The sequence below is a fragment of the Nicotiana tabacum genome, chromosome 12 (genome assembly GCF_000715075.1).
Source record: "Nicotiana tabacum cultivar K326 chromosome 12, ASM71507v2, whole genome shotgun sequence".
Classification (NCBI taxonomy): Eukaryota; Viridiplantae; Streptophyta; class Magnoliopsida; order Solanales; family Solanaceae; genus Nicotiana; species Nicotiana tabacum.
In genome coordinates, this window is record NC_134091.1 from 12,367,803 (window position 1) to 12,439,891 (window position 72,089).

Below are 72,089 nucleotides of genomic sequence, written 5' to 3' on the forward strand. Positions count from 1 at the left end.
TGCGAATAAACACTATATTTTCCTTTAAACAAGGACATTTTGGAGTTCTGAAAAAGCAAAATTAACAAGACGCTGAATGATACAGCTCCTGAATAGAGACATACTCTATTCGACACTAAATATGACGATGCAATGCCCGTCCGAGCCAATTCCTAATGGGGATGCTATGGTTTGGTAAGAGAATTAAATGAGAGACTAGAGCAAGCTATGGAAGTGATCCAACAACAACAGAATAGCATACATTGTCTTCCTGGATGAGTTTTTGTTTCTCTAGGGAGGCAACTAGAGATTGGTAAACTAAGCAATGAATTTATATTCTAACTAGTTCCCCCGTCCCTAACTACTAGTCAATTTCCATTGCAACTTTTGTGAATACCCTAGAGCATGTTGAAAAGCTATAATGGAATTGGATTAAGATGTAACTGGATGTAATTACACAATTAACATGTTTGTTTGATTAAACAATTACTTAGTTAATAGAGAATTAGGTGTAATTGAGAGGGAGTAATCAATGACATCTCAATAAATTTAGTGGCCTAAATCTAATTGTTTTATAAAAGGCCTTATAATTTTTCTTTAATTATAATTTACATATATACACACACATATGTAAAAAAGTTAGTGTAACTTGTTGTTTACAGTATAATATTCTTAAATAACATAAAGCCTTTAACTTCACATAATAATATAGGGGGAGGAGTTGCTCGACCCAGTCTGAGATGTGAGCAACCAAATGAGGAGGATGGCTATTGGCTGCAAAAGAGGAAAGTGAGAATCGAAATTCAGAACCAAACAAACGCAAAAAGAAACAAGGCACTCACGAGTATAGTTCCAAGCTTCAAGAAAGTCGTTGACATTGGCCACGACGTCCTCGGTTCTGACCAAGAAGAAGTTAAGCCAGAACTGACAATTGGCTTTGTCGTCCATCTTTACCACAAACATTTGCCTCCTCGGTGGCGAAGGTTCAGCATCGTTCCCCTATAGAAGCTAGTGGCGAATAGATGTACTAAGTGCCACAATGTTAGCTCGACCCCGTCCAGCTCCGCAAACTTAGTCATCATCTTGATCAACTTGTAGACGTACGGTGCAAGCTGAGCAGGGCAAATGCTTTAGTGATGACAAAATTCTTCCACCAATGGAAGGGGAGGGAAAGAATAGCCGATGAGGAATGGATAGGCATAAAGAGCGCAATGCCCAAGGCGATGAACCTGTACCACGTCCCCGTCATCCAGTATCAGTTCGACATGGTTTGGAAGGCCGAATTTGGCCTTGACTTCCGCCAATTTCTTAGGCGTCATCGTCGATTTAAAGACTCCAGGTGCGGCTTCAGGTACTTTGGTGGCGTCGTGATGGCACTTAGTCTCTAAGACTAAGTAAGCCGATTTTAATTATAATTCAAGCTATTTTTTGTTTTTTAAAATAGAAACTAGCAGCGGAATAAATATGAATATAACAACCTCCCGAGATTGGTAGTACTGAGTCACAAACTCTAACTGAATACATGAAATTATCTCGAGGATCGAATATACAATACTGATCGAATAAGAAATTAACAGTACAATAAAATGGAAAGACTCCAAGGGACTGCGATGGCCAAATAGCTCTACCTTGAATCCTTACGATCCCGCTTTACTCTGCCCAAGTCCGATATCTCCAATACCTGGCTCTGCACAAAAATATGCAGAAGTGTAGTGTGAGTACACCACGGTCCGTACCCAGTAAGTATCAAGACTGGCCTCAGTGGAGTAGTGACGAGGTACAGTCAAGATACTCACTAGTCTAATAACCTGCGCAATATGAGATATAAAATAACAAAAAACAAATAGCAGTAATAGCAACATCAATCAACTAGTGATTTAAACAGCAAAGCAACAGGAACACCATAAATATTACTCAAACGAATAATAAACACAGGTACAACCAATTAATCAAGTCCCTTCAATATACATCTTTTACCTATAAGTTTTTCAATAAAAGTCTCTAGAATATAATCCTTTTCAATAAATATATTTCGAATATACTTTCTTCAAACAAATATCCTTTCATTAAAATTCTTTCACATAAATATCTTTCGAGTATAATTCTTTCAAGTAAATATCTTTCTAATATAATTATTTCAAATATATATAATTCTTTCAAGTAAATATTCTTCTAATATAATTCTTTCAAATAAATATCTTTCTATTCGAGTATAATTCTTTCAAGTAAATATCTTTCTAATATAATTCTTTCAAATAAATATCTTTCTAATATATATAATTCTTTCAAGTAAATATTCTTCTAATATAATTCTTTCAAATAAATATCTTTCTAATATATATAATTCTTTCAAATAAAAGTCACCATGTGACACCTCATTTAACTTTCCTGGCGTGAGAAATATATTCAACATATCACATCAAATGGCACGACAATACCTTCGTGCACTTGTCTCATTCTCACCTAATGTATATATGTAGATCAAATCAATTGGCACGGCAACACCCTTCGTGCATTTAAATCTTTCTCATCGTGCATACATATAACAGTACCAACTAGGTGGGAGAAATGTCAATAACAATAAAAGAAATTAAGTGGAGGCACACAGGAAGCAACAACGACTACAAGTCATATAGAAAATGTAGGTACGCGATAACATCTCAAGATAAAGGTATGAATGTATACACAACAAAACGATATCACAATGTAATGTATGTTTCTCGTCCTCGCCTGCACGGAAACACCCTTCGTGCCATGAATATATGATAATATAAAAATAATTATACGACATCACCCTTCGTGCTTTTACTCTCGTCCTCACCTGATAATATAAATGAAGTAGTACGACATCACCCTTCGTGCTTTACACTCTCAATGGCACGGCATCACCCTTTGTGCTTTACACTCTCAAATAGCACGAAATCATCCTTCGTGCTTTACACTCTCAAATGGCACGACATCACCCTTCGTGCTTTACACTTTCAAATGGCACGGCATCACCCTTCGTGCTTTACACTCTCAAATGGCACTGCATCACCCTTCGTGTTTTACACTCTCAAATGGCATGGCATCACCCTTCGTGCTTTACACTCTCAAATGGCACGGCATCACCCATCGTGCTTTACACTCTCAAATGGCACGACATCAGCCTTCGTGCTTTACACTCTTCCTTACCAAGTACATGTATATCATTAACACTCTTCCTTACCAAGTACATGTATATCATTAACAAGCAGGGTATGAAGCATAAATAACATCAAGGAGAGTGTTTAAACCAAAACACGATACAACAATTCATATCACAAATTTTTACTGACCACAACCAAATTTTAAATATGTAGCCGAATCAATAAATTTATCAACAAATAGCTCAAGGCTCCACACAACATATAATAAACCTCAAAACAATCAACAGAGGTAAAAAAATACTCAGTATAGGGCAACGCCTTCATTAATCCAAATTCTTGATAATTATATTAACTCCTCAATTTAAACTTATTTAATAAATATTTGCAGATAAGGATTCCGTCATGAATTTAATTCCAAGAAAAATATCAAATCAACAAACACATGGAATTCACATAAAATCCAAGTGATAATAACACCAAATTATTATATAAAATACACACTTGACAATTAAGGAACGAGGCGTGATAATTCAAGGATTCACTAATGCTAATAATTATCTAATTTAATACATAAGAATGCTTAAAACTTTAAATCAATAAAATTTACACATATAAGCCCGGGTACTTATCGTCACCTCGCGTACACGGCTTTTCACATTTCACAAATGGCACATAAGACTCGATGCATAAGGGGTAATTCTCCCACTCGAGGTTAAGTAAGACACTTACCTTATTGAAATTATGCCGATATTCCAAAATCGCCTTCTTGCTTGAATTGACCTCCGAACAGCTCAAATCTATCCAAATTAATTGTACCACTTCATTAAAATTCATCGAAAATAATTCCTAATAATAAAATACCAACTTAAAATTTTATTGTAAAAAGTCAGTGCGGGGCCCACCCCTCGGAACCCGATAATTTTTTTACGAAATCCGAATACCCATTCCGATACGAGTTCAACCATACCAAAATTATCAAATTATGATAAAGGATCGCCCTTCAAATCTTAAATTAAAGTCTAGAGGATTTCTACCATTTTCAACCCAATTCACTAATTTAGTGATAAAAATAATAATAGATTCATGTAATTTAACCAAACTCAAGTTAGGAATTCTTACCCCCCAACGTTTTCCTTGAAAAACTCTCGAAAAATCGCCTCACCCAAGCTTCCTTGGTCCAAAAATGAAAGAATGAGACGAATTTGGACTTTATTCTGCTGCCCAGGGATTTTTTCTTCGCGTTCGCGACCCTTCCATCGCGTTCGCGATGAACAAATTCTCCAACAACCATTTTAAAACTCTTCTCAGACGGCCTCTAGTATAATGGTCATAACGTTTTGTACAAAACTCTAAATGATAAATGGTTTAACTTTCTGAAAACTAGACTTAACTTTCACTTATTGCTTATCTCCCCATTCCTTATAAATTGCGAGATATAAGCTTTCAAAGTCAGCCATGTGCAACAGAAATTTCCAAACTCTTCCCAGATAGCCTGTAGTGTATCCACCATAACCTTTGGTACACAACTCAAAATAATAAATGGTTTACCTTTCTGAAAACTAGACATAAATATCTACAACTTTCATTTTTGGATCATCTCTAAATTCCTTATATATTGCGAGATATGAGCCTCCAAAGTCAGACCATTGCAACAGAGATTTCCTTCTTCGCGAACGCGAGAATCCCTTCGCAAACGCGAAGAACAAGATCCCAGAAGCCAAATCCTTCTTCGCGAACGCGAGAGGCTCCTCGCGAATGCGAAGAACAACACCAGATATCCGAAAATCGGCATCCAAAGTAGCCCAAAATGATCCGAAACACACCCAAGGCCCTCGGGACCTCAACCAAACATACCAACGCGTCCCATAACATCATACCAACGCGTAGAACCTTCAAATCACTTTCAACAACACCAAAAATATGAATTACACACGGATTCAAGCCTAATGAACTTAGAAATTTCCGAATTCCACAAACGACGCCGAAACCTCCCAAACCATGTCCGAATGACCTCAAATTTTGCACACAAGTCAGAAATGGCATAACGAAGCTATTCCAATTTCCAGAATCGGATTTCGAGCCAGATATCAAAAAGTCAACTCCCCGGTCAAACTTCCCAAAAATTCATCTTTCGCCATTTCAAGCCTAATTCCACTACAGACCTTCAAATAATTTTCCGGACACGCTCCTAAGTCCATAATCACCATACGGAGCTATTGACATCATCAAAATTCCATTCCGAAGCCGTTTGCTCAAAAGTCAACTCTGAGGTCAACTCTTTACATTTAAGCTTCTAAATAAGAATTGTTCTTTAATTTAATTCTTAATTTTCAGTAATTCAAACTCTACCACACCCGCGAGTCATAATACATTGCGAAGCTGCTCTAGACCTTAAGTCACTGAACGAGGAGTTAATTTTTAAAACGACAAGTCGGGTCGTTAGAGGGAGAGAATGAAAAATGGTATAGGTCAATAAAATAGAAAAAAGATATCCGGAGAAGAAGAAAGGATGAGAGAAATTTGGTGCTTCGAAGCGTTATAGGATTTAAACTTCAAAACCAGGTCCAAGGGTCCCTATTTACAGAAGTCATGGCACTAAAACCAAAAATGGTTCATCATGATTGGCACCGGAATTGAAGTGGTAGATCTAATTAAAGGTCACACACAAAATGAAGCTACACATCGGGAATGTGCGTCATTATGACTCATGATGTCAAGATTCCATCCTAACCCTTGGACAGGGTAAATCCAGCAAATCACCCAGGAAATTCGAAGCATTTGAAATGTGCGGCTCACAGAAGGCCACGTTGCCCGTTCGTCGCAACAACCACGACCCATACAGTTCGCTTGATAAGCTTAACTACCAATAACATAATCCGCTCATCGAACTCGCCCGCGAAGTCGACCATAATAAGCTGAGGGACTAACTGTATGAGTCAAAATTTATCTCTAGAATGCTTAAGTCATGATAGTATTAGTGAGACATTCACATGCCGCCATATGTCGAAGTGCTTAAATCGAAGGTTGCGGTCGAAGAGTCAGCAATGATTAAGGTCTAGGATTCATCAAAGATCGAGGTCGAACACCCTTGGCAGAGTTATAACGGCTAGTTATAAGATAAGACACTAAAGAGAATATCCTAGTGGATATTCTCTGCACTTGTACTATTAGGGTTTCTAGGAACATGTTCCCTATAAATAGAAAGAGACACAATGAGAGAAAAGATGGGATATTCATTTGTAAAGAACACATTTATTTTCTCTTAATATCACCACTATGGTGAGAGGTTAGGCATGGCCTCAACCTATATATTAAAACCACAAAAAGGGAAGATTCGATACAAGAAGGGTTGATAAAACTAAGCTAATTGTCCCCTTAGTTAAAAGTAGAGGAGAACAAAACAGAGAAATACATAGCTAAAGATCCAAATTAAAAGCTTGTGAAGGAAAAAAAAAACTCTTTCTCAATAGGACAAACCAAAATTGGGAAGGCTAAGCATTGAATGACTTTTTGGTAGTCCTAATTCGGAAGTTGACCAGCTGGTCATTCTTCAAAGCAGCTCTCACCTTCATAGGTAAAGTGTTAGCTTCCATGAAGAAAGTAGAATATTTCCTATGTATGCTCCAATTAGCTAGCAAGTCGGCAGTGCAATTGGCTTCCCTGTAGCAGTGTGAGAACTTAATGTGACCTTCCTGCCTCATCTCATGGATATGTTCAATTAAATGGGCAATCTGCCAAGGTGTTCCAGCCTGATTGTTTATTGCATTGATTAGGATTAGAGAGTCAGATTCAATTTCGACCTATTCATATCCATTGTCAATACACTAATTTATGCCTACTAGAATAGCCCTTGCTTCCGCCATATTGTTAGTACAGGAGCCAAAGAAAGTTGAGTAAGCCATAATGAGGTCTCCATATTGATTTCTTAAGCATCCTCCTCCACTTGCTAAACCTTTGCTACATCCATCAATATTGAGCTTTAGACAACCATCAGGTGGTTTAATCCATTTAACAGGAATAACCTTTAGTAAAGGCTTGCATATTTCCACAACATAGACTAAATGTTTCCACTCAGTAAAGATAGGCAAGGATGAGAACTTGACAGTAATCAGAATGCAAATCATATTCTGGATCTGGGCTACAAGTTTTTTGACAGAAAGTTTTCCATCTCCATATCTGATAGCACATCTTTGTTTCTAAATTTTCCAGCATATCAATCATGGGATGTAGTGTAGTAAAAAAGAGTGAGTAATACAGGGTGCCAACCCCCGGTTACACTTCTTTCAGTAATACATGGTGTCAGCCCCTGGTTACACTTCTTTCTATAATACAGGGTACCAATCCCTAGTTACACTCCTTTCTGTAATACAGGGTGCCAACCCCTGGTTACACTCTTTTCAGTAATACATGGTGACAACCCCTGATTACACTCCTTTCTGTAAATACAGTGTACCAACCCCTGGTTACACTCATTTCGATAATACAGGGTACCGACCCTAGTTACATTCCTTTCGCTAATACAGGGTACCAACCCCTGGTTATACTCCTTTCGGTAATATAGAGTACCAACCCTTAGTTACATTCCTTTCGGTAATACAGGGTACCTACCCCTGGTTACATTCCTTCCTAGTGATATAGGGTCCCCGACCCCTGGTTATCTTCCCTCTTTATAATACAGGGTGCCAACCCCTGGTTACGTTCCCTTTCAGTAATACAAGGTACCATCCTCTAATTCCATTTTCTTTGGTAACATAAGTTACTTCCCCTCGTGGTTGCATATCCCCACATAGTTAGTTTATACTACTCATGATGTCTTCATTTCAACCAAATCAGATACTTTATATCTTTCTCTAGCACACAAAATTTTCCTAGTGCCAAACTGGGGCAGAAAAATTTTGTTCATTTTGTTCGTCTTTGATGGCTTTGCAGGCCCCGACGTATATCACAAGTGACGATTAAAGCTTATTGTTTTATTTTCTCGAATTCTGATACAGAAAGCAAGCAATCGAGAATGAGCCATGATTTTTTCCTCAAAGAGCAGCAAGATCCAATCTAAGGTCAACACAAGCGAGCAGGTTAAGAATCAAGATTTGACTCCACAAGACACATAAATTAGGAATTTTATAACTCTTAGTTTGCAGACATATGTAGTTCTCTTCTCTTTTCCTTTTGATATAAGCAGCAAGTAACAGTAACAACAACAACAATAACAACAACAACGACAACAACAACAACAGTCTTAAATATAGTGTCTGATAGTCCCAGCTACCAAATTTTCCCAGAACTACACTGACCTGATTCCTCTAAACAAGGTTATGTAGGCAACCTCGGAAGCAGGGTTTGGTCACCATTCTTTTTTAAAAAAATGCTTTCATTGGAGTGATATGTGAGCAAAAATTAGCCATGACATTCACTTTTCTTTGCACGAAAACTCTTCATGTTCTCGAGCAAAGAGGGGCAGCTGTGAATACCTAATTTTTATACTATTTTAACACCTCCTAAAGTCATTAGTGTTTTGTTACTTTAATTATTTTTCCCAATTTTTGTGTCTTTGATTGAATATTTCCTATCATAAAAATACCAAAAATAGTTCTTTCTTTGTTTGTGCATTTTAGGAATTAACTAACTATTCAATTGGTGAATTAATCTAGTTAATTGATCATTTGAATAAGTTACTTAATTAATTTATTTGTTTGTATAAATTTAGTTAAATAAGCATGATTAAGAAAGTAATTAGGCCAAATTTGAAAGAGAAATTGGCCAAAAGTGCAAGATAAGGGGCTGCCCTTGAAAGGGTCTGAAACGACGTAGTTTTGCCTCAAAACTACGTCGTTTCATTAAGTGACCCAAGATCAAATCTCACCCATTGATCACCCATTAATCTAATGGTCCATATTTGATCTCTCAAGAGGTATTTAAAGCCTCAAAAATGTGAAAAATTCCCTCATTTCCCCCATAACTCTTTCTCTCTTCTCTCTCTTTCTCTCTCTCTCTCTCTCTCTCTCTCTCTCTCTCTCTCTCTCTCTCTCTCTCTCTCTTCTCTACGCCGCCGCCGAAAATCATCCACCGGCAGCGGACCACCTCCAAACACCTCCAAATTAACACCATGTAATCTCCACAATCTCCTCTTCCCATATCTCCAAACCAATTCCTTCAAAAAACCCTCAAAACTCCTTAAAATTTAGATCTAGGAAACTTTAGCCGCCACTTTTTGGCCCAAATTCTTGAAGCTCCGGCCAACACCACCCTAAAACACATACATTAATGGATAGAGCTCCACGAGACCTATCTTTTCCTACCCATTTCACCCCCAAAATGCCCGTTGTCGTCGGCCCGCTGCCCACTGCCCGCCGCCGCTCACACTGCCTCACCACCACCAAAATGCCCCGAGCCCCTATTTTAGCTATTGTTTTACTCAAAGACACTTGTTTCTTTTGGCGAGATGCTGAAACTCATTTCGTTCTTAGCATCTACCCAAAAGAAACATGCGTTTCGGAGTCGGTCAATCACCTCTTGGCATCCCTGGAGTTTTTTCGTGGCTCGCCCAGTTTCAAGCATACTCGTTAGGTGTAATCGTCATCACTTTAATTAATTTCTGATTTTTTATATTAGTAGATTAGTTTCTGATTTTTGATTTTTCTGTTTTGGTTGTTTCTTGTTAATTAGAGTTTCAAGTTAGGTTTATTTAATTGGTTATCTCTATTTAGTTTAGCAGTTTGTTAGATTGATATTGATTTAAACATGATCTTTAGTGTATTATTTAAATCGTTCACTTAGTTTGTCGATTATTTAGTTGTTGTTAGTCGTTGTCCGATTGTTAACGATGCTCGTTCTGGTTTGAGCATTTAGTTTGTGAATTTAGTTGTTTGTTTAGTAATTAGTTTGCAAAAATCGAATTCATTCCAATCAAGTTGGTTTGAATACTTAGTTCGATTATATTTTTAGTTTCGTTCATACTTTGTCCGTCCATAGTTATTTAAATTTGATTTGTGTTGAGCAAGTAGTTTGGTGTTGATGGTTAAAATCTAGTTTATTTATCACCAAATAGGGTAATAGTAGCTTACCTTTTACTAGTAGGGTGACTGAAATGATATTTTTTCTCCTTGCTTCTGACATAGCAGATTTTTAGGCTGTCCATTCATATTTTGGACAGATTTTGAACAGTGTTTAGCACACAAAGTCAGTCTTTTGGACAGATTTTTGGGGAACTAAAATCTGTCCTAAAAAGTGACTTTATTTGCCTATTAAGGGGGCTGCTGTTTCCTCATCTGAGGACACTGGATCACACATTTGTTGGATAATCTTTACACCCTAAAAATACAACTTGGAGAGTAAAAAAATCAGCAACTAAAGCACCCTTTAGTAAGCTAAAATGGTGAGCTTTGTGAGTAAATTTTAGAGTGCAAACTTTTAGAAAAGTATAAGTCTTCTTTAGAGCTGGTTCTGGGTTTCTTCTAAGGTTTTCGGGCTGTTTAAACACGAAACTGTTGTTGTTTTCTATTGTGTTTGCTGTTGTTTTCTTTTTCCTGCCGAGCTTTATTTCTCCACTGCTGTATTTATTTTTTGCAATCCAGGTATTTTCTTAAACTTTGCAATGCAAATTTTTATATTCAATGGATAAGAGTATGGCTCTTTTTCAGCTCTATGGATACGCTTGATGTGCTTTACTGGAATAAATGAATGTTTAACATGTTATTCATATTTCAGCATATACATCTGTAATTTTTGGTTGATCTTCCATTTTTCTTTACCTGTGTAGCTCAAATAACATTATGTTAAGTGTATCTAGTTAAGGAAAAAAAACATCTTTTAGAATTATTATGTAGAGTTTAGTTTCCTTTTGCCTTGATTTTATGTATTTGTGGTTTTGTCATTTTAATTTTTCTTTTAGTGCTAAAAATAAATGATAGTAATACTTCTCTTCTTGGTTAGGTTGAAATGAAGTTGGGGAATAGTATGTGATGAGTGTGCGGGAGAGAGGAGAGAACCAGTGAAAGAATTTCTTAAATGTGTTATTGCTATTTTGAACTTCTATTTGGTTGAGCTTGATGCATATATTTTTTCTCAGTTATATGTCTAGAAGTCCATGATCATTAATGCATTATTTTTAGCTACATGTCCTAGTTGGGTTTACATTAATTTTAAGAATATTTTAGGCCACTATCACCTTTGGTTTAAATTTGCTCGCCATTTTTTTTAACATCAAGGCTACTGGAAAATTTGAATTTGTCAAGTTTAAAGTAGTAAACAAGTTTTGACTCAGTCTTTTAAACACTAGGTTTCTTTATTAAATAAATAGTTTTAACAAATAAATTAATTTAAAAGCTAGGCAATTAGTAGGCGCATTTTTAACTTCACGGAATTGCTTGCGTAGCGTGAAGTTTAACATTCAATAAATTAATTCAATAACCTCACACCATAACCATTAGTTTTAGTTAATTCTTTGCTAAAATCGTGGATTCGCTTGCATAGCGCGATAGTTAACTTTTAAAAAATTTCAAAAAAAAAATAATTTTCTCAAATGTAGTAATTTTTCCCAAAGTCATATCGTGCTAATAATCCTTTTCATGACTACGCATTCGCTTGCATAGTGTGGTTACGATATATTGTTATTCTTTATCAATTCTAATAAAGCAAGTATTAAAAGCGGATAGGTAAAACATGAAAATCATATAAATCATAGTTTGTCCAAATTAATTCAAGCCAAGTTTTAAGTCAATAAAGCGACCGTGCTAGAACCACGGGACTCGGGGAATGCCTTACACCTTCTTCCTGGTCAACAGAATTCCGTACCTGAACTTTATTTTCACAGACCAATAATAATAGAGTCAAACCTTCTTTTGACTAGGGATTCAAATAAAAGGTGACTTGGAACACCCAAAAAAAAAAATCAATTCCAAGTGGCGACTCTAAACAATAAAATAATCCATACCCAAGTTTGTCACTTTAATTGAAAAAACTCTTTAACTCATAATCAACACACATATTATTTTGCGGGTAGAAAGGGGGTGTAACATGACAAGTATAAATTGCTTGCAAAAAGCACTACTCAATGAATTGGCCAAACATAAATTGTTACTTTGTAAAAATATTTTTTTAAAAAGCACTTTTGAACAAACGTACTTTTAAAAATAATAGGTTTTGGCAGCTTGGCCAAACGGGCTCTAATAGAATGTAATTTTCCCCTAAATTTACTTTCCTTGGTGGATGTGGGAAAGTATGAGGAAAGAGGGTAACATTTCCATGGGGCGTTTGTAACGACCCGACTTGTCGTTTTGTGAATTGGCATCCCGTTCAACGGTTTAAGACACCGAGCAATTTCGTAATATGTATTATGACTTGCATGTGCGGTCGAGTTTGATTTTCGTAAGATTCGTAATTTAATTGAAAGAACAATCCTTATTTTTGAAGCTTAAATGAAAAGAGTTAGTCGGAGTTTGACTTTTGAGCAAACGACTCTGGAATGAAATTTTGATGATGTCAATAGCTTTGTATGGTAATTTCGAATTTAGGTGTATGTACGGATTTGAATTTGAAAGTCTGTAGGACAATTCGGCGAAAAATTGGAAAATGAAGTTATTGAAATATTCATAAATTCGACCGTAAGTCAAATTTTTAATAATGAGGTTGGATTTTGATTCCCGAAATTGAAACAGCTCCATTATGATATTTATGACTCGTGTGCAAAATTTGAAGTTATTCCGGATTGATTTGATACGTTTCGGCGCAAATTATAAAAGTTGGAAGATTTGAAAACTCATAATTCGATTCGAGGCGCGATTCAAAATTTCGACGTTGTTTAATGTAGTTTGAGGCCTCAACTAAGTTCGTATTGTATTTTGGAATGTGTTGGTATATTTGGTTATGGTCCTGAGGTCCTCGGTCGATTTCGGAAAGTTAACGGATTGGATTTCGGACAATGGGAGCTGATGGAAATTTCTGTTAGCTAAAGCTGGGCAGCAACTGGTGTGATCGCTTCTGTGATGTCTTGGTCGCAGAAGCGAGGTCGAGCTCGAGCTGGAGCTCGCAGAAGAGACTGGGAAGGGGGATTGGACAGAAGTCACATGTGCGACGCATTTTACGTATTTACGTGATCGTAGAAGCAACCACTGGAACGCAGAAGAGGACAGAAGCAGGTGGACATGGCGTCGTATAAGCGATTGTTTCGTCGCAGAAGCGACATCGCAGATACGAAATTTCTCCCGCATATGCGAGCTTCTGCTGGGTAGTGTAATGTGGGGCTTCGTATATGCGCATGTTGGCTCGCAAAAGCGAGTCCGCAGATGCGACAACTTGTCCACAAAAGTGAAAAATGGATAGAAACTTAAGGACTAAAAAGGGTCATTTCGCTGTTTTCGATTGAGATTTTGGAGCTCAAATTTTGGACGATTTTGGAGGAGTTCTTCACGGCTTCAACTTGGGTAAGTGTTCTATATCCGAAAGTGATTATATATCATAAATCCATGGTTATATTCATCATTTAATTCGGATTTGAATGGAAGAAATTGGGTTTTTTGCAAAATCTCTTCAATAATGAAAATTTACGATTTTGAGGTCAAGTTGTTTTCGGAATTTGATAAAATTGGTATGGTTGAACTCGTATCGGAATGGGTATTCGAAGTTTGTAAAAATTCTGTCGGGTTCTGATAGGCGGGCCCTGCGTTGACTTTCAGTTGACTTTTAAATGTGAAATTTTAAGTCAACGTTATATTATCCGAAATTATTTCCGATGAATTTTGATGAAGTTATCAAATTAATTTGGATAGATTTGAGCTTTCCGGAGGTCAATTCAAGCAGAAGGCTATTTTGGAATATCGGCCTAACTTCAAAAAGGTAAGTATCTTGCCTAACCTTGTGTGGGGGAATTATCCCTTAGGCATTGAATCTTATGTGGAAATTGTGTGATTGAAAGCCGTGTACGCGAGGTGACGAGTACGTACTTGGTTTATATGTGCAATTTATACCGGTTAAAATTCGTAGACACCCTTATGTATTAAATTAGAAAAATTGTTGGAGCTTATTAAATCCTTTATTTGTCATGCCTAATTCCTTGTTTGCCAGGTTGTTTTTATATCCTAATTTTGTGTGATTGTCACTTTGATTTTTATGTGAAATTTCGTGGTTAGTTGGGTTGACATTTCTTGAAAATAATTTCATTATGGGTTTCTTATCTGCAAATAATTCTTAAATAAGTTTAAAAAGAGGCATTTGTATATTTATCTGAAATTTGGATTAAAGAAGGCGTTGTCTTGTGCTGAGCTATTTTTCCATCCTTGTTATTGTTTTTGAGGTTTTACATATATTGTGTGGAGCCTTGGGCTATTTGATGTGAAATTAATTGATTGTATGGTACATTTGGAAAGGTTGTGGCCTACGGGTAATTTGTAATTACGAGTTAATTATGTGGTGTTGTTGTGATAATCTTCTGTGTAAATTGTTGTGCGATTTGGGTTATTGTTGTACGACGTATAAGGGTGGCATTCCATTGTTAATATTATGCAGATATAAGGGTGGCATTTCATTGTTGTTATGTGTGTTGGGATATTGTCTAGGCGGAGTGATAGGGGAGGCTATTAAATGAAGCGATAAGGGAGCTTATTAAACAGAGCGATAATAGAGGCTATTAAACAGAGGGATAAGGGCCGCTATTATAGGAGTGATAAGGGTGGATATAGGAGCGATAAGGGTGACTATTGATATATGTCAGGGCGGAGGAATAAGGATGGCTATTGATATTGTCGGGGCGGAGGGATGACGGTGGCTATTATATGGAGTGATATGAGTGGCTATATGAGAGATAAGTGTGGCTATTGTCAAGGATGATTTGTGATGATGTGAGATTACTCTGTTGGTGATTTTTATGTGACATTGTGATTTCCTTGTGATTTCTTTTATATCTTGTCAACTTGTTTTGTTAATTCAGTAAATTTGATCAAAATTTGACGAGCTTAAAACACACACTTTGAATTGTGCTCGTTAGTCAAAGATAGTATAGTATAATTATCGTGTCTACGTGGATTGGATTTAAACAGTATCATCGTAGTTTGTATCTAGATTGCTATCCAGGAGGATCAACAGTTGAGGTTTATATAATTAATAATTTAAAATATACAACTATTAACTAATGGCCATCGCAACAAAGGTGAGCAAGGGAGTTATCAATAGGAGAAAATATGAGTTGATGGGATATGTGCAAGATAATTATTTGGAATTTAACTCTATGTAATTCACTTCTAATGTTCAAGTGAGTCTCTCAAATTTACTTAATTATCAGTACAATTATTTAGTAGAAACTTCTCTCTCGATTGAGTCTCAACCTCACAATATGAACCAATTTAAGCTCGGTGAAGATATGCAAGAATTCGTAATTGATTGGTCTTTAGGAGAACCTCTTTCGATTATCCTCCTAACTAGGTTTAATTAAGGATTCAACTAGCCTCATTCAATTACTTAGAAGAGTCTATGAACTCAACCAACAATATAATGCAAATATATCACAAGTTATACCTCTTTCGATTACAAGAACAAGTGAACATAGATGCAACAGTTAAATCTTCCAAAAATAATTCAAATACATAAAAATAGAGTTGTAATCCACAAACAACCATCAATACATTAAATCCATCAAAACCCAAAAGGTTCTACTCTATAGACATAGAGAAGTTCTTCACAAATAAAACAACAGTAGAAAAAAACAAAAATACAGTCCAAATCCAGATTTGAGCGAGGAAGGAAGGATGAAATCCTTGTGCTCTTGCTTCTCCCTCTTCTCATTAGCTTTCTTAGGTCTTGGTATGTCAAAAGTGTATCAAAATGGTGTTTTGGGGTATTTAATCCGCCCCAAAGCAAATTTCGGATGAAACTACCCTTTGTTAGCAAAATAGGGCTTTTTCCGGACAAGACATGCGCGACCGCGCACCTGGTCGCGCACTTTGCACACCATTCTGCCCCAAGTGCGCGACCACGCACTTGGTCATTCACCTGGGTTGTATAAGTTGGGAATTTGGAAAAGTGCAAAACATGAAAGTTGTAGCTCTTTTAAATATATTTCCAACGATATATTGTGGAGCCCAAGAAGATTTCCGAGAGAAATGTTATGTGTATTTTACTGGGCACTACGTAATATGCCTGCTCGATTTTTTGTTTCGTTCCACTATCATCCGTTGATCCCTGAACTCGATTCTGACTTAATACTTGGACTTTTACTCATACTTCAAAGATCTAAAATAGCATGAATTCATGCCACAATATCTACACAGCTCGGAATCACTCCTACAAGGCATAAAACACACAATAAGTGCAAAACACGCCTATTTAAAGCTCAACATAAGTAAAGTGCAGTGAATTAGCCTAAATGACTAAAATACATGATTATAGCCTACAATCAATATCAACCTAATACATGTTGAAATGGTGAGCATGTGACTATTAACGGGCAGATTATATTATTGACACGTGAGTTGTCCGCGGGGTTGTGATATGAAATGTGGGCACGAGGTGCCGTGGATATATAATAATTACGATATTGGCACGCGAGTTGTCCGTGCAGTTGTGAAATGAGATGTGGGCATGAGTTGTCGCGAGTAAATGATGATTTTATTATTGGCACATGAGTTACCCGTGCAGATCTTATATATTGATATTTTGGCACATGAGTTGCCCATGCAGTTGTGATAAAAATATGGACACGAGGTGCCGTGGTGGGCTGAGACCCGTACTACGAAATATGAAAGTGGGTTGAGACCCATACTTTTATGATTATGAAATGAGGTATCACAAAGTGACTTTTATTTTAAAGAATTATATTCAAAAATATTATATGAAAGAATTATATTGAAGGATATTTATTTGAAGGGAGTATATTCGAAATATATTTATTTGAAAGGATTATATTCTAATGAATTTTATTTGAAAATCTTATAGGTGAAGTATTTATATTTGAAGGACTTGATTACTTGATTGTACTTGTGTTCATTATTCGTTTGAGCAATATTTATGGTGTTCTCGTGGCCTTGTTACTTATATCTTTGATTGATTCTTGTTGCCATCATTGCTATTTGTTTCATGTTATTTTGTATGCTATATTTCACATGTTATTAGACCAGTGAGTGTCTTGACTGTATATCGTCACTACTCCACTGAGGTTAGTCTTGATACTTAATGAGTACCGACCGTGGTGTACTCATACTACACTTCTGAACATTTTTGTGCAGAGATAGGTACTGGAGATATTGGACTCGAGCAGAGTTAGTATATTGATCGCAGGGATTTAAAGTAGAGCTGCTTGGTCGTCGCAGCCCCTTGGAGTCTTTCCATTTTATTATATTGTCAATTATTATTCGAACAGTATTGTATATTCGATCCTTGAGATCATTTCATGTATTCAGTTAGAGTTCGTGACTCAGTATTACCAGTCTTGGGAGGTTGTTTGAATATTTTCGTTGTTTGTTTTGACACTTGTATTCAATTAAAAAAAATGGCTTGAATTGTTATTATGATCGGCTTACTTAGTCTTAGAGACTAAGTGTCGTCACGACGCCCATGGTGGGATTTTGGGTCATGACGCACTATTTGGTCGCCGCTATTTAACCTGTACCCAAAGTACAAACAACTTCAGATTTTTTCCCCCTCATCCTCCTTATCCTCCTCCCTCTTCTTAACTTTGAAGATAAAGGTTAGGGTGAATTTATATGGTGTTTCTGAGCATGTTTTAAAGTGATTTATGGTCTTTTACAGTAGTGAGTTGTTGTGACATTTTATTTTTTTACTAATGTTTAGGGTTTCTTCTTTTTATTATTCTTCTTCTTAATTGCAAAATAGGTTTGTACGATTTATTATTGTTTGGCAAATTGATGATTTGAGTTTGCTCTTGATGATATTTGGAGGTTACGTTTTAAATTTGAGCTCATTTAAAGTAGATTTAGGTATCAAATCGTATATTGGATTGTTGAAATTCGAACAACAAGTTTATGTTTCTGGACAATTTGCATTTCAGACCTATTTGGCCTTAAGTGCATGAAAGCATTGGTTGCACTTCAGACCTATTTGGCCTTAAGTGCGTCTGAAGTGCATTTTTCACTTAGACCAATTTGGCCTTAAGTGCATGAAAATATTTGTTGCACTTCAAATCTATTTGGACCTAAGTGCATTTTAAGTGTAATTTTTTACTTTAGATTTAATTGGCTTTAAGTGCATTGCACTTCAGACAAATTATTTTCGTTCAACTACTTACAATTTTTTCTATAAAGTGAGTACTTAAATTGTGACCCCAAAATTGGGTATAGATACAAATGCCCCGAAAAGAGATCCAACTGTGGATGGTAGGCTTAAGAAGTATGTGAGAGCCCGGGCCAATCATCAGCACACAGAAATCACCTATCACACCTCATCCATGGAATCACAAGCCATCGACGCACAACAGATACCGAGCACTCACATGCGCATACGAATGCGTGAAAGAAATTCAAATAGTTACGCTTCAAGCTGAATCAATGCCTCACGATAAGGAAAGAAAAATTAAAAATTTATCCTAAATGCCCTGTAGTTAGAGGCGAATCTAGGATTTGATGGTGGCGGGTGCCATAATTTTCTTTAATGTAGCCCTTGTAATAATTAATATAGAGTTTGTTCGGGACACTTATTCTGTTTATTTTTTTAATTTATTCGGGAAATTTAATTAGCATTTTTTATTTGCAAATATGAAAATTACATCTCTATCGCATACCCTATTTGTGAAATTTCACTGGATATGTTGTTGTTGTTGTTGTTGTTAAATAAAAATTACATCTCAGACATCAAGAAGCAAATGTAATTAGCATTTTAAAGAAGGAATCACACTTTCGTTATTAACAACACAAGTAAAATCAATATTTTCAATTGGGAACTACATCTTTTTTGTATGCTAAAATAAATCTGTACAAGTAAAATAACATCTTCAATAAGAGAATTTCACCAATCAGAATAAGAATAATAAAAAATATCTTCAATAGATAAATTATACCCAAGAAGTAAATGCAGAATTAGATAAACTACAAGATCCCAAAATATAAATTAATAAATCTCATATTTTCTAGGAAATGCTTGCGAAATATTCATCATAATTTAACAGTAAAGAGATTTAAGTTGTATTTAACAATTATAGAATAACACAAATTTTTATGTTATAATAAAAAATTATAAAAATTAAATTTGATCTCAATCCAAAATTTCTATCAAGACCCGAGTTTTTTGATTTCGAAAGAAAAAAATTAAAAGATTTGAGATTAATAGAGATGCTTATTTTATGAAATTTTCAATTTTGGAGGTTCATTTTTGAGTGATCTTGTTAAAGATCACATATAAAATAATAGGATATAGAAAAAAATATAAAAAATAATAATAAACGATAAATAGAAATTTAGGAGGTAGTCTAAAAGAAAATGATTGGGACAAAGTAAATAAAAAGCACAACGAAAAGAAAAAGTCAGATAAGGTTCAAGATAAATTCGAACTTGAATTTTACAGAGGAGAAAAGCGTTTGAAAAGGTCTACTGGCTATGTCACCTTTGACTAGTTTGCAACTTGGGGTGGCGGGATCAAATATTTAACCTCGTTTAAGAAAATATTTGTATAAATATATGATAATTTTACTAACGTAGCGGGTGCCACCCTACCCTACAAGGTGGATCCGCCAAGTCTCTCAGAAGATAGGTATGGATGAAGCTTTGCAAATGAACAAAAATGACTAAAAGGTAAATGGACGTATTCACGAATAAATAAATAAATGAAATGGAGATTCATGTCACGTCTTCATGTTGATAGTTCGTAGTGTTTGTAAAATGGAGATAAATGAGAACAAAATCGAAATACTTAAACAAACATTCATATTTTAATTATTATACCTCTTTCAAAATGTTTATTTATGATACTCTATCCAATTGACTATTTATTGTTATTTGAAGTGAATTATTCTACCATTTGACAGGAGGCAAATTTTTTATCTTATAATATATTTTATTCAAATTTTGGCTTTTCAATTTATATGGGGACAATTTATCCACTTCAATTTCAAAAAAATTGGTCGAATAAACTCATTCAACAACAGAAAGTGTCAAACAAACAAGAAAAAATGAAATAAAAGTGGCTGGATCGTTGCTTTTGGCTCTCTAGCGCGGGGTTGAAGTCCAAATTAGAATTCCCTCGACCGTACCCCTATTTCCCCTTTCCTTCACTTTCAATTCAAGTGTTCCTATCAAAAATCCGGATCTTGTCGTATAGAGAGTTTTCCTACTGCTCCCTCTTCTCTCGATTCTCATCAGATCCAGTGCTACATTTCTTCTCTTTCATTCGGTAAGCTCACGCCGTCGCTTTTACATGTCTTAGCATTTTTGTTTTGCTCTGTAATTTTGAAATTATTGGATAATTTACGAATTTTATTTAACCTTTTGATGCTTGGATCTAGAGAATTTCTATTATGCTCGGATAAAGGAAGATTATTGATTGGCCGTGAATTCCCAGCATTCAGTTGTTGCTAGCTAATTAAACTAAGTAGTATTTACTGATCAAATAAAAAAGAAAAAGGAGGGCGAGTGCCCTAGGTTTACGCCAGCTAATATTAGTCTAGAGATAATGAATAACATGGAAGATACAGAGTATAGAGGATTCTTAGAGCTGATTCAGCTAGAGGCATAGTTGATTGATTGATTAATTGATTAACTGATTGGTAGTTCTTTTGTATATTCTGGTTGGATTTATGCGTCTTCCATTTATTTTCGCGTTTAAAGTACTATAGTTGCAGGTTGCAAGGTGGTCCTAGTTGCTTAAATTATCGTAATCATTTTCTCTGCTTCCTCCATCTATGTTTGGGAGTCTTGTGGATGCTCCTGCCAACAGTCCACATCTACGGAGGTCTGGAAGCCGAGCAGTTGTATCTGATCTTGGTAAGAAAAGTTGTACTTTTCATGCGATTTTTGATGCTTGCTCTCTGTTTTGTTTTTCCTCAATGGTTATGTCATATAGACTTTTAATAAACGTAATCATCTAGGTGTTATTGAGCTTGGAGGGAGTCCTGAAGAATCCCTTTTGCATAGCATAGAAGTCGATGAAATGAAGGGTGTGACGACACCATTGAGCAGCGCGGCCATAATGCCATCTCCTGTTCTCTTATGGAGATTTAAGGTGTGAACTTTAAGACAGTTTCAGTATATGAACATTTGATCTTTGTGCTCTGTTTGGGTATTTTGAGATCAGGATCAGGCCTGAGTTCAGATCTGTATTATGGTGAAACTAATCTAGAGCTAGTTTTCTGGTTCATGTTTGATATTTGTTTGTCACAGTTTAAAGTTATTTAGGATTCAATTCAGTCCTAGTTCTAAAAATCAATATCTGGATTTGCAATTTTTTTACATGAATAAGACTAAGTTTGACGAATTATTCTCCATGATGGAGCCTATGAAATGAAAAATGTAGTAGCGATGTATACGTAATCATATATCATTTACAACGCAGTACAACTTAGCAAACAAATAATAGCCTCGAAATCATCCTATTGCAATGTTATGTTCTACAAAATTGATGGTGTTAAGTTTAGTGCTCTATACATAGTACTCTCTCTGACTCATCTTATATGACACCATTTGATTGGACAATAAGATATCAGTTTGACTTGTATATTACATGCGTGATAGTTTAATCTAATTAGTTAGATGGATTCGTGTGTATTAATAGCATAATGATTTCAAACATTTGCAAGATAAAAATGATATCACGTATTTGAACCCTGCTGTAGACAAAAGCATGGTGTTTAAGTAGAGAAGGGTATAGGGGTGGGCCTATTATCCACCGAGTTTCAAACCGTGTGCTAGCTAGCCCTTGAAGATTTCTCAATTAGAAATAAATTTGGATATAAGTAAAAAAAATTAAAATTCATAAAAGTAAGAAAAAGAATAGAGTGGAAACTGGGAAGCAAAATGATGCAACAGAATAGATAAAAGGAGAGATAATCCACTTTTTTAGCCAAAACAAATCAGGACAAGTTCAATCCACATTGAGACATTTATAGCCAATTTTGACCCTATATATAGTAGGATCTCACCATTGCTAAACTAAGTCTTTTCAAAGAAAAAAATTCAAACCAGATCGGAGTGCTTCCCCAGTGTCTATATCAGAAAACCAGTTCGGGTTCATGCCGTGTCGCTCTATTACAGAAGCTATCCATCTTATTAGGAGGTTGGTGGAACAATACAGAGATAGGAAGAAGGATTTGCACATGGTGTTCATTGATCTAGAGAAGGCGTATGACAAGGTCCTAAGGATGTTCTTTGGAGATGCCTGGAGGTGAAAGGTGTGCCGGTAGCTTATATTAGGGCGATAAAGGATTTATACGATGGGGCTAAGACTCGGGTTAGGACTGTAGGAGGTGACTCAGAGCCCTTTCCGGTAGTTATGGGGTTACACCAAGGATCTGCGCTCAGCCCGTTCTTATTTGCCCTAGTAATGGACGCATTGACACACCATATTCTAAGAGTATCATGGTGTATGATGTTCGTTGATGATATAATTCTGATTGATGAGACGAGAGTTGGCATTAATGAGAGATTGGAGGTATGGAGGCAGGTCCTGGAGTCTAAAGGTTTCAAGTTGAGTAGGACTAAGACGGAATATTTGGAGTGCAAGTTCAGCGATGTGTCGGGGAAAGCGGACGTGGAGGTGAGACTTGATTCGCAAGTCATCCCTAAGAGAGAGAGTTTCAAGTACCTAGGGTCTATTATCCAAGGAGATGGGGAGATCGATGGGGATGTCACGCACTGTATCGGAGTGGGGTGGATGAAATGGAGGTTAGCGTCTGGAGTCCTGTGTGACAAGAAGGTGCCACTGAAACTTAAAGGAAAGTTTTATAGAGCGGTGGTTAGACCGGCCATGTTGTATAGGGCTGAGTGTTGGCTAGTCAAGAATTCTCATATCCAGAAGATGAAAGTAGCCGAAATGAGGATGCTGAGATGGATGTGCGGGCACACTAGGCTGAATAAGATTAGGAATGAAGATATTCGGGAGAAGGTGGGCGTGGCTCCCATGGACGACAAGGTGCGGAAAGCGAGGCTTAGATGGTTTGGGCATGTGCGGAGGATGAGCCTAGATGCCCTGGTCAGGAGGTGTGAACGGTTGGCTTTGATAGGTATGAGGAGAGGTAGAGGGCAGCCTAAGAAATATTGGGGCGAGGTGATCAGGCAGGACATGGCGCAACTTTAGATTTTCGAGGACATGGCCCTGGATAGGGAGGTGTGGAGATCGAGCATTAGGGTTGTAGGTTAGGGGGTAATTGAGCGTTTTTCTTCGTGTTCTGGCTAGTCTTATAGTGTTTTATATAGGACTGCTAGCGGTTATTGTTCCATCACACTTTTTATTTTTGTTTATTGTTTTTTACTTTTATTTTTTATTTTTATTTTCAATTTTTATTATTGCAATAATTATTGTCCTTCCCACTTATTTGTTGTCACTTACGGTGCCGATCTTATGTGTATGTTTTCTGTTGTTGTTATAGATTTTTTGTTTTTGAGCCGAGGGTCTCCCGGAAACAGCATCTCTATCCTCAAGGGTAGGGGTAAGGTCTGCGTTTACTCTACCCTCCCCATACCCCACTAGCGGGATTATTACTGGGTGGTTGTTGTTGTATTGGAGTGCTTCCCCAACACTACTTTGATCATGCTTTAGTCTTTGCTTTCTCCATAAGTTCCTTCATTTGATAGCTTATTGTTTCTTTGAAGGAAGATAGATTATGAAATTGGACAAAGCAGTGAACTATGAAACCATACCCACCCAAAGCTATTCTATTTCTTGAGACTAGCTATTACTTTATCTAGTGTTTAACGGCTTACTTTGACGTAGTAATGGGGCTCATCGGTGTTAGCTCATCGGAGACAGTATCACAGGAATATTGACCTTGAAAAATGATTCCTTGATTTTCAAGTAGGTCTCAATGAGTGATAAGTTGACCAATAAGATTTGGATATCCGTTTAACAAAATCCGAAAAAAGGATTTGGATATTCTTGAGATAATATTTGTTTACTTCTCTTTGTTATTTCTTCAACTTTAATCATCCCATGGGGCCTCTTTTCCTGCATTTCTTGTTGTTGATGTTGTTGTTGTTGCTGCTGCTGCTTTCTTTTCTTTATTTCTTATGCTTCTCTGAAGTCTGAAAGAGATGAAATGCTCTCCTATGATTCTAAGCACGCTGTTCTGTTCAGGTACTTCTGTTCCTCATTTGGGGTGTCAGTTGTTGCAAGGTTAGTATGACCAAATTTTTGGGAATGTACTTGGATCATTGTGAACATATTCGCGTTATGTTTAACGAGTATTTCTCCTAATTTGCAGATTGGCTGGGATTCAGTCATGAGAATGAGTGTAAACCTTCGTGATCTATTCTTATATGAGGCTTTTCTTTATTACAATCCTCTTCTTCTTGTGGTTAGTGAAGATCATTATACTAGTTTATGTAAAGTCCTTTCTGCAACATTACTCTTATTTGCATTTCTTTGTTTTTGGTGCTGCAGACCATGATGGTTTGGTTTTGGGGCATAAACCTATGGGTTTTCGCGCAGGCTAATGTCAACTATGCTAAAATTTTTGATCTTGATCAGAATCATCTCTCTCACAGAGAGATTTGGAAGGTAACTTACACTTGTCATGAGCTTATAGTCTTGCAACTTAATGCATCATTAACCAACTCATTTTCACTTAAATGCTGTGGTGCTGATGCATTTATTTTAAGATGGCTAAGTTAAAAAAGGAAAGAGATGGCTTAGTTCCTAATGTTCTCATTAAAAACTTCCTAGGGAAATATCATCTGTTACTTAAAGTGCAATATGTAGATTTACACTACATTCTTAAGCATGGTTAACTGAGTTATTTGGGTTTACTTTTGCCTCGATATGCTAACTGTGGAACTTTGAGCATTGAGGTTTGGCTATATAAGTCTGTTTCTCAGTAAACATTCTACAGCCTTTTAAACCTAGTGTGGTAAGATTTAAATATCAGATAAGACGCCATGTATTCCACGAAGCTCCCTCTTTTTATGCGATATATCTAATATCATTTAAATATTTAATAAACTCAATACAATTTGCAGAAAAAGAAGATTTCTGATATTTCTTTCCTATGAATTCACCATGTCAACCTTTTGAAAGTTGATTTTAATACCCCCTATATTAGCTTAATGGAACTTTTGCCCTGCTTGAAGTTTCTGAACTTTGTTTTAAGATTTTTTTAAGATACGTAAAGTGAAATTTATTTCAAACCAGCTAATCCATATTGAGATTTGAGAGCCATGTCGCTCTTACCCTGATAAGCCATGGTTCATGAAGTCGAAACAACAGTGTTATTGATGAGAGTGCTGCAATATTTTTGTCTCTTGCATATCAGATTGAAGGAAAGAAGTAAAGGGAAAAACTAATCTATATTGCATGACATTTGCCTCCTTCATAACTCTCCATGAGCTGTCTTTTAGATTTTTGTTTTCCTTGTACAAATAGAAAATTTTAAAGGTCCCTTGATAATGCAGTGTGCTACTTGGATGACGATCATTGTGCCGACAAGCATGACGGCCTATCTCTATCTCTATTCACATGGAGAAGTTTCATTGGCTGCATCTCAACCAGTGTAATAGATGCTTCCTTCCCTTTTAATTGATAGCAGTTTTTGCTTTATCCAATTTAAGTCATATTCAATGTGAACTGTTGTTTTGGTTCCTGGAAAAGCTTCTGATAAATTATCGAAAGGGAAGATGATCATTTGTTCATAATAACTGTCCAAATTTGGTTCGGACTTCAAGTTCCTCAGCTTGGTCATACTGTTATACAAAATTCTCAAGTTTGTCAGTTGCATTGGATCAGAAGTATTAAGGATTCAAAACTTCTTATTCTCTTAACTAGAGGATTTGGCATCAGAATTTGTATATTCGGATCTTACTTTTTCCAGTTCAAAGAAAAAAAAAAGAGAAAGAAAAAAAGAAGAAGCTGTGCCAAACCCTTCTGATTTTAGGGGCAATTACTGTAACGAAACCTCGCTGATCTTTAGTTTACTCACTCTACTGAATAGGCAGGTGCCGCAGAAGTCTTGTAAATGTGATACTTCTTATCTACAATTTTAATGAATCTTATGTCATTGTAGGTGCTTCTATACGCTGGGTTTGCCATGACTCTGATATTTCCATTTGACATATTCTTTTTGTCATCTCGCTACTTTTTGTTAAGGACTCTTTGGCGGATAGTTTTCCCGTTACAGGCAAGTTTGCGTTTCTATGTTACATCGAGAAATACTTTTGACTTTTAGCCGTAAAAATTGTACCATTGATCTCTCAATATCAAAATGAAAATGATATGAAGCTCCATTGATTATCCTTCTCAAAAAAAAAAAAAAACTCTATTAAATTTTACCGGAAAAAGTTATGCAATTCATTTATTTCTATATTTTATTGCACTTTTTTTTTTTCAATTGAAACCATTGATACCAGCATGGGTGAATATTTGATGATTACAAATTGTAATGTACTTTGACTGGCATTTTAGTTATAATTTTGAAGTAATCGAGTACTTTAGTACTAGCTGATATGGGCAGAATTAGGTAGCTTCTAAATAGGATTTCATCTTCTTCAAATGTCCATCATTCCCTCTAGATCTGATTGGATTTGGTGGAAAGAAATATTCCCTTTCCCCTAAAGTGGATTTCTGTTTGATTTTTCATAGTATACTTACTGCGTCAGAGCATTTCTATGTTAGTTTCTTAATATTGTGAAGCATCTTTTAGAGGAATAACCATTTACATTCTAAATCATGCTTACAGAGATTCCTGAAATTAATCAAAAATATCATACTAATTTAGATAGAGGGTTCCATATTATTATTTGTCTCATATTGCAATTTAATTCTTTTTGGTATCGATGCAGGCTATATCATTTGCTGACTTCTTTCTGGCTGATATATTGACTTCTATGTCAAAGGTATGCATCTTCTTCTCGCCCAAAAGAAAAGAGGACGTTAACTCATTAGCTTGTGTATCCTTATCAAAAGACTCACTACTTTGTATATTTGTATATACTGTGACATAGTCTAGTTCATCCTTTTCAACTAAATTATTCTGTTTCTGAAGTAGGATTATGCATCTTTTTGTTTTCTAGTACACATTTCTTTTCAATAAGTAGGTCACGCCTAGTTCTATCAGTCACGCCTAGTTCTATCAGTTCATTACTAGCTTGGAAACTATACTTGGAAGTTGTAATTTGTAAATGTTTTGTCGTTTTTCTTATTTGTACTTAGCATTTGATATTGTTATTTAGCCACATTTCATGATGATACTATCAACAGGAGCTCTATAGTACCATATTCCAAGCTGCATAGACTTACGTCAGATTTATCATCATATTAATGCATTGGTCAGGTTGTACCATTGTTGCAGACTGGCAAAGTTCGTAGTTGATATCCCATGAAATGCGGCTTTTGCTTAGAGAATATGTTATAGCTTGGGCAGATCATGTCATGACAACAGAGACCTGAACTAAACTTTAGGTTCTGCTAGTCTAGGGTTCAATTTGTTTTGACTCTTGAGTAGACCACAATAACCCCAAAAGTAAAGAATGAACCAAAGAAGATTGCTCATCTCCACCCATTGAGACTTGGTCCTTTACCCCTCTCAAAAAGCTGCCAGCTTCACTACGTTTCTGTCATCTTAGTTCATCCTCTTTTTGCAATAATTTCTTCTCATATTAAAGTGATTCTTTTATTTTCCTTGATAAAAGAAGTTCTTTCTTATCTACCGATACCATTAACATGGTTGATAAACAGATTTGAATTCTTTCCAGAACAATTGATCCTCCTGGAACCTCCTTGTTCTTTTGCATTGTCAGCTGAGCCAGAAGAAAAATATTTGACTAAGTTACCCTGTTAATCCCAATTTGACGATCTATTTCCAGAGTGATTGCTTTCAGATTCAGTTTTTCCTTTAGATGGTGAACTGTAAGCTCTTATGAGTTATCCCTGTGCTTCATTTTGGCCTTGAGCCAAAGCTGTGTCCAGTCAAATCAATCTCATATATACTTGTTGTTTTAATATGTTAGGCAAGTTAAAAGATTATTTATTCCATCAAAAAGCCTGGTAGTGATTCTTTTGTGGAACTTGCACATTTTGCGATCAAAGCCTTGTAGATGTACAATAATTCACCTGCTTGTGTCATACCTATTGCTATAGTTTTTCGTCGAGAGTGTTATTGCATAATTTTTGTCACCTGGTGTGGCAATGCCCAACGTTTTCATACGTTTGTGCAGGTATTTTCGGATCTGGAACGTTCGGTCTGTAGAATGGTTCATCGACAGGTTTGTTCCTTTCTGTCCTATCCTTTTGGTGAGAATAAGAAATTCTGATATGATATTGTTAGTTTTTTCTTTTTGTGATAATGCGAGATGCGTTTAGTTGTATCTAGAAGAGAGGGTTGTCTAGTGGAAGAGACCCTCCACCTCTATCATGAAGTTCGGTATTCAAGTCACCGGGGGAAAAAGTGGCGCCACTAGTGGTCAGTGGGGAGTTGGGAATTTACAATTTTAATGAAAAGAGTGTTGCATTTGGTTGTATCACTCTCTTTCAAACTATGATGTATGTTAACATTTAACACCATCACTTGCTGTAAAATTATGTTCACCCATCACATGTCCATTCATGTATAAGTTTTGATCAGTGGACTAATATTTCAACAAAAAAAGCAGCTTTAGATCAGTATCTGTGCAGTGTTATAGTCTAAAGTCAAGGAAATTTTTGATACACCAGGTGACTGACTGTCTTCTTGTAATGTTTTAACCAAGTCAAGAAATAATTGGCCCTTTTTGGGGCTCCTAAGTAATCTAGCAAATTGTTGGATTGACATCTAAGCAAAGCTGATCGCTTCTTTCTGTTCCTCAGCCAAATTAGTGGTGTTTGCTTAGTTTGTAGATCTAGCTGCATTATCCTCCCTTTGCGAGGAGTTCTATATCTGACAAGAGAGCAGTTTCTCTGGGTTTGATAAAGTAGTAGGAAAGTATTCTCTACAATAATTTTCAGTTTATATATATAAAAATACGCACACATTAAGCGTAGGTAATCAGGCTTTGAGATTTTCTTTGTCACTTAATATCATTTTGTTTTCTTTGGGTGAAGTTTGTGTCAGATTTTTTATTGCCTCTGTACAGAGAATCTTCTAGAATGCCCCTTGCAAGTAGATTTTTGTGAAAGCTTGCTCTATTACCTGAAAGATAACTAATGACATGAACAGGTTGCTACCATTGCATGGTTTGAAGCTGATTCTGTTTGTGGAAGTCATGCTGTTGCAATTCCCATTGTTCTTGTATTGCCTTATCTATTCCGTCTCTTTCAGTGTCTTCGGCAATATAAGGATACTAGAGAGAAGACTACCCTGTTGAATGGTAAATTCCTGTTTTTGCTTTTGCATTTTCGTTGTTAAGGAATCGTGAGCTGCTTTGTTGGTAAATTCAGTGGGTACCTTTGTTTTGGATTGGTTTTCAGTTACATTTTCTATTAAAGATTATTCCTTGATGCTTGACGCTGAAGGGAACTATTCCTCTCTGAATATATAGTGCATTTTAGCTGTCTTATAACCATGGTAAATATCGAAGTGCTGATGAAGGAAAGTGAGGGGTCGGCTGAAGTTTTCTAGAAATTGGCGGGCCTTGAGGGTTTAAATAGTAGAAAACTTATTGTGTATTTGATGATTAAAGCCTTGGAAGAAATCTGTGCTGATTCATTGTGAATAGCAACTGTTGGGAGAATGGAGGAAAAGAGGATGATGAATAGTTTAATGCTTTTACTTACCATTCATCATCTTGGTTTTGTTCTATGCTTATATCTTTTGCTCCCTAAAATAAAAAGGACTATGAAGTTTCCAGGAGTGTCTCACATAATTTATAATGTTAGTCTAGTTTATTGTTGATCCTAAGAAAAGTAGTAATGTTCCAAGTTCTTCATTTTTTAAGCATGGATTTATACATAAGCTATCTCTCTTCAACTTGCTTTTAATTTTCCTGGTTTCAGCTTATCGTTGGGTCAATACTTAATAGTGCTAATTGTCCTTAATGTTTCATTTCAGCGTTAAAATATTCAACTGCAGTACCTGTGATATTTTTCTCAGCCCTTAAGTATCACGTCTTCCCTGACAACTGGGTTAATATTTATCGTCCTTTATGGCTTCTGTCGGGTGTGGTGAACTTTCTCTACTCATTCTATTGGGATCTGACAAGAGATTGGGACTTGAGGTCAGTGACATCTTTTTCATGCGAATTCTTCAGAGCTTTAGCTAATTTTTCAAACTGTATGCGGGCACTAATGCTTTAGTTTTGCACCCAGTTATTGCTCATCCAACTCAGACTTTGATTTAGTTGTTTATATTTTTCTTTGATTTTGCTGCCTTCCAACTGTTTTAACTGTCATGCTTTATATCTTAGTGTCCCAATGTTGACATTGTTCTTAAAATAACAAAATTCGTCCTCTAACAATTCAAACTAGTATAACAAAATACCACACCATTTTATTGATGTGACATTTTCCGACCAGCTTCTCTACCTTTCTGCATTTTATAATTACGTGGTTATTACTAAGGTACAAACAAGTTAACATGTTAAACATATTCCTACAAACTTGATATGCTTGTCTATCCAAAACTATATTACTCTTAACCTTCAGAAAATGGGATGTAGGGAGTTCTGCGTAGAGACTGGATATTGAGTTCTCATGTTTGTGGTTTGAACTATTTTGCATAGGATATTTTGGAAATTGATTTGTACACTCCACTTTTTTACTCCCTGTGTTCTAATACTTGTAGTCGTATAAATGACAACTTTCCCCTTCCCCCTCCCACCCCGCCCCCCAAAAAAAAAATTGTTTTACATTGCACTCTATCTCTCGCGATGTCTCCTTCATGTATTTCCATAATTCTAGACGAAAATATTGTATAAACCCAAAAAAGTAAATGAGTAAATAAATATTGAAATCATGAAATATATGTTTTATTCATTGAATTCCTAAGGTTTTTTAAAAAGCATATAATTCACAAACATAGACAATAACTAAGGGGAGAAGAAGGCGCATTAATTTTATCAAGAATTGTAAGCTCTTATTTCACAAAGCATTTGAAGCAAAAATGACAAAGATATTAGAAATGAATATAACGAAACAATGAAAGTGTGGTCTCGAAGGGGATGCCCTAGTGGTTGAGGCATGAGAGTAACAACCTAGAGATCCTAGATCCGAATCAACAACATTTATATGTTTGAACTCAGCTACATACAACACTTAATATGTGTCCTTGTGCTCCCTTCAGGTTCAATCCCAGCCAGCTACATACAACACAATAATGGTTAAATGTGTAAAAGCTGGACTGCACGAATCAATTCCCATGTTTTCTATTTTAATCACGCATTTATAATTGGGAAGTCTACCACAATACACTTCCCTTGGCCACCTGTTAATGTGCAAGAATGTCTTTTTTTTTAATAGGCAATATGCAAGAATGTCTTTTACTAGAGGTCTTTCTGAGATTATTCTTGTTAAATCTGATTACTCGAAATTGCTTCTTTCTGCTAGTTGCTTCACTCGGATTTTCAAGTTCAGCAGACCGAATGCATTATCACACTTGTTATATGGGCGGAAATGGGTAAGCCTATACCTTTTGTTTATCATCACTGCTTCCGTAACTTTGTGACATTCTACTAGTTGGCTAATTTTCCGGCTTGTTTTCTAGAGCAAAATTAAGGGAGAATTCAATGATACTATTAGTGTTCCCTTTATTTTCATAATAATCTGGTTGAAGCTGAATTGATGTTACATTTTTTTTGGCCAACTTTTTAACACCCTGCACAGAAGAAGATTTTATTGCCTCAGTTGGCAATTCTGACATTTTCTTGTCGTGAAATATTAAGGGTGTTAGTTTCTGACCTTTTGGGAACTTGCAGGTCTACTTTTGGGTAATTGGAAGCAACCTCATCCTGCGATGCACGTGGACATACAAGCTGTCTGCCCATCTCCGGCACAATTATCTCACTGTGTTCGCAATAACTGCGCTTGAGATCTTCCGTCGCTTCCAGTGGGCGTTCTTCCGTGTAGAGAACGAGTGGAATAAAACGAACTCTAAACCAAATATTCAACTCTCCACGAGTGACAAGCCAACTGATGAACAAAAATTACTAGACCCAAACGGTCACAGTGTATAGACTATGGAACATTATCGATCCTAACAGCATTGTAGGAGGTTGATTCAGCCTTCTTTAAACCCGGCAAAAAGGTTAATGGAATTCCATTTTCCCCATTTGCACATAAGAATATCTGTCAATAGTATAGTATGAGATATAAGGTCAAGAGACACTAAATAACATACATGATTCAACCGGCATTCCTTTTTGGAAGACTTTATCCCTGTTCTTTGTTGGGATTTTTAATCATTTTTTGTAAGATACTCATTACCGATTTTTGATGTAACATCCCTTGGAGTTGTTTCTAACTTTATGGTGTCTCGAGATTATTGCATTTTCGAATCAGCAAATCAAGCTGGAACTTATATTTCTGTGGATTATTCATGATCTTATTTCAAGTACTGAACAACTGTAATTGTTAACCTTTACTATGAAAAGGACGCAATATCTGAGTTCTTGATAGAGTGGGACTGATGGGAATATTTGTTAGTTGCACTTGCTCTTTCAGTTTTTTCTCCACATTACTCCTGTTGTGTCAGATGCTGGCATGGGTAGGGTTTTACTGTCTGGACTTTTTATGTTGTCATACATTATTGGTTATCATACTTCATAAACATGTCATTTGACCCTACTTTTATTCCAACATTTGAAGAACTAAAGCTACATAGTTAAGTGGGTGCATATAGATTGATTGAACCAGAGAGAAGTTAAATGATAACTAAAGTACTGTAAAAAGGGCAGCCCAGTGCGCTAAGCTCCCGCTATGCGCGGGGAAGGGTCGGATCACAAAGGTATATTGTAAGCAATCTTACCCTGTATTTCTGCAAGAGGTTGTTCCCGCGGCCCGAATCCGTAAAAGAATTTGATTCAAATAAGAGATGAAAGCAATTAGAGTTGTTTAGAATAGCATGTGAATACAAAAAAAGCACTTAAACTTCCTTCACATATTCAAGTGGTCCTAAAAATCCATCATTTCAATAACACAGACTAAAAGGGGAAAATCTAGAAGAGTGAATTTTTTCTCACCAAATATTAGGTGATTAAGGAGAAACTGAGCAAGAAAAAATAGAATTTGCTAGTGAGGCAAATATTCTTTCTCCTTTTGTCTTTTTGCAATATTGTCTTCTCTTATCCACACTATTCACAGCCATAACATTATCTCACCAGCATATCCTGTGGCTTCAGTTTCCCACTAAACTATTAGTATTGGGTATGTAGTCTATTCACATAAAACTGTCGTAACCCCACTTACCTGTCTTGTGAACTGTTCATAACTTCCAACCACATAATTTTCAATTTTTAAGCATTTAACAAAAACACATCATTTTCGTGAAAATCTTAGAATTCAAAACCAAAGTACACTTCGAACATGCATTAATTTCTCTCAAGGTTCCCACACATGTTCTTGCATGAACCTAGGTTGCCCAAAGAATTGGAGTTTCAACAATTTCCCGCCATTTTTTTTTGTATTTGAACTTATTGTTTAGCAGTTATCCATTTTTGTAATCTTGGTTTTCCATGGAGAGAATTTCCCAAAAGGAAAATGTTTTATTCGAATATGGTCCTCAAAGATCATTTGAGAACTCACCTAGTGACATGGACATGGATTTTAACGATGTTTTCGGGGGTCCCCCCAGACGTTTTTCAATCCAAGAAGGGAGAAAGAGGCATAGTTTCAATGACCCAATGGAGTATGAAGAAGATTCAGCAGGTTCATCGCGCAATTCATATGAAAAGCCAGTTTTTGGGGCAGAAAATGCTAATAGAAGGCGAAATCAAGGTGAAGATTTCTATGATGATATATTTAGAGTTGATGAATCACCAAGGAGGAGTGATAGGGACCCTTTTGGCTCAAATCCCGGTTCCAGAGTTTTAAGCCCCGTTCGTCCTTTGTCACCAAAATTTGAAGCTTTTGCTACTTCACTCCCTGCTCAATTCAGGTAATTTGTATACCTCTTTTCTCTTGCTTTTGCTTTTGATTTAATATGTGGAAGGATTTGAGTTATATACTGACAGTGTGAGTTTTTCATATTATCAGTGCAATTTAACTAGTTATAGCAGGTTATCACTCTATTTTGTTACCTGTTGTAGGTTGACTTAACCTGATTGTAATTTTTTTGTTCTTTACATCATCAGTGCATAGAAATTAAACTCTATATAATTGTGGAGTTGGTAATAATTTTGATATCCTCCACTTCCTGACTTGGCAAATAAGGGAAAAGGGCTGAATTTTTGGTAGCAGTAGGGCCTTGACACTGTAAAACAGGAAAGAATGTTAGCTTGTAATTGCTGTTGAATTAATGAAGATAATCTGTACTCCTTTCGCGGTCCCTTTTTGGGCACAGTGGTAGTATTGTAACAACGGTATATCTACTAGAGTTGTTTCAATCTTCATCTTTAACAGGAAGTACATAATTTCAGTTTAGACTAACTTTATGTGGCAACAACTGATCTACTCTCTAGCTGATAAAGGAAACAGGTCAATTCTAGTTTTTTTTTTTTTTTTTTTTTTATAACCTTTGGTAGTAGTAAGATTTTCTAAGGAGGGGTAGTGAAATTGTCATATTGTTGCTTCATAGATTGGTTATTAGTGTTTGTTTGCTCTTCAGTCTTCCTGCCAAGTTGACGAAAGCAACAGATCTTCCCCTATTTGCTTCGGGAAGTCATAGTCCACAAAAGAAGCGAGAGAAAGAGATGAAAAATGATGCTCCCACATTTTATCGACAAAGTCCATTATCCCGTGAAGGTACTAGTATTGGTGATGAATTAAGATACATGTCTGAATCTGATGAGCAAGACATAGGAGGCAATCTGAAGAAGAACGGAGAAAGCAAGGAAGCTTCCAGTACTGAATATCAATTTCATTTCTCCATATACAAGTGGGCAGGCAAAGGAGTTCCCGTACTTATTCCACTGAAGGGAGGGAAGCATTTCAAGTCTAAAGAGAAAATTAAACTTGAAATATGTTCTAGCTCCAATGGAAGGGTAGAGAATGATGACATGGATACCAGATCGCCGCTGGGAGAAAACCTCAACATATCCAGGGACGGGAATTCTCAATCCTTTAGTACTACAAGTAAGAACTCAGAGAGAAGTGACAATGCAAATGGTATTGTTGGGGAAACTGTCGGCATTCCAAAGTCAAAATCCCTTCAAAGTGTTAAAGATGACACTATATTAAGAACTGAAAGGGAAACAGAAGAACCTTTCTTCAGACAGAAGTCAGGTTTAGGTGAGGGAATCCAGAAAGAAGTTCCAAAGAACTCTGAAGAAATTATAAAGGATGAGTTGAAGCCTCTTCGTGCATTTTTAGTTAATGAGGCCGAGGAAAAAGGTACTTTCTAATTTCAAACCTGGCAACTACAGACATTTGTAGTCTGTCTTACACAAAAAAAATGTTATTTTTGCTTTGCAGGCGGTGTTAAGATGGCACAAGAAACAGAAGGGAAGAGTAACACGGTCAAAGCTAAGAAAGAAGCAGCACGATCAAAAAATAAAGTCAAGGAAAATGTGAAGAAAATTGATGCTGAGGTTGACACAAATTTGAAGAAAGGTGATGTTGAGGCCAGTGACAACAAGCAAAAAAGCGATTCACAAGCTAAGAGAAAAGGGAAGAGAGGTTTAGACAAAAAGCCTATAGTAGATACAGGAGTTAACAGAGGTAGTCCGCAAGCTTCTCCGTTAAGATCAACCGAGAATTCTAGTAAAGCTGGAATTAAAGGAAAGGTTCAAGACTTTGTAAAGATGTTCAACCACGAGGTTCATTCAACACCCCAAGAAGGTGAAAGTCGAAGTAAAAGCTTTAGATGGAAAGCTAGCAGCAATACTGGAGTTGAAAGTGAAAAGAGTTTCAGCATGCCAAAAGCAAATGAGAAAGTTCAGTTGCCCACCGTTAACAAAACGCAAGATGCAACCCAAAATGTACCAAACTTCTCTTTAGTACTCCCACCAATTCTAAGATTTTCCTTTCTTAATTAGACTTCCAATGTAAGGGGGACAGTTGGTTCACTGTTGCTCCCTGGTAGTTATCTGTAGAAGTTCTGATTCTGTGTCTTGCTTTTTGCAGGTACACCAAAATGTTAACAAGCAGGAGAAAACAACTAAATATTCCCAAACGAAAACACCAACTCCTAAGACTAAAGATTATTCAGATCAAAAGGCAGCTCCATCAACTAATGGTTAGTTATACTTATTTTGTAAGAAACAAAATGATGAACCTTGTTTCAGTTCCTTTACTAACTTGTACCTGCTTCTACCTTGGTTAAGACACGAGAAGCCCGATCCTACTCTCTTCTGAAAAATCTATTACCTAAGGAAATGTTGGGAGTTCATTTAAGGTTAACTATAAGCAGCTACCTCTACATTATTGTTCTCAATTTCATTAAATTCGGACTTTATTTTTTTGATTTCAATAGTTCATTTCCACTGTAGCCTGCAAACGTTAAATGAATAGTTGGTACTGGAAGCATCAGCGTTTACTCATTTCTATACCATAAAGCAATTCCTCACTTCTGTGTTTATTGCAGAGTCAAAACGAGATGACCGAAAAGCTTCAGTTGGAAGCATGGATGATCTATTTGGTGGAAATTATGTGGTATGGGTTCTTTTTTTAAGTTTCTTTAATTGACTGTTTGTGAGCATTTATGTTGTCTGGCATTGCAATTTTTGCTGTACCAAGAAAAAAGTAATGCAAAGTATTAGAGAGGGAAAAGGATGTTAGACGAAACAGAAACATCCAATTTTAGAGTATGCAACTTGTTACCAGTTTGATGTCTTAATAGGTTGGGTGATATGACTTCACATCTTTGCAACTAAAGTTTACGATGATCAAACAGGAAAGCACATTTGTGGAATGACTCAGTTTGTATATTTGTGTTCCTGATGAGATAGTTTACCTTTTCGTAGGTGGAAGAATTATTTGAAGATCAGGGCAACGCTTCACAAACTAATAGCAAATCTGAGGACAACCAAGTAATTTATTTCTTTTTGTCGGTATCTCTGCTGAATTCAAGCATCCATAACATGATTGTAATTGTTTGCGATTAAATTATAGGCTTCAGATGCCAAAATTAAGCAATGGTCACAAGGGAGGAAAGGAAATATTCGCTCGTTGCTCTCAACCTTACAATTAGTAAGAGTGTTTCTTCTTTTACATCTTTTTTTCATGGCTTTCCTCAATATGACCTTAAAACTTAAACCAGTGTTAAGGGTAAAAAAAACTCAAATCCATCAGTTTCTGTTGAAGCTTTAGTTGGTGATCATATTTGAAGTTTTTCGGAATTTCTTTCCTATTTTTATATATTTGTGGAAAGGAATAGGATTTTTTTTCTAAGGCTGGAATGGCTAATTGTTAAAGCACAATCATTTTCAAACAGGTTTTATGGCCAGAGAGCGGATGGAAGCCTGTGGCGTTAATGGATTTAATTGAAGGAAGTGCAGTGAAGAGAGCATATCAAAGAGCGTTACTCTATATACATCCGGATAAGCTCCAACAAAAGGGTGCTGCTTCTCACCAGAAATACATTGCAGAAAAAGTTTTTGATATTCTTCAGGTACCTTATAATTTTGTTGAATAGTACATGTAACTTTTTCCAAAGCCAAAAATCCCAGTTTCGGATGCAGGTTTTAGACATGTCAGCACTAAATATAAAGCAATTTTTTTTCCTAGAGCAAGTCTTACAACATTACTTTTATAGTGTGAGTGTGTAGTAGCATATGAACCCTACACGAAACTGTGATGCAAATGAAAAACTGATCATTGTTGAGTATTACAAGTCATATACATTTTCTGGTTTAGACAGTTAAGTCTATGATTGTTCTATTCGTCATGATTCTACTACTATTATTCAGCCATGCTATTAAGTTAAGTCATGTTTCATGAGCCGAAATCCTTTTACTTATATTGTCGAATCATATTTAGCTAAGTTTGTTTGTTGCAGGAAGCTTGGGATCATTTCAACTCGCTTGGTCCTATGTAACATTCACATATGCAATGTGGTATCTGAGGAGGCACGGTTACGAAAAATCTGTTCATCTGTGTACATACCAGGCAAATATGTCTTACATATTCAGTCCACACAACATACCATAAACTGGTTCATCTATACTTAAAAGAGCAGACAAAGACTTTCATCAAAGTTCATATATTCTTTTTGCCACAGCATAGTTATGAGTTAGTGAAAGTTGTTACAACATGCGATAGTAGGCAGCAGGAAGCTGGCCTTATTGGGATTATTGTTGTTGTTGTTGTTGTATCAACATAACTCTGATTCCTCACTCAACTTCTTTGTTGGTGAAATCAAAGGTGAGCCTGAAGTTTTTGGAACATATAGGCATCCTCAAGATTAAAGAGTTAAACTTTTTTACGCTTACAATGTAAATAACACTTTTACACTACCTAGAAGATAACTACATATTACCGTCCATAATAAGTAGGATTAACAACTTGAAAAATAAGGCAGGTTACCGGCTTCAACATTTTAAAATACATTGAAGTGTAAAAGTCAGTGTAATGTTAAATACCAATTGAATTGTGTGGATTAATGGTAAGTGAAGATACAAAAAGGTTTTGAAGGTACCCATTATTAGCTGTTGAGATAGGTGAAAGTTGGTGTTTGTCTACTTGAGATACAAGATGTTAATGAAGGTTTCAAAAGAAGAGGCACAACTACAAGCAGCTACATGGACCGGGTTGGTTCGGATTTTATCAAAACCAAACCAAACCAATTATATCGGTTTGGATTGGTTTGGTTTTGTTGGATTTTTCGGTTTTTTTGTTACATGAATATTATTTCAATCTTGCATTATTAAAGTTATAGATAAAGTTTTGATAAGTGAATATATGTTTACTAAAAAAAAATAAAAAATAACAAACATATGATTTATTAAAGTGATCTTACGGGAGAATTGTTTTTAATAACACATAATAGTTTATTTTCTTAGTCGTCTACCAATAATTTTTGGTTGATGTACGCTTTCATGGTTAACCAAATTTAATAATTAAACATAAAAATAAATATGATACCTAAATAATGATATGTTCTATGTAATTTTAGATTATCGAAATACCATTTCAAATTCGAAAAATATATAATAAATCTTGACATATGAATATGAAAGAACAAAGAGATATCGACGCATTTTAATAACACATAATAAGAAAGTGATACAATTTATTATTTAAAGTAAATAAAAATGAATACACTTTATAGTTGTATTAAATATTATATCCCATGAGAGGTTCTCAAATATTTCTAGACATCTTTTAAATAAAATTTTAACAAAAGTCTTAAAATTATATATAAAAATTATATATTTATATGTCGGTTTGATTTAGATTTTTTTTTACTCAATACCAAATCAAATCAAATCAAAACTAGTCGTGTTTTTTAATCGATTTGGTGCGATTTTCCGGTTCTGTTTTTAAAACGCCAAACAGCTGTACTTCTTCATGGAAAAGCTGTCAATCTTGTAAAATGTGCTTGATATAATTGATTTGCATTATTATAGCAGAGCAAGAACTAGTACTTGCAATAAACTAATCCTCATTGGTTTACTAAAGTTTTATTGGAAAGACCATGTCCTTTTTGGCTACAATATTGGTCCCCTAACCCCCCCCCCCCCGCAAAAAAAAAAAAACACTCCAACTCCTACCCCCAAAAAATGAAATAATCTTTAGAATGAAATATGAAAAATCAGGATTTGGGACCCTTACTTGTGACCTATAAAGGATAAGCCTAAATAAACTATAGTTATAGTAGTAGAAATTTCAAATCCTTATAAATCAACTTCATAGTTGCCTCCCACGAATGAGATAGGGTATCATATTCTAAAGTCATAAATGTCCTTGTCAAGTCCACTTTAGGATCTCAAGCAAGATTTAAGTGACTCGTCAAACATAGATTGAGTACCGATTTATAATTCAGAAATATTGAGTTCTCAAATGTATATCTAACTCTATCAATACTTATCTTTTGTGCGTATATATAAAAAAAATTAGATCTCAATGCTACTGAATTCACGAACCCATGATTGAATCCGTGAGAAGACAGAGCTAGTTTAGAATTGATAGAGAAGTTGCAGTAGTTATTCATTCAAATTGATAAAATTCATTTGTGAAAAATGTTAAATTTCTAAAATCGACCATAACTTGCAACTCCAATATATACAGTTTAGAAAAGTACTGTTATTGTGCAACTTGCATATAATAGAGTTCCTATTTAAGTGAATAATGTAAGTAGGGTTAGGTTAGGTTAGTAAAAGAGGCCAAATGTGCAAACACTGACTTGAGACAAATGGCCATGGTCTATGGCCTAAGCTGCCTTTCTTCTTCTAGGATACACATCCAATTTCAGCAGCCCACTAAGCCCAAAATCCAAATAAAGCCCCATTATTCCCTTCTTTCCCAAACAAGAGAGTAATTCTTTTCAAACCCTCAGTCTTCCATTTCCATGGCAGAAGAGAGACGCGTGGTTACTGTGGGTGGAAAAGGCTCATCACTGTCGTCCTCCTCCGTCTTCGAAATCGCCAACGGACTCAGTCGCCCGAGAATTGACTCTTCAGCACTCTCCAAAGTATCATCTTCCTCCAATTCCAAAACCAGCAACAACACTAATGCTCCTACACAATCTTCCGCATTTTCAGTACTCAGTAATTTAACACCCGAGGAGTCTAAAGCTTCTCTTGTAGTTCTCCTAAACAAGCTCTTACTCTCTTCTTCGTCTTCCGCTGCCGTCACTCAGCTCTATGATATCATCCTCAATGACGTGTCCTCGATTTCGTTTGATAATACTATTGACGGCGTTTCGCCAGGGGATTTTTCTGTAGCAGCAATATCTGGAATCTCCGCTATATTGGATCATAGAAGTTCAGCTTTGTCTGTTATTATTGACGCCGTTGCTGCCTTGTCCTGCGAGGCCTTGGGTGCGGACATATCAGCTTTCAACTTGAATGATTCCGGTGATGGTTCCACTGCCAAGGACGTCGTGTCCGTGGCTGCTGACGTCAAGATCTTACTTAACGGTTCTAAATTCGTGAACAAAAATAGTGATGAACTTGCAGTTTCTAGTGTTCCAGTTGTGCACGGCAAGTTTAGAGAAATTTGCCGGCTCCTGCACTCCAGCACACGTGTGCAACTGAACTCTGCTGTTGTATCTAATTCAGGATCTTCTGGAACAGCTAGTGCAATGTGCACCACATTGTTTTCATTGGCTGTGGCACTTAAAGATTTGGGCAACATCAGTTATAACAGAGCGAAGCGCACCAGAGATGATGAAATTTCTGCAATGCTGCAAAAAGAATGTCCTCGACCTGATCAGCTGAAAGCTGTTTTTGCGTCTTTGGTTTCAGCTCACTCGGATGAGGAATATGTTAAGTTTTCACATGATGTTAACTCCTTACTGATGATGGTAGAGAAAATAGTTTCATGGGAGGCCTTAGCTGCTTTCTTTTCGCTCGAAGAAAAAGACTTTATCAGCGGTAATACGAGTGTATGCGAGGACAGTGCAAAAGCAGGTAAAAAAGGAGGCAAGAAGAAGAAGATTCTTGGTAAAGGTACCACTGCTCTGCTGCAATTTTTGAAGGATAGGCTGCTGAGCATGCCTATTCAGACTGAGGCATTCGAGAATTTGGTTCGCCATTTCTTGTCTCTGCTGGACCCGAAGGACTCGGGATTTGGCACATTACTGAGAAAGGTGAAAGATATTGTGGAGAGCAATGAGAGCCGGCGGTTGCCTAAACTTCCAAAGGTAAGAACCATACTGAGTTATCTTTTTCCCGCTCATTGAATTATTCGTAGCTGTGATAATTTGGGAACTGGTTTAATACGTGGCTGTCTCCTTTATTTTCTTATGTGAAAAAGATATGTGGGCTACACATAAAACAATGCTGGAAACCTGCTAATCTGGTTTTGTTACCAGGTCAAATGATACCAAATCCTTAAGACAATGCTGGAATGGTCCAAGAACTTTAATAAATCCCTGTGTATGCCCCTTTATACCTGATAATACTATATAGCTCAAGAGATATGGAAACATTCTATTTAAAAGCGCAAGAAAATAAGAAATTTGGCAGCAGTCATTTAGAATATGAATATGTTTCCTTTAATATTTATTACTTCTGAATAAGTTCTGATGTTTATCCTTGTAAAAAGGTCTCAAGTTTATCGAAAACAGAAGTAATCTAACTCTTACGCTTTCACTCAATTTCCTTTTAAACACTTTAATGTTCGATTTACTAAAGGAACAAAAAGAAACAGTGTGATATTCAATTGTTACGCTTGCTCAATGCCTTCTCTTATGGAATAGTTTCTGTCAATGTTGAGTTTGGTGGAGGTTTTCCAGCAACTGGATGGAAATGCTGAAGGATGTACACTAGGTTTTAGGTGATGCAATGGCAAAATTGGCCGGCCTATAATGAGAGGATTCAGAGGCAGAGTGTGAGTTATGAAGCCTTAACAGCTATAAATCCCTTTGGACCCAAGAAAGATTGTGTGGGGAAGTTTCTGCATCAGCTTTATGGCTAATAATATTGGTTAGAACTTAGAAAGGCTAAATCACTTAAGAAGCTAAGACATTGTGCTGTAAACTTATTGTGCAGTATCTATTTTATCAGGAGTCTTTTATGTTGAAGTTGGACTCTTATTTCTGAATTTTGTATGTTTCATCCCCTGGCAGAAAGAGGAACTAGATCTTTAACTTACCTTCACAATGTTTTCTGTTAGGTAATTTGTTTCCTTATCGAACAGTGTTATAGGAGGTAGAATTGTTAATTCGGAAATTAAAATACCTTCAGTTTAAGTCCTGATATTCTTATCGCCTCGTCATTGACATATCAACTTAAAAGAGAATATCAATAGTTATAGCTTTGTTTTGTAGGTGCACAAAATGGATATTGTTAACTTTTCATTTAACATCAAATTTGAATGTTCAATTTTTTTGTCACAGGGTACGCGTGATTTTGCAAAAGAACAGATGGCTATAAGAGAGAAAGCATTCTCAATTATAGTTGAGGTTTTCAAAAGGCATGGTGCTTCAGCTTTGGATACTCCTGCTTTTGAAATGAGAGAGACACTGATGGGAAAATACGGGGAAGACTCAAAATTAATCTATGACCTTGCTGATCAGGTGTGCTAGTTGTTTAAACTGCTATTTATTTGCTGATTTGCTGGTGCACCTTGTCACATGTGAGCTTCACGCATGCACGCATACACATATTTGCGACGTGCACACAAGGTTTAAGAGGTGCATTTTATTTTCATTATTAGAATCCGAGTTGTGTATTTTTCCTGATCTTTTTTGTACTGATGAATCCCCTTTCCCCGTCAACGTTTGCAGGGGGGAGAACTTTGCTCTCTTCGTTATGACCTGACAGTTCCGTTTGCTAGATACGTAGCAATGAATGGTCTGACATCCTTCAAGCGTTATCAGATAGCTAAGGTGTACAGAAGAGATAACCCGTCTAAGGGTAGATACCGTGAATTCTACCAATGTGATTTTGATATAGCTGGTCAGTTTGAGAAGATGATGCCTGATTTTGAGGTCATAAAGATTTTGACCGAGTTGTTAGATGAGCTTGATATTGGAGAGTATGAGGTAAACTTTCTAATGGTTCTCAAGCCATGTCCAAATTCAATCAATACTTGTTAGTTGACCTTGGAATGATATTAATCCTGGTAGGACACAATTTAGTCCCCATCACTTGAAATATGATTTTGTCTTATGATTCTTTCTCGCTCCCCTGCCCCCTTCTCTCCCTGCGCATGCTCTCAAATCATCATCTTACATTACCACAGTATTTTTGGCTATTTCATTTGGGCAATTTAAATCTTCTAATTGTTTTGCTATGTTGTGCGGATTCTCCAAAATGAGGCCGCACCCGTGTCGGATCCTCCAAAAATATACTATTTTTGGAGGATCCGACACGCACCCGATAAGATTTTCGGAGTGTCCGAGCAACATAGTTGTTTTGTGGCTATGTATATCTGCCCGGAGTTATACCAATTTTATTTGTGTATATATTCTCTTTATGTTTCTTATAATCCAAAACATTCTGGTATCGTTTCTCATACAATCTTAGGGAATCATCTGTCCTATTAGTGGTGTATGACATTAACTAATTATGTAAAACATCTATTTTTTATTCAGGTAAAGCTTAATCACAGAAAGCTGCTTGATGGTATGTTAGCTATATGCGGGGTGCCACAAGAGAAATTCAGAACCATTTGTTCAAGCATTGACAAGCTGGATAAACAATCGTTTGAGCAGATAAAAAAAGAAATGGTGAGGCATCATCTCAGGTCGGCATAAACTTGTACATTTTATTAAGATAGCTATTCAATATTTTATCAGTTACTGGTGCTTTGCTTAGTACTGGCTTGCTGGTTTTGGTTTCTCTCATTCTTGGTTCTCCAGATGTTGGCATTTCGGTCATCTTAAAGCTATCTCAGGGCTCGGTTGTTAACTCCTAGTCTATAATATGTGTGACTAGACATGCTGATTCATGCGCTGTTTAATGTAGCAAAAACACCTAATGAATTGTATTCTCTCTTCCTATAACCTAAGCAATTTTCTCTTGGTTGGACTACTTGAAACACAACCTAGGTTTACACTTCGTTTCTTCTCTTGTGCGTTGCTGGACTGCCAATGTTCCTTCACCTCCCTGGCTTTTGTCGCATATTTGTTTTGTTGGGGGGGATTTAGTGCTCTAAATTCCAGAACTTTCAGGCTATAGAGTAGTTTGAGTTTTTTTTCTTGCAGTGTTTACAATATTAAAGCCAATCAGGAGAGCAATGAGATGAGAATTTTGATGACCCATTGATGCTGTCTGGTTTGGTTCAACCATAGCTCACAGGTTCTTTACCAAGTCAAAACTTGGTCTAACTGGACGGCAGTGCTACTGATTCCCAGTTGAACTGTTCAACTGACTGGTCTGTTTTGGTGTTAAAACATTGAAAAGGATGATATAATGAACGGAAGAAATGTTTAATTTCTTCTATGTTTCCCTCGCTTTTTCCTTGGGGTGTGGATACCAGGATGATCTCGAATTTCAATGCAAACTCTAACTTTGTTTCTTATAAATCATTTTTTTTCATATGTTCTTGTGGACTTCTAGCATGTTAGAAGGTAAGGATTCTCTTAAGGTTACTCCCTCCGTATGGTTTTTTCTAGTATCTCACTGCAATCTGTGAATCGTTTTAGTTTCTCCTACTGAGTAGTTTTCTTTTTAAATATTTGATTATCTATTTTCTAAAATCATTGTTGTTCCTGCCTCTTAAGATTGCTCATATTTCAGCCATTTACTTTTCAAGGGCCATTGATCAATTTCAGGGTGAAATTAGATGTCAATATGTACCTAAGGGACTTAGGAATGACATGAAAAATACTGCTTTTCTAGATCTTTTAATCAAATTACTAAAGAGACTTATGTCTTCATAAAAAGAAATACTAAAGAGACTTATGTTGAAAAATCTGTCAAAAATATTACTCCCTCTGTTTCAATTTAAATGACACACTTTCCTTATTAGTCCGTTCCAAAAAGAACTGACACATTTCTATATTTGAAAACAATTTAACTTTAAACTTTTCATTTTACCCACTTTACCCTTAATGGGAAGCTTTTATAGCCACACAAATGTCATGGCCCTACAAAGCTTTTAGGACCACATATTTCAAAAGTCTTCTTAATTTTTTCTTTAACTTTATGCCAAGTCAAACTACATCATCTAAAGTGAAATGGAAACGGAAGGAGTATCTTTTTGAAACAGAGCGAGCATGTCATTAGCACTCTAATGCCACTGTATTTTGTACCAGGTGGATGAGAAAGGCTTAAGTGATGAGATATCAGACAGAATTGGTACATTTGTCAAATGGAGGGGACCTCCTGTGGAATTATTATCTAAGCTTAAGCAGGAACGCAGTTTCTTGGAGAACAATGAATCCTCACTTGCATTGGATGAATTAGACATCATGTTTAAAGCTCTTGAGAGGTCCAGGTGTATTGACAGAGTCGTTTTTGACTTGAGCCTTGCAAGAGGTCTTGACTACTACACAGGAGTCATATTCGAAGCTGTCTTTAAAGGAGCTACTCAGGTAGATCTCTCAGTGTGCTAAGGAGTTTTTAGTTCCAGTTAGCTATGCTTTTGCAACTTTGGCTTGTTGATGTGGTGATAATCAATTCAGATTTTGTGCATTCAGGCATGTAAGAAGTTTATATATAAATTGTTTGAGTTCTCAACATTGTCAAGTACCTTTGATCATTATATTAAGTAATCTAAACTGGAGTAACCAGTGTACATAATTGTGGATTCCTCTTGTCTCACATACTATGTTTGGAGTTGAACGCTACTCTAGGTAATTGACTCTTTCCAAGGTGAACAGCATGTTTCCAAGCCTCCAAGTGCAGCCTCGTTTTCTTTAAATGTCCTATCATTATACCCTGATGAACATCTGTGTATCAAATTGATGGTGAAGTTCTAGTAGTTTGATTATGGCATTTTCCAATATATAACTCTCGGTTCCTACGTTGTTGTTCCTATTATATTTTTCAGTGCATGAAATGTTCATAAATGAAAGTTTCTCTTCTCTGAGCACTACTGCTGGTCTGGAAATGCCTGCAGGTTGGTTCGATTGCTGCTGGTGGACGTTATGACAATCTAATAGGGATGTTTGGCACACGGCAGGTTCCTGCTGTTGGGATTAGTCTGGGAATCGAGAGAGTGTTTGCAATCATGGAACAGGTTCAGAAAGACAAGAATCAGGTGATAGTAGCTAAATAAACATATCTGATTTGTTCTGAAATAGACTTTGGTAGTTTTCACCTTCTCTACTCTTTGCACATCAATAAGTAAATAAAAGTGTCCCATCTCTAGCATCTTTGAGCCTTCTTTTAAGATTATAAATGAGACAGTTCACATAATTCAATATGATAACAAAGCGGTAGTACCGATACTATTACAAACCTACTCAAGACTTGATGAATGTCCCTAGCATTTCATGGTGCACATAATGCAGTTAATAAACGAATGTACTCCCACAAGAAACTGAAAATGTAGAGTGAAAATGGGGTTGATGGAGAACAATTGAGAGACTGTTCTGTTTTACTTGGTTTTTCTTTTTTTATTTATCCGCTCAATGGCAAGTGCAATCTGCATGTCTGAAGATGTCCTAACTTTGTTGTAGTACTAGCTCCATTTCATTGCCTACCTTTATGTGCTTTTCTCGTCCGCCTATTATTTTATAAGCTCCTCTCTCTCTCTCTCTCTCTCCATGTTTTTCCCTGAAGTGTACAATTTTCCAGGAAATCCGAGCCACTGAAACTCAAGTTCTCGTTAGCATTCTTGGTGATGACAGTGCTTTAGCTGCTGAGCTGGTTGGTGAATTGTGGAATGCTAAAGTGAAAGCAGAATTCATGATACATAAAAAAGTGATGAAGCATATTGATCGGGCCAGAGATTCGAGGATCCCTTGGATGGTACTTGTTGGTGAACGCGAACTTAGCGAAGGAGTTGTAAAATTGAAGGATGTTGTTGCAGCTATTGACTATGAAGTCCCCAGAGGTAACCTTGTGAACGACTTATGCAGACGATTAGACATGTAATATCTAGTTATTAATATTGTTAGATTGATACAAGAATGCTTTTTTGGGGGGTGGGGGTTAAAATCCTCCATTTTGGTGGGGGTTAGCATTGACCCCTACCTGTCCATTAATCCACACAAGTTACATTTTGAGAACCCATTGCGTGTGAAATAAACTAAACTGAGATTCTGTAAGTGCATTTTACATTGATGGGAGGACTCCTTCCTTTAACACTTAGTCTAACTTTAAAATGGATTATGTGCTCTAGTTTTCAAATGCAATCTATGCAATGCAAGTGATACATCTCTACTTGTTCATCATACGTTTGGCGTTCATTTTCTTTCTATATATAGGGTATTAATATTTTTCAAAAAGATTTCCTTAATCATGTTTGCCCTTTCTCTCCTTGAAGGGCAAATTGACTTTCAAACTAGCCTAACCGATTCAGATCTTTTGCAACAAAATTTGTTTTGACAAGAGTGGGTTGCTCTAGTGGTAAGCACCCTCCATTTCCAACCAAGAGGTTGTGAGTTCGAGTTATCCCAAGAGCAAGGTGGGAGTTCTTGGAGGGAAGGAGCCGAGTTTCTATCGGAAACATGCTCTCTACCCCAGGGTAGGGGGGTAAGGTCTGCGTACACATTACCCTCCCCAGACCCCACTAGTGGGATTATAGTGGGTTGTTGTATTTATCAGTTTGTTTGTTTCTTTCTTTAAAGGACATAAACTCCACAGTTCAGTAACAATATGTGCAGTAACCTTCGATACTCTTGTTGAGTGTTAAGGAGATTCAAATTCTATTCACAAATTTCGGAAACAATACGTCTAATCCTATTAATATTGGAGACAAAATTGACAGCGAAGGCAAGCAAAATTATAGATCTTAAAGGAGGAGAATCGTTATCATTTTGAAACTCAAGAATACACACGAAATAGCAGCCAACTACCTTGACGACTCGGCACATATAAACTATTCTTTCCCTATAAAAGGATGATAAATTACAGTATCTACAGCACCAATTTTTTAAACCCCCCCCCCCCCCCCGTCCCACACACACACACACAAACACCAAAAAAGAAAACACAGACACCCGATTTAAAAAAACAAGTAAGAAAATACAAAATAAATTTTTCACATAGTACAAGCAAAAATTAAAACTTATATATTTGTGCGGCTCGACAGAGACTGGCTCAACAAACATGCCACGCATTTTAATAAGAGGAGTTGGGTGGCACTGAACCAGCGGATCTAGAATTTTTTGAACGTGAATACATCACTAAAAAGAAAATAGAAAAAAGTTTTAAGTATGAATTTATCCATGTTTCTCCGGGTAAATAATTTAATATTCAACCAAGCACACTATTTAATCTTTTTGAAATATGGGTGTTAGACCAATTATAAAAAATATGTTCATAAAATATTTAGTTTGACGGAAATATTGTGGGTTCCATAATTTGGGCTATAGATCCGCCCACTATCATGATCCTATGAACATTTCTTGAACGATCTCAATCGAACCTTGAATATTTAGCCAGATTACTAATGGAACGATGCTCCTTAAATAAATTCAAAAACCTAATCTAAAGAAGTCATAATGTCTGAGTTTGTACTTACTCCTTGGATCGTATGTAGTAGAAACACACAACATTCATTTCATGATGTTCAAACAAGCATCACATTCAATAAAAAATAGCTGAGTTGGCCATCTTTTGGGATGACTATTAGAGTTTAGCCATATTTTAAATTGTAGTGGCAAAGTAACCACTGGTCTGATTAAATTGGCGTATTTCTTTAAATTTGGACTTTATTTTTTGGATTTCAATAGTTCATTTCCACCTGCAAATGTTAAATGAATAGTTGGTACTGGAAGCATCGGCGTTTACTCATTTCTATACCATAAAGCAATTCCTCACTTCTGTGTTTATTGCAGAGTCAAGGAAATTGACTGTTTGTGAGCATTTATGATGTTTGGCATTGCAACTTAATGCTGTACCCAAAAAAAAGTAATGCAAGTACTAGTACTAGAAGTGGGAAAAAGATGTTAGACGAAACAGAAACATACAATTTTAGAGTCTGCAACTTGTTACCAGTTTGATGACTTCAGATCCTTACAACTAAAGTTTCTATGATCAAACAGGGAAGCACATTTGTGGAATGGCTCAGTGTATATTTGTGTTACTGATGAGATAGTTTAACTTTTCGTAGGTGGAAGAATTATTTGAAGATCAGAGCAACGCTTCACAAACTAATAGCAAATCTGAGGACAACCAAGTAATTTATTTCTGCTGAATTCAAGCATCCATAACATTAAATTATAGGCTTCAGATGCCAAAATTAAGCAATGGTCACAAGGGAGGAAAGGAAATATTCGCTCGTTGCTCTCAACCTTACAATTAATAAGAGTGTTTCTTCTTTTACATCTTTTTTTCATGGCTTTCCTCAATATGACCTTAAAACTTAAACCAGTGTTAAGGATCAAGAAAATTCAAATTCATCAGTTCTGTTGACGATTTTGTTGATGATGATATTTGAATTTTGTGGGAATTTCTTCCTATTGTTATATTTATGCAAAGGAATAGGATTTTTTTCCAAGGCCGGAATGGCTAATTGTTGCAGCACAATCATTTTTAAACAGGTTTTATGGCCAGAGAGCGGATGGAAGCCTGTGGCGCTAATGGATTTAATTGAAGGAAGTGCACTGTGTTGAATTTTGACGAGATTAATATGAACTAGTGTGAACATTTGAAGCCTCATTTTAGGAAGAAATTGGTAAATGCATTTTTCATGCATTTATATTTCATGTTCACACTTAATATGATGTCAAGCATAACATTATTAAGGCCATTTCCCTTCTATAAATAGCAAGAGTTTTGTTCATTTGAAATCATCTCTCACTTGCCTTCTTATCCCCTAAGACATTTGAATCTTCTTTCTCTCTTGTAGTATTTCACTTGTATTTTTTGGAGTGAAATAAAGTTTGAGTTGATTGTGTCCGAGGACTAGGCAAAAATCAAATTTTGCCGAACCTCGTTAATTTCTGGTGTTCTTTTTATTATTGTCTCATTTACTATTTATTAGCTACCTTTAGATATAGTAGTTGTGATTTAATCACTTTCTATATATTCGGCTTCCGCAACAATTGGTATCAGAGCCAATGTTCTATCTTAGTATGCTCTGTGGTTGCAGCATAGTCTGAACTTCCACATCAGAAAAGAATTACTTTGGTGTTCTGTAGTGTCAGCAAATAAATCGTATTTGTAGCAAAATGGGAGATAATAAAAATGAAGAGTCCACACCGGGTGTCAGTAATACGCCGTTGACATCTTCGCTTATGACAAGAATTATGTCAAATGCGAAATTTACAGTTAAAATTTTTGACGGGTCAGGACATTTCGGGATGTGACAAGTTGAAGTTTTTGATGTCCTTTTTCAACAAGGGCTAGATATTGCCATAGAAGAAAATAAACCAGACAATATCGGAGAAGGAGATTGGAAGATTATCAACCGCGTTGCTTGTGGTACCATTCGATCTTACCTTGCAAGAGAACAAAAGTATCCATACACAAAAGAAACTTCTGCAAGTAAATTGCGGAATGCGTTGGAGGATAAATTCTTGAAGAAAAACAGTCAAAATAAACTTTACATGAAAAAAAGATTGTTACGCTTCACATATGTTCCTGGTACTACAATGAATGATCATATCACCAGCTTTAATAAGTTGGCGACAGATTTGCAGAATATGGACATGACTTTTAGTGATGGAGATATGGCCTTAATGTTATTAAGTTTACTTCCCGATGAGTACGAGCACCTCAAAACTACTCTACTTCATGGGAATGATGAAGTGTCTCTCAAGAAAGTTTGTTCTGCCTTGTACATCTATGAACAAAGAAAGAGAGAAAAATAAAAGAGTGGAGAAAGAGAAGCACTGGTCATGAGAGGTCGTTCTCAAAATCATATGAGAACGAAGAAAAGAAGATCCAAGTCAAGATCCAGACCCAACAAAGATGAATGCGCCTTTTGCCGAGAAAAAAGGCAGTGGAAGAAAGACTGTCCAAAGCTGAAAAACAAGGCCAAACCTAACAATGGGAAGGCTGTCATGGATTCAAATGTAGCTGATTGTGACGACTCTAATTTCTCACTAGTTACAACTGAGCCATTCAAACCATCTGACATATGGCTGATGGATTCAGCTTGTAGCTATCATATGTGTCCCAACAAGGACTGGTTAATTGATTTTCAAGAAGGGGAATGTGGAGTTATTCGTATCGCGAATAACAATCCTCTTACCGCATATGGTATTGGTTCAATCCGATTAAGGAACCATGATGGATTGATCAGAACATTAACAGATGTTCGATACGTACCGGAATTGAAGAAAATTCTCATTTTTGTAGGAGCCTTAGAGTCAAAGGGGCTCAAAGTCGTTGCAAAAAATGAGATAATGAGAATATGCTCCGGTGCACTAGTGGTAATGAAGGAAATTCGGCGAAATAATAACATGTACCACTATCACAGTAGTACAGTTATTGGGACAGCAAAAGTGACATCCAGTGATGACAAGAAGGCAAAAGCAACCAAGCTATGGCACATGCGATTGGGACATGCTGGAGGAAAATCCTTGAAGATTTTATCAGATCAAGGATTGTTAAAAGGAGCAAAGACTTACAATTTGGAGTTTTGTGAGCATTGTGTCAAGGGGAAATAGACAAAAGGTTAAATTTGGATCAGCTATCCATAATACTAAAGGTATTTTGGATTATGTTCACTATGATGTTTGGAGTGCTTCCAAAACACCTTCATTAGGTGGGAAACACTATTTTGTAACCTTTATTGATGACTTTTCCCGAAGAGTGTGGGTGTATACTATGAAAACCAAAGATGAGGTACTGGGAATTTTTCTCAAATGGAAGGCGATGATAGAGACTCAAACAGGCAGAAAGATAAAGTGTCTTCGCATATATAACAGTGGAGAATACAAAAATGATCTTTACAATAAGATTTGTGAAGATGATGGCATTTTGAGACATTTCACCGTCAGAAATACACCACAACAGAATGGAGTGGCAGAACGCATGAACCGGACTTTGCTGGAGAAGGTTCGGTATATGTTGTCCAATGCTGGCTTGGGCAAAGAATTTTGGGCTGAGGCAATAACATATGCATGCCACCTCATTAATCGTCTACCATCTGCCGCTATTGGAGGCAAGACACCATTTGAAAATGGTGTGGAAAACCTACTGAAGATTATAATTTTTTACATGTGTTTGGCTCAATTGCATACTATCATGTGAAAGAGTCAAAATTGGATCCAAGGGCAAAGAAATCTATATTTATGGAGATTACTTCTGGAGTTAAAGGATACCGATTATGGTGTCCAGAGACAAGAAAAATTATATTCAGCAGAGATGTTACATTTGATGAATCTGCCATAACAGATAAGGTGACAGTTAAAGATGTCAAACAAACTGATAGTGCTTCAAAGCAGGTGGAGTTTGAAGGAAAATTAATTTTCCCAACACAGGGAGAAAATGAGGAAACAATAGAAGATTTTTCCCTGGAAGAAGAGTCAGTAGAAGGGGAGATTCCAACTCAGGAACCCCAACAACAACTTGAATGAATAGCAACCAGCAAGCCAAAAAGAACAATAAAGAAACCTCTTCGTCTCATAGAGACGGTGGCTTGTGCAGCCTCAATTGTAGCTGATGGTGTTCCTATCACTTATAATGATGCAGTCCAAAGTTCAAAAGATGATAAGTGGAGGATTGCCATGAATGAAGAAATGCAGTCCCTTCATAAGAATTGCACATGGAAATTGGCCAATCTCCCGAAGGGAAAGAAAGCAATTGGGTGCAAATGGGTATTTGCAAAGAAAGAAGGATTTTCTAACCAAGAAGATGTTCGCTGCAAAGCAAGATTGGTGGCCAAAGGGTACGCTCAAAAGGAGGAAATTGATTAAAATGGAGTATTTTCTCGAGTAGTGAAACATTCCTCCTTTAGAGTTTTGCTGGCTTTGGTAGCACAGTTGAATTTGAAACTAGTTCAGTTAGATGTAAAAACTACATTTTTACATGGAAACTTGGAAGAGGAAATCTATATGACTCAGCCAGAAGGATTCAAAATTGCTGAAAAGGAAAATATGGTGTGAAAACTTGAAAAATCGTTCTAAGGATTGAAACAATCTTCTAAATAATGGTACAAATAATCTGACAAGTTTATGTTGCGGCAGAAGTACAGAAGAAGAAAATACGATCATTGTGTGTATTTGGGCAAGCTTGAAGATGGATCCTTCATATATCTTCTCCTATACGTTGATGATATGTTGATAGCTTCCAAAAGTCAAGAGGAAATTGAGAAATTGAAGATTCAACTAAGAAAGGAGTTTGAGATGAAGGATTTAGGTGGGGCAAAGAAAATTCTTGGCATGGAAATAAAAAGAGATAGACATTCAAAGAAACTCTATCTATCTCAGAAAGAATACTTGAAGAAAGTAATAGATCGATTTGGCATGAATGAGAACACGAAGTCGGTTAGCACTCCTCTTGCTCCTCACTTTAAGCTTAGTGCTGCTATGTCGCCGAAGAATGAAGTTGAACGAGAGTATATGTCAAGAGTGCCATATGCGAATGCCGTTGGTAGCTTGATGTATGCAATGGTTTGCACAAGACCTGATATTTCTGTAACTACCCGGGCGGTCGTTTTGAGTATTATAAATCCGTTTCCCCATTTACTGCTCAAATTGTAAATTTCAGTTGTTATTTGGCTTGCCAGGGGTAATTGGTTTGGGTCCGGTGAGGTTTTGAAATGATTTGGAGCACTTAGTTCCAAGGTTTAGAATTTAAGTTGAAAAGGTTGACCGGATGTTGACTTATGTGTAATGACCCCGGAGAAATTTTGCTAAGGAAATTAAGGTTTTGGTAGTGCCGAGGTAGATGAATTAGTACAAAGATTATAGAAATTTCTCGCGGCGAGCTTGTTTCGCCGCGACTCAGACTTATTAGGTTGAACAATGCACCGATGTGTAAAGGAAAATTCTATCGGAAAAAGGTCATTTCTGCAACCACTATGCAGTCGCAGAATCACTCTGCGGACCGCATAATGGTCGCAAAGTGGAACAAGAGAAGGGCAAGATTTGAGAAAAATCTGCGATGCACTATGCGACTACAGACCTGTTTTGCGGTGCATTATGCGACCGCAGAACAAGTATGTGGACCGCATAATGACCGCAGACCGGGTCAGTAACGCCCTGCTTTGGAGACCAAATTATGCGGCCGGTATGCGGACCGCATACCTGTTATGTGATCGCATATGCGACTGCATAACTGCGTCGGAGCTTCCATTCTTTCTAATTTTTTACCCGACCCAACTTCGATTTATAGCTCTTGAAGCTCATTTTTTAGCCAAAATATGATATTTTAGAGAGAGGTGAGAGCATTTTAGAGAGATAAAGTGAAGACTTAGTCATTTATCCATCAATTCTTGTTCAAGGTTTGAAAATTTCACAAGGATCTTGCTAGCGCTTCAAAGAGGTAAGAATTTCTTTCCTCAATCCTTCAATTTCGGGTTTGGAGTAAAAATGAGTGATTAATAGTATGATTCTTGGGTATAAGAGTATTATGTATACATACCAATAAGGTTGTGGAAGGATTGTTAAGTTCAAATTTGTACGGATTGGGTTGAAAATAGTAGAAATCTTTATAGACTTTAATTGAAGATTTGAGGGTCGAGTTGATGTCAGATTTTGGTGAAATTTATATGGTTGGACTCGTGGTTGGATGGGCATTCATATTCTGTAATTTTTGTCGGGTTCCGAGATGTAGGCCCTACGGACGATTTTTGAGTTAATTTCAGATTTTATTGGAAAAATTAGTATTTCCTTATGAAATTAATTACAATAATTTGTATTGACTGAATCGAATTAATTGTGGCTAGATACGAGGCTTTCGGAGACCAATTCTCGTGGTAAGGGCATAGCGGAATAAATAAGTACACGGGTTGAGGTAAGTAACAATTATAAATCTGGTCCTGAGGGTATGAAAACCCCGAATTTTGGTATCATGTGATTATTTTGGAGGTGGCACACATGCTAGGTGAGGGCGTGTGTGCGTGCACCGAGGGGATTGTGACTTGGTTCGTCCCGAAAAACTGTATAGTTGAATAATTTATTGTTAGCTATATGATCTCTATGTGTTGAAGAAATTTGACTATAAATCATGTTAGAAATCATGCTTAGGCTATGTTATAGTACTGTTGAGACCCGTAGAGGTCGCGTACTTGTTGAATTATTTGCTAATTTTTGTCTTGTACTCAGTCATAATTTTTCTTGCGTATTATACCTCTGTCTTTCTGGATATTTATTGATATACTATGTTATCTTTGTTTGGGCTGATCTTTGTGATTTCTGAGAGCCCGAGAGACTTGAGAGGTTGAGGACTGAGCAAGGCTGAGGGCATGTCAGTGAGGTAAGGATATTATGGCACGTGAGTTGTCCGTGCAGGATATTATAGCACGTGAGTTGTCCGTGCAGCACGTGAGTTGTCCGTGCAGATTATGGCGCTTGGGCTGTAGGAGCCCCTCCAGAGTCTGTACACACCTCCAGTGAGCACGGGTACCCATTGAGTATGAGTGCTGAGAGTTGAGAGCCGAATGGTTGAGCTGTTATGATAAGTTGAGTGACTGTTGCCTGAGAGGCTGTACTTGCTTTGCATTTGTTGTTGCACTTGGTTGATAAGTTGAGTGATTGTTGCCTGAGAGGCTGTACTTGCTTTGCATTTGCTGTTGCACTTGGTTGTTATCTGTCATTGTTGTAAAATCTCTAAAAGAATTTATATCCGGATTACTTGAAATTGAACTGTATAAAATTAATTTGACTTAAACTGCCGGATTTAAAAGCATGTATATTCTTTGCTGGAACTACTGAAAGTGAACTATGACTATGTAGCTCGTCATTATCTTCAGTTCCTTAGTTATTATTATTACTTGCTGAGTTGGTTGTACTCATACTATACCCTGCACTTCGTGTGCAGATCCAGATATTCCTGAACATAGCGGGTGTTGATCATTTCGTGCAGTTGATTTTCAGGAGATTTTGAGGTAGCTGCCGTATTCCGCAGACCTTGTCTCTCCTTCTCTATCTCCTTGTTTACTGTATTTGGTCTCAAACTATTATAGACCATATTTTCCAGACTTGTACTCATATTAGATACTCATGTACTCGGTGACAACAGGTTTTGGGAGTGTTGTATCGGAAATTGCTAGATTTTTGGTATTGTATTAAACGTTACATTTTTTTCTTCTAAATTTAAAGGAAATCGTGGGTTATTGATGTTGTCGGCTTGCCTTGTACTGAGATAGGTACCATCACGACAGGTTAGGATTTTGGGTCCTGATATTTCACATGCTATCGAAGTTGTAAGCAGGTATATGCATGATCCAGGAAAGGAGCATTGGCAAGCTGTGAAATGGATTCTACGGTATATTTATAATACTGTAGATGTTGGATTGATTTTTGAGCAGGAAGATAGTCAGTATCTGGTTGGATATTGTGACTCAGATTATGAGGGTGATTTGGACAAGCGTAGATCAACTACTAGTTATGTTTTCACTATTGCAAATGCACCAGTTAGTTGGAAGTCTACTTTACAGTCAACGGTTGCTTTGTCTACTACTGAGGCAGAGTACCTGGCAATTACGGAGGCTGTAAAGGAGGCAATTTGGCTTCAAGGGTTGCTTAGAGATCTTGGTATTGGTCAAGAAAACATCACACTATTTTGTGATAGTCAGAGTGCTATCCAATTAGCAAAGAACCAAGTTTATCATGCAAGGACGAAGCACATTGATGTTCGATATCACTTTGTACGAGATATTATAGAAGAAGGTGGAGTCATGGTGCAGAAAATTCGGACTACAAACAACCCTGCCGATATGCTAACAAAAGTAGTGACTGCGATCAAGTTTCAACATTGTTTGAACTTGATCAACATTGTTGAACTTTGAAGATTGGAGTTGAAGACACAATCAAAATTTATCAGTAAGAGAAAATTGCAAAAGTGGAATCTTGCCAAGGTGGAGATTTGTTGAATTTTGACAAGATTAATGTGAACTAGTGTGAACATTTGAAGCCTCCTTTTAGGAAGAAATTGGTAGATGCATTTTTCATGCATTTACATTGCATGTTCACACTTAATATGATGTCATGCATGACATTATTAAGGCCATTTCTCTTCTATAAATAGCAAGGGTTTTGTTCATTTGAAATTATCTCTCACTTGCCTTCTTATCTCCTAAGGCATTTGAATCTTCTTTCTCCCTTGTAGTATTTCACTTGTATTTTTTGGAGTGAAATAAAGTTTGAGTTGATTGTGTCCGAGAACTAGGCAAAAATCAATTTTTGCCGAACCTCGTTAATTTCTGGTATTTCTGGTGTTCTTTTTATTATTGTCTCATTTACTATTTATTAGCTACCTTTAGATATATTAGTTGTGATTTAATCACTCTCTATATATTCGACTTCCGCAACACAGTGAAGAGAGCATATCAAAGAGCGTTACTCTATATACAAAGCTCCAACAAGAGGGTGCTGTGGCTCACCAGAAATACATTGCGGAAAAAGTTTTTGATATTCTTCAGGTACTGTATAATTTTGTTGCATGGTACATGTATGTATTTGCAAAGCCAAAAGTCCGAGCTTCTGATACAGGTTTTAGACATGTCAGCACTAAATATAAAGCAATTCGTTTCCTAGAGCAAGTCTTACAACATTAATTTTATAATATGAGTGTATAGTTGCATATGAAACTATGATGCAAATGAAATGCTGATCATTCTCGAGTATTACAAGTCATATACATTTTCTTGGTAAAGAATTATCAGAAAATCATGCTAGTCTTCATAATCTACTATGATTATTTAGCTATGCTATTAAATTAAGCGATGTTTCTTGTTATTCTGCTGTTGTTGGTAATATGCCGTGTTACTATTGCCATTTCATGGTTTGTGCACTATTGTTTTCTTTTCAAAAAGTGATGTGACTATGTTTCACATGAGCCGATGGTCTATCGTAAACAACCCATCTATCTTCTCAATGTAGGGGTAAGACTGCGTACACACTAGTTATTGTTTCATGAGCCTAAATCTTTTACTTATATTGTTGAATCATAAAAGCTAAGTTTTTTCTGGTGCAGGAAGCTTGGGATCATTTCAACTCGCTTGGTCCTATGTAACATTCACATATGCAATGTGGTATTTGAGGAGGCACGGTTACGAAAAAATCTCTTCATTTGTGTACATACCAGGCAAATATGCCATACATATCCACTCCATACAACAATAACAAATCTGGGTTTTCTACACTTATCAAAGTTATACTCATTTTTTCATTGCACAGTTATGAGTTAGTGGAAGTTCATAGCAGCAAGCTGGCCTTATTATGGACTTAAATAGGAGAGGAAACAGTTGCTAGTTCAGGGACTGTAAAGTTACTTTGGCTTATAAGTCAGTTTCTGAAACATCAACATAACTCTGATTCCTCACTCAACTTCTTTATTAGTGAATTTAACTGCGAACCAGAAGTTTTTGGTACATATATAGAGATACTCATAGTCATGAGTTTAACTTTTATACATTGACTTGCTTAAATTTTTTTTTTTATTATTATATCAGGCCACCTATAAAATAACTATAGGAAATCGTTCATAAAAAGTAAGATTAGTAACCTGAAAAATAATGCCAGATTTATTTGCAATATTAGTGTTAAAATACAATAATAGTGTAAAATATTGGTATAATGTCAGTCAGTACAAGTTAAATTCCAATTAAATTGTGTGGATTAATGTGAAGTGAAAGCACACAAAGGTTTTGAAGGTACCCATTATTAGCAGTTGGGATAGGTGAAAGTTGGTGTTTGTCTACTTGAGATACAAGAGGTTAATGAAGGTTTTAAAAGAAGAGGCACAACTACGAGCAGCTGTACTTCTTCATGAAAAAGCTGGCAATCTTGTAAAATGTGCTTGATATAATTGACTTACATTATTCTAGTAGAGCAAGAACTAGTACTTGCAATAAACTAATCCTTTTTGGTACTGAAATATTTACTAAGTTTTATAGGAAAGATCATGTCCTTTTTGGCTACAATATTGGCCCCCCCCCCCCCTCCCAATCACTCCAACTCCTACCCCAAAAAATAAAATAATCTTTAGAATGAAATATGAAAAATCAGGATTTGGGACCCTTACTTGTGACCTAAAAAGGATAAGCCTAAACAAACTAGTTCTAGTAGTAGAAAATTCAAATCCTTATAAATCAACCTCATAGTTGCCTCCCACGAATGAGATAAGGTATCATATTCTAAAGTTATAAATGTCCTTGTCAAGTCCACTTTAGTATCTCAAGCAAGATTTTATAAGTGACTCATCAAACATGGGTTCTAGAGGTAGACAGAGGACGGATTTATAATTCAAAAATAATAAATTTTAAAATGTATATGTAATTTTATCAATACTTATTTTTTGTGCGTATATATATAAAAATGAATTCACGAACCCATGATTGAATCCGTGAGAAGACAGAGGTAGTTTAGAATTGATAGAGAAGTTGCATGAGTTATTATTCAAATTGATAAAATTCATTTGTGAAAAATGTTAAATTTCTAATACCGACCATAACTTTGTCACTGATTTTTATCATTTGCTATATAAAATTTGTAACTTCCAAACGGTTTAGAAAAGTACTAACATTGTGCAACTTGCATATAATAGAGTTCCTATTTAGGTGAATAATGTAAGTAGGGATAGGTTGGTAGAAGAGGCCAAATGTGCAACACTGACTTGAGACAAATAGGCATGGTCTATGGCCAAAGCTGCCTTTCTTCTAGGATACACATACGAGATCGCACGTTTCGCTATTATTTAATACCTTAGGCTGTTAATAGGTTGACGCAAATTTAGGACCTATTGTGTATGTTCAACTGACTTGTTACTTTAACCTCAAACTATATATAAGTATTTAAATTTTATCTAAAAATATAAAATGTAATATATAACAAGATGACAATCATATTGACCATTGAGTTAACAGAGAAAAACGATTATTTTAATGGAGGAGATGGGGAAGAGGAGTTTGTAAAAAAAATGTTGGATTGCCTAAAAAAATTTAATGTGGGGGACACGTGGCAATCCCAAGTGTAAATTACTATATTTAAAATTTAAGTAGAACATCTCGAAAGTCAAACCAAACCAATTAAAAAAATCGATTAAGTTTGGTTTGATTTGATTTGGTATTGAATAAAAAAAATCGAATCAAAACCGACATGTAAATATATAATTTAATATATACTTTTAAGACTTTATATAGAATTTTCTTTAAAAAATATCTAGAAATATTTGGTTCTCTTATGAGATGTTATATTTAATAGAATATGAAGTGCTCCATTTTTATTTACTTTAAATAATGAGTTATACCATCACTTTCCTTCCTTTCTTTAGCCGATGGTCTATCAGAAACAGTCCCTCTGCCCTTCTAGGGTAGGGGTAAGGCTGCGTACATCCTACCCTCCCCAAACCCCACTTGTGGGATTATACTCGGTTGTTGTTGTTGTATACCATCACTTTCTTATCAAATGTTATTGAAATGCGTCAATGTCTTTGTTCTTCAATATTCATATATCAAAATCTATTAAATTCTTATATCTTTTTTGAATTTGAAATGTTATTTCGATAATTTTAAATTAAATAGAACATATCATTATTTAGCTAACATATTGATTTTTATGTTTATTTAATAAATTCGTTTAGCCTTGAAAGCGTACATCACCGAAAAATTATTGTTAGACGACCAAAAAAATAAGTATCATGTGTTAACTAAGAAAATTCTCTCATAAGGATATTTTAATATGATCTACGGAAAGGGCCATTCATGTCCATGTACTATTGTATATTAGTTATTTTTACCCTCGTTATACTATTCAACCTTTTCTATCCTTGCCGTTAGAGTTATTGATAAATCTACCCTCTCACTAACGGACTCAGTCGAAACGGACACATGGCTCAATCGTAAGACACCCGTTCCTTCTTTTTTTTAATAATCGTTTGGTTACCCATCTTTGCACCTGATTTGAGCCCAAGCGCGACCTGATCCGTAACCCTTTAACGGGTTCATTTAAATAGATTCTCCTCGTCCTTTTTTTATCTCATTACACCCAAATCAAAGAGACCCATTTTCTTCATCTTTTCAATACCCAAATCTTAGGGTTCATGGTATCTCTTAAATTTTTTGTCTCCTCCTCCGATTTTCACACAAGGGATTGCTATTATTATGATACAATAAATTTGTAGTTGGTTTCTTCTTGTTTTTCTCCATCGATCATTTAAATTTCTTACCTTTGTTACCGTAAATTTGTCATTTAATTTCAACAATGTCACAAGATAGTTGTTCGTCTCAAGAAGTTGGTTCGAAGATGAGGTGTTTATGCGGTATGACTGCCCACTACTTTACGGCTTACACTCCTAGCAACGCTGGTCGGAGATTCTACAAATGTCCTAAACCTGATGTGAGTTAATTTATATAATTATCGTGTTGTGATTGTTCAATTCTTTTCTAACTTGAAATCATTTGAGTTATTTTTCCAGAAAACTTCATGTGGTTATTTCGAATGGGTTGATGAAGTACTATCAGACATAGTTGTGACTGGTATTTGCAAGTTGAAGTCACAATTGGATTCAGCTAAGCTTGAAAGGATGAAATTAAAAGAAAAAGTAGAAGCAATGGAGGCCATAATTGAAATTGGAGAGACCGAAACAATCATGTTGAAGTCGATGTTGGATGCGGCTTATCTCGAAAGGGACTTATTGAAGAATAAAGTTGAAAAAATAGAGGCTACAAATCAACTAGAAAGGACCAAATCCAAGAAAATGAACTTAGTTATTTTGATATCACGGGTCCTATTTGGTACCTTAATTGAAGCCTGTTTGATGAATTAAATGATATCTAGTGTTGGGCTATTTTGTATTATGAAGTTAAGTTAGGTTGTATGATGAACATGACTTTTAGAGCAATGTATTGTATGTTATTTTGTTGGGCGAAAGATAAAGTTAAATCTCCTTGCACCACCTATCTTTACTGCTAAAATAGTCTGTTTTGAAGTTTGAACCGGAAATTGTCTGTTTTGAACCAGAAATTTGAGAACAAATCAAACAATATTTTGGTGAAGCTATTATAATAGCTAAATCGAGTATTGCTATTGCATTTGTTTGAAGATTCTAATCTATTAAAACATCCAAACCTGAGTATCCAACTAGATGAAAACCATCCAAATCTGGGTTTGTTCAACAATAGCTAAGATTCAAATAAATTGGTTGATACATATAACATGATATTAAAATGACATAACAAACGGATTAAATAACTATTACCATTAATTTAAAATGATAAATATAGGGGTCGTTTGGTACGCGGACTTAGTTATCCCGGAATAATAATCCCAGGACTAATGTATTCCACCTGGGAGGTGAGATAAAATAATTCCAAGTTTGATGGGATAAGGTGGGATAAGGTGGGATATTCAGTATTAAGTCTAGGATTAAATTTATACCATGTTTGGTTGATGGTATAAATTTAATCCCTTACTTTATCCCACCTTATCCTGCGTATCAAACGACCCCTTAAGGTACAGTTAAATTGACATACGGATGGCATATTATAACCCCCAAAAGAAGTTACCACCTAAGTCATACTATGGCATCTAACTGTCATCACCAACCTAACAATAAAAGAGTAGTAGTAAATGTACTCGTAGAAGCCATAAATTACATCACCAACTAAATTGTTTTGACAAAAAATTAAGTCCCAAACTATTACTAAAAAAACCTACTTCCCATTACTCCAACATAATACTCTTCTTTTCCTTTCTTGCCTGCAGTTTTCCAATTTTTTTCTGAGCTTCCATCTCGAGCTGGTTGCTAGTTACAGCCTTTTTTCCCTTCCATGTGAGTCATTGTCACGACCCAAAATCTCACCTGTCGTGATGGCGCCTATCTCAATATTAGGCAAGCCAAAAGTTTTAATAAACCACCATTTTTTTTAAATTTGAAAAGGAAATAATTAATTCAGCGGAAGAAATCACAAAATTTCAAATATATCACTCCCAAAATCCGGTGTCACTGAGTACATGGGCATCTAATATGAATACAATATCTGACTGATAAAAAGCCACTGTCTGAAAGTATGGAATAGTACAATAACTAAAGGAAAGAGAGACAAGGTCACCAGACGCCAAACAACTACCTTGATGACTCTTCAACTGATAGTACTCTGAAATCTAATAATGTCCATGTCCGAAAGCACCTGGTTCTGCACACGAGGTACAGAGTGTAGTATGAGTACAACTAACTCAATAAGTAACAAGACTAACCTCTGGGCTGAAAGAAATGATGAGCTCCGCAGGTACAGTCCAGTAAAAATAATGGTACAGAAATATAGGCATGCTTTCAAGTTCAACAGTAAACTCAGTACAAGTGAAATAGATCAATACTGCATGATATGAGGCATATGACATCTCAGTAGAAAGACCTCAAGTAAATACTGGTCACAAATTATCCGGTCACTTGGTACTATTTATGGCCAATCCAGCCCAGGGATGTTCCAACCCGTATATATATGCACATTGATATCCATTTGAACTCAACAATTTTTCCATAAACCTTATTGATATGTATAAATGATACTATTACACCCAAGGATCATACTCTTAATCACCCATCTTTACCCAAACTCGAAATTGAAGACTAGGGGTTAGAACCTTACCTCTTAGTTGAAGATCTTGTGATATTTTCTTGTTGGATTTCAAAGCTTGAACAAGATCTTGATGAACAAAGCACTTGGGCTTCTTCCTCTCTCTAGAACACTCTCCCTTCTCTTTAAAAAATGTTAGATTTTTTCTCCAAAATGAGTCCCAAAGCCTATTTATCAAAATGGGTTCGGGTTATGAAAATAGAAAAATTAACCCTCCGAAAGCAGGTCTGCGGTCGCATAATGGACCGCATAATGGGTATACGAGTCGCAAAATGCACCGCAAAATCGTTGCCCAGAAATGGGCTTCACTGGACAGGTTTGTGACCATTTTGCGGTCGCATAACCACTTCTGCGATCGCATAATGATTTTGCGATCGCAGAATTGGTCGCATAATCATATTTTTCCAGACTTTGGTAATTTGGTCATAACTTCTTGTAGAAATAACCAAATGACGAACGGTTTGAAGTGTTAGAAACTAGACTCGAAGATCTTTCATTTGATAGGTTGTTCTCTCTCTCTCTCTCTCTCTCTCTCTCTCTCTCTCTCTATATATATATATATATATATATATATATATATATATATATATATATATATATATATATATGTGTGGGTATGTGTGTGTGTGTGTGTGTGTGTGTAGATATTCTCGTTCAAAGTTGGGTCTTGTGCGAACTCACTTGAAACTTTAGTCTATTATGAAATTTCCAACTTCTACATTCGATGACGAAACCTATCGAATCAAGTCCTATTGAGCTCAAATTTTGAACACAAGTCACAAATGACCTAACGGACCTATTCCAATTTCCAGAATCGGATTCTGACCCTGATATCAAAAAGTCAACCCACCGGTTAAACTTCCCAAAAATTCAGCTTTCGACATTTCAAGCCTAATTCTACTACGTACCTCCAAATAAGTTTTCGGACACGCTCTTAAGTCCAAAATCATCATACGAAGCTATTGGAATCATCAGAATTAAATTTCGAGGTCGTTTACATATAAGTCAATATCCGGTCAACTTTTCCAACTTAAGCTTCCAACATGAAAATTTATTTTTCCAAGATAACTCTGAAATACCTTAAAACCAAAACCGACAATTCATACAAGTCATAATACCTCGTAGGAAGTTTTTCAAGACTTCAAATAGTTGAAAAGAGCATAAATGCTCAAAACAACCGGTCGGGTCATTACAATCTCCCCCACTTAAACATACGTTCGTCCTCGAAGGTGCCAAGAGTTGTTCTTAACTTTCAAATCTCTATTCCACCTTACCACGCACATACCCGGGGTGATCCCACGTCATCCTATTCTATATAGGTCTGACCACACAACATAACTGAAAATTATTAATTTAACATTAGCCCAAAAAACTTGGAGCCAAATTTCTAACATCCAGAATTCTTTCCAAGATCTAAATCTTACACACCGTATAAGTCTGAACAAGCTGTATCAAGCCATAGTCATAAACCTAGATATAATCACATTACATACTACACAACTCACATGCTCGCAACACCATTCTCGATCAGAATCACTGTAATTACTCCAAACCAACCAAGTACACGTATTAATAACCCACATTCAATAGAACCTCATTCCAAAACCTTCGTGCACTGCCAATGATGAAAGAAACAATAAAAAACTCATAATCACTCATCAGATCAACTAACCATGGAGCTCTCTCTCCCCAACCAGGACCATAATCCTCTCCTAAGCTGGTTTTCAATATTATCCTCCCACTATATCGGAATAAAACCTGATAGTATCCATTCTAGGTCCAATGACCTTATATTATTAAACACAACTATCATATTGACATGCCACACTAATATAACTCAGGACACAACTGCGCAATCTGTGTACCCAAATATGAAAAATATCTCAAAGAAGAGAACCGTATTGTGAGTTCAACAAGCACCACCACAACTGCAATGCTATAAGCTCGTTATATATAGTAGAACCAAGACACACAAATTTAATAACAGTAACCAGCTCTTCTAGAGATCACATTAACATCACTCGCACGGACAACTCACGTGCTATAGTATCAATATCTGGACCCGCACGGACAACTCCCGTGCCAATAATATCAGTATATGGATCTGCACGGTCAACTCATGTGCCAATAACATAATCCGACTGGCATGGTCACAGGCCTTTAATTCAAGCATAACATACGGGAGCAATCAAATAAGTACACATGTATATGATAAATGAAATAAGATTCACATGCTCCTGGACTGGTATAAATAACATGCCATAGCGTAAGCATGTGCAAAGTCTGTTGTCACACTTCAAATAGGCAAGTTAATGCAAAAATAGTAACTACCCCGTTTATTCAGGGGAATTAAACTCTTTGTAACCTCAAATATAGCCCAGATAGTTCTCAACAAAGGTACGAACACGATAAACGTTATAACTTTACGCTTAACAGTCAACTCTAGGCATAACATAGCCTAAGCATTCTTTCGAGTATGAGTACTTGCCATGATGCCCACACATTGGCTCAAACCTCACATATATGCACACTTATAGCGCGTAGCTATCACAAATAATTAACGCAACTAGTGCCTCCACTGAGTTAAAATAAAATACTTCTGAGATAATATACTTCTGAGAACTTCGAGTCTCCAAATTCATCGAGAACACTTTAAAATCCATCTGCACATAACCAAGCTATTAGAACTAAATTACTCTAACTCGACCAAACCACGTAGATCACCAAAATCCAAGAATATTGCCTCCAAAATATTTGTAGTCTCACAACATCATAATTACCCCTATAAATACCACAACCGAAACACACTCTAAAAACACCTTATTTGAGTCTAAGGCCGTTCCATTCACCTTCCTGATACCGAAATATAAAATCCATAATGATATACAAAAATGCCACAAGTCTCGACACCCATGCATCCAACTTAAATCTCATATTTTAGCCATAAACAAATCTGCCAAAAATTCTTAATTGTTACATATTAATCTCGAATCCATTAGAACTTTCTCGAGAGTCACCTCCTTTGTTCAAATTCATATTACACCGCCCAAATGGGCCAAAAGACATGTGCCCCATTAGCACAATAACACTCAAAGGAGTAACTCTACTCTAATACCACCTATCAAATTCATACTCCGTGCGCACTATATCATTCACAAATAACAACTCACTCATCCCACGATTTTCATATACTCATAAAGCGCAATATAACCCGTAAGAAATTTCCTTACTCGAGTCATTCTCGAACTCCACCTCTACAAGTCATCACCGATTCCCAAGTATATTTCAGACCAAGACAAAAACAAAAATTGACACATAACCATGAATTGAATTGTCAATAGAAGGCTCCCCCACTTGGCTCAAAGCCATAGATTAAAATACTTGATAACTTACAATACCCATACTTTATTACTGCCTTAATACCACAGTCAATTCAATAAAAATTCTTCTCAAACTCAAGACACACCAACCATAAAATACCTCAATTATCCGCTAATCTCGCATTCATTCTCTTAACACTCAAGTCAACTTTCTCAACCATATTTACATTCACGTCTCAAATTGGCATATTGTTATACCCTTTCGTAACCACAATTACTATGAAATCACTTAATATTTCTGAGTTCAAACTTATTAATCACACACAAAAATTTAATTTGTCCCAAAATTTAACAACATGAAAGATCTTTCAAAACATTCACATTCGAGATTATATGTCACATCAAAATGAAAATAAAGCACCCAATGGCCTTCCTTTACATTTCAAGAAAACACTTCTCGTCACATTCAAATCGTCTTAACATATCCCGCAGTTACATCATACTCATCACCAAGCCATTCCACCGCTTATCGAGCCATAAATTCCACTCGTAGGGACATTATCGGACATATGAGTCCAAATATACAGGTTACAACTGAAGCTACCGAGCCTAAGCTGTGGTCTAAACCTGGCCTTAATTCCTCCAAACTGGCCCATCACCAAAACACAGAACACACATCTTGAACCTCGTTCATAGAATCACAAGCCGGCGATGCACAGCTGATACCGAGCGCTCATGTGCGCATACGAATGCGTGGAAGGAATTCAAAGAGTTATGTTTCAAGCTAAATCAATTTCGCACGATAGAATACAAGAAAATGAAATTTTCCTAAGGGTTCGGTAGCCTCTCGAAAATAAGTACAGACGTCTCCGTACCGATCCGCAAAACTCTACTAAACCTGCTCATGACTCATGAGACCTATGTTACCTAGAGCTCTGATACCAACTTGTCACGACCCAAAATGTCACTTGTCGTGATGGCTCCTATCTCAATACTAGGCAAGCCAAAAATCCCAATAAACCACCATTTCTTTTAAATTTGAAAACAAAATAATTAATTCAGCGAAAAAAATCTCAAAATTTCAAATATATCACTCCCAAAATCCGGTGTCACTGAGTACATGAGCATCTAATATGAATACAATGTCTGAATGATAAAAAGACACTGTCTGAAAGTATGGAATAGTACAATAACTGAAGGAAAGAGAGACAAGGTCACCGGACGCCAAACAACTACCTTGATGACTCTCCAACTGATAGTACTCTGAAATCTAATAATGTCCATGTCCGAAAGCACCTGGATCTGCACACGAGGTGCAGAGTGTAGTATGAGTACAACTAACTCAATAAGTAACAAGACTAACCTCTGGGCTAAAAGAAATGATGAGCTCTGCAGGTACAATCTAGTAAAAATAATGGTACAGAAATATAGGCATGCTTTCAAGTTCAACAGTAAACTCAGTACAAGTGAAATAGATCAATACTACATGATATGAGGCATATGAAATCTCAGTAGAAAGACCTTAAGTAAATACTGGTCACAAAATATCCGGTCACTTGGTACTGTTTATGGCCAATTCAGCCCAGGGGTGTTCCAACTCGTATATATATGCACATCGACTGACAATCAGTCACCCAGTACCGTATAAGGCCAATCCAGCCCTGAGATAATTTATCCCTAAATATAAATGATACTGACAAGATTCATGTCCACATAACTCATTACAATACAAATAAGTAAGGCAAGTCCATGCCTTGGGAAAATCCATCCTCTATATATATATATATATATATATATATATATATATATATATATATATATATATATATAAGCAGTAAGTAAGGCAAGTCCATCCCGAATATCGATGATCATCTACGCTCACTGGGGGTGTGTACAGACTCCGGAGGGGCTCTTTCAGCCCAAGCGCTATAAGTCGACCGCGCTCACTAGGGGTGTGTGCAGACTCTCGGAGAGGCTCCTTCAGCCCAAGCGTGATATAATGCAAATATGGCCTACTGTAGGCGGGCAGTCCCGATCCGTATAATAACAAAGCCTATAAGGCCTGCTGCAGGCAAGCAGCCTCGATCCATTTAATAATAAAGCCAATAAGGCCTGCTGCAGGCGGGCAGCCCCGATCCATTTAATAATAAAGCCAATAAGACCTGCTGCAGGCGGGCAGCCCCGACCCATTTAATAATAAAGCCAATAAGGCCTGCTGCAGGCGGGCAACCCCTATCCATTTAATAATAAAGCCAATAAGGCCTGCTGCAGCCGGGCAACCCTGATCCATAAAATAGAAAAGCCTATGAGGCATGTTGCTTTGCGAAGCTCCATAAATATCCTCACAATGGACAGTTATTACTAAGTGTGAAAAATATATTTTTGAACAATTAATTCAACAGCATCACGACCCCATGGGTCCTAAAATATCGGCACATAGCCTAAACATGATCTTTATTACTAGCCTCAGCTTAATTCCTCTAACATGTGCCACATGTTCAGATAATCATATGATTCTTTAATTTTACAACTTCACAGGATTTATTCAAGACACAATTTCTGTGGTGCACGTCTACATGTTCGTCACCTAGCATGTGTGTCACCTTCAACAACTCATATCATACCAAATTCGGGGATTCATACCCTCATAACCAAGTTTAGAACTGTTACTTACCTCAAACCGTATAATTCTTTACTCCGCTATGCCCTTGCCTCATGAATTGGCCTCCAAACGCCTTGAATCTATCCACAATTCATTCGATTCAGTCAATAAAATTTATTGGAATTAATTCCATAAGAAAATACTAATTTTCCATAAAAATCTAAAATTTAGCTCAAACCCGCCCCGAGCCCACGTCTCGAAACCAGTCAAAAATGGTAGAATAACAAACCTCGTCCTCACTCGAGTCCAACCATAGAAATTTCACCAAATTCCGACATCAACTCGACCCTTAAATCTTCAATTAAAGTCTTTGAAGATTTCTACCATTTTTAACCCAATCTATACCCATTTGAACTCAACAATCTTTCCATAAACCTTATTGATATGTATAAATGATACTATTACACCCCAGGATCATACTTTTAATCACCCATCTTTACCCAAACTCAAAATTGAACACTAGGGGTTAGAACCTTACCTATTGGGTGAAGATCTTGTCATATTTTCTTGTTGGATTTCAAAGCTTGAACAAGATCTTGATGAACAAAGTACTTGAGCTTCTTCCTCTCTCTAGAACACTCTCCCTTCTCTCTAAAAAATATCAGATTTTTGCTCTAAAATGAGTCTCAAAGCCTATTTATCAAAATGGGTTCAGATTATGAAAATAGAAAAATTAACCCTCCGAAAACAGGTCTGCGGTCGCATAATGGAGCGCAGAATGGGTATGGGGGTCGCAAAATGCACCGCAAAATCGATGCCCAGAAATGGGCTTCACTGGACAGGTTTTCGACCATTTTGCGGTAACATAACCACTTCTGCGATCGCATAATGGTTTTGCGATCACAGAATTGGTCGCATAATCGCATTTTTCCAGACTTTGGTAATTTGGTCATAACTTCTTGTAAGAATATCCAAATGACGAACGGTTTAAAGTGTTAGAAACTAGACTCGAAGATCTTTCATTTGATAGGTATATCATCACATAAATCCATATATATATAATACATCATATAATACTTTGTATCATGAGAGTTATGCTCATTTGAAGTTGAGTCTATTGCGAACTCACTTGAAACTTTAGTCTATTATGAAATTTTCAACTTCTACATTCGATGCCGAAACCTATCGAATCAAGTCCGATTGACCTCAAATTATGCAAACAAGTCATAAATAACATAACGGACCTATTTCAATTTCCAGAATTGGATTCCGACCCCGATATCAAAAAGTCAACCCCCCGGTCAAACTTTCCAAAAATTCAACTTTCGGCATTTCAAGCCTAATTCCACTACGGACCTCCAAATAATTTTACGGACATGCTCCTAAATCCAAAATTATCATACGGAGCTATTGGAATCATCAGAATTAAATTCCGAGGTAGTTTACATATAAGTCAATATCCAGTCAACTTTTCCAACTTAAGCTTCCAACATGAATATTCATTCT

General features: G+C 36.4%; 4 protein-coding genes and 1 long non-coding RNA gene across 6 annotated transcripts; 4 read left to right on the plus strand and 1 right to left on the minus strand.

The window, feature by feature from the left end:
* Positions 1–6,598: 6,598 nt before the first annotated feature.
* Positions 6,599–7,231, minus strand: LOC142167013 (uncharacterized). Its single transcript, XM_075227163.1, has 2 exons — positions 6,947–7,231; positions 6,599–6,856 (listed from the first exon to the last, which is right to left on the minus strand). The coding sequence occupies exons 1-2, from the start codon at positions 7,229–7,231 to the stop codon at positions 6,599–6,601; spliced, it is 543 nt and encodes a 180-aa protein (XP_075083264.1).
* A 12,937-nt stretch (positions 7,232–20,168) lies between these two features.
* LOC107791340 (uncharacterized) lies at positions 20,169–32,685 on the plus strand. Of its 2 annotated transcripts, none has more exons than XM_016613379.2 (14): positions 20,169–20,435; positions 20,884–21,025; positions 21,130–21,263; positions 24,330–24,368; positions 24,457–24,549; positions 24,636–24,752; positions 25,643–25,738; positions 26,251–26,364; positions 27,026–27,079; positions 28,400–28,447; positions 29,377–29,527; positions 30,208–30,373; positions 31,701–31,770; positions 32,069–32,685. In XM_016613379.2, the coding sequence occupies exons 2-14, from the start codon at positions 20,944–20,946 to the stop codon at positions 32,324–32,326; spliced, it is 1,422 nt and encodes a 473-aa protein (XP_016468865.1). In that variant the 5' UTR covers positions 20,169–20,435; positions 20,884–20,943; the 3' UTR covers positions 32,327–32,685. The 2 variants fall into 2 exon arrangements, with proteins under 2 accessions (XP_016468865.1, XP_016468867.1); XM_016613381.2 differs by having other exon boundaries at positions 20,295–20,435; positions 20,870–21,025.
* Positions 32,686–33,379: 694 nt separating this feature from the next.
* LOC107791339 (J domain-containing protein required for chloroplast accumulation response 1) lies at positions 33,380–38,632 on the plus strand. The gene is made up of 9 exons (XM_016613378.2): positions 33,380–34,245; positions 34,915–35,639; positions 35,721–36,226; positions 36,372–36,483; positions 36,832–36,899; positions 37,211–37,276; positions 37,359–37,436; positions 37,681–37,857; positions 38,245–38,632. The coding sequence occupies exons 1-9, from the start codon at positions 33,824–33,826 to the stop codon at positions 38,281–38,283; spliced, it is 2,193 nt and encodes a 730-aa protein (XP_016468864.1). The 5' UTR covers positions 33,380–33,823; the 3' UTR covers positions 38,284–38,632.
* A 1,921-nt stretch (positions 38,633–40,553) lies between these two features.
* On the plus strand, positions 40,554–48,129 carry LOC107791338 (histidine--tRNA ligase, cytoplasmic-like). Its single transcript, XM_016613377.2, has 7 exons — positions 40,554–42,051; positions 43,249–43,428; positions 43,639–43,896; positions 44,449–44,583; positions 46,114–46,392; positions 46,920–47,060; positions 47,600–48,129. The coding sequence occupies exons 1-7, from the start codon at positions 40,756–40,758 to the stop codon at positions 47,897–47,899; spliced, it is 2,589 nt and encodes an 862-aa protein (XP_016468863.1). The 5' UTR covers positions 40,554–40,755; the 3' UTR covers positions 47,900–48,129.
* Positions 48,130–58,153: 10,024 nt separating this feature from the next.
* LOC107791337 (uncharacterized) lies at positions 58,154–59,495 on the plus strand. The gene is made up of 2 exons (XR_001649245.2): positions 58,154–58,505; positions 59,060–59,495. It is a non-coding gene; the product is annotated as an uncharacterized LOC107791337 (long non-coding RNA).
* Positions 59,496–72,089: the final 12,594 nt, after the last annotated feature.

What these genes read in the sequence shown, in the direction of transcription:
- LOC107791340 (XM_016613379.2), top strand. Translation starts at nt 20,944, where the DNA reads ATGTTTGGGAGTCTTGTGGATGCTCCTGCCAACAGTCCACATCTACGG. An exon ending in GAAGACTACCCTGTTGAATG is followed by an intron (nt 29,528 to 30,207) that starts GTAAATTCCTGT and finishes GTTTCATTTCAG; the next exon opens with CGTTAAAATATTCAACTGCA. An exon ending in TGTTATATGGGCGGAAATGG is followed by an intron (nt 31,771 to 32,068) that starts GTAAGCCTATAC and finishes GGGAACTTGCAG; the next exon opens with GTCTACTTTTGGGTAATTGG.
- LOC107791338 (XM_016613377.2), top strand. Translation starts at nt 40,756, where the DNA reads ATGGCAGAAGAGAGACGCGTGGTTACTGTGGGTGGAAAAGGCTCATCA. An exon ending in AGCAGATAAAAAAAGAAATG is followed by an intron (nt 44,584 to 46,113) that starts GTGAGGCATCAT and finishes ATTTTGTACCAG; the next exon opens with GTGGATGAGAAAGGCTTAAG. An exon ending in TCTTTAAAGGAGCTACTCAG is followed by an intron (nt 46,393 to 46,919) that starts GTAGATCTCTCA and finishes AAATGCCTGCAG; the next exon opens with GTTGGTTCGATTGCTGCTGG.
- LOC107791339 (XM_016613378.2), top strand. Translation starts at nt 33,824, where the DNA reads ATGGAGAGAATTTCCCAAAAGGAAAATGTTTTATTCGAATATGGTCCT. An exon ending in TCACTCCCTGCTCAATTCAG is followed by an intron (nt 34,246 to 34,914) that starts GTAATTTGTATA and finishes TTTGCTCTTCAG; the next exon opens with TCTTCCTGCCAAGTTGACGA. An exon ending in TGCTCTCAACCTTACAATTA is followed by an intron (nt 37,437 to 37,680) that starts GTAAGAGTGTTT and finishes ATTTTCAAACAG; the next exon opens with GTTTTATGGCCAGAGAGCGG.
- LOC142167013 (XM_075227163.1), bottom strand. Translation starts at nt 7,231, where the DNA reads ATGATTTGCATTCTGATTACTGTCAAGTTCTCATCCTTGCCTATCTTT. An exon ending in CGGAAGCAAGGGCTATTCTA is followed by an intron (nt 6,857 to 6,946) that starts GTAGGCATAAAT and finishes ATAAACAATCAG; the next exon opens with GCTGGAACACCTTGGCAGAT.